General features: G+C 41.3%; 1 protein-coding gene and 1 long non-coding RNA gene across 2 annotated transcripts; both read left to right on the forward strand.

The window, feature by feature from the left end:
- Positions 1-4,786: 4,786 nt before the first annotated feature.
- LOC306932996 (uncharacterized protein) lies at positions 4,787-51,896 on the forward strand (the record flags this gene model as incomplete). Its single annotated transcript, XM_079514966.1, has 5 exons — positions 4,787-4,898; positions 14,293-14,698; positions 17,059-17,796; positions 40,288-40,374; positions 51,805-51,896. The coding sequence occupies exons 2-5, from the start codon at positions 14,353-14,355 to the stop codon at positions 51,894-51,896; spliced, it is 1,263 nt and encodes a 420-aa protein (XP_079371092.1). The 5' UTR covers positions 4,787-4,898; positions 14,293-14,352.
- A 4,829-nt stretch (positions 51,897-56,725) lies between these two features.
- LOC306932335 lies at positions 56,726-58,164 on the forward strand. Its single transcript, XR_013791098.1, has 3 exons — positions 56,726-56,774; positions 57,162-57,241; positions 57,710-58,164. It is a non-coding gene; the product is annotated as an uncharacterized lncRNA (long non-coding RNA).
- Positions 58,165-72,089: the final 13,925 nt, after the last annotated feature.

Here is a 72,089-nt window from a genome sequence, read left to right on the forward strand (position 1 = left end):
AGGGCACTTCAGCGGTGGTAATTTTAACGTGTCGGACCGCTGATTCGCACTGGCGTCCTTCCGGTATCAAGACCGATCCTCAATCCGTTCGGCCACCGCTGCTGTATTTGAACACATATGGACAAACCCACGCCTTGACATGAACACAGTGAATACACACATTTAACGATCGACCAATTTGTAGCTATATGGAATGGAAAAGTAATTAAACCCTTCTTTTTCCTTTTTCTTCTTAAAATTGCTAAATACAATGCACAAGTACTTAGTATTGATTACATTGATTATTTACATTGTAAAACGATTCCATACCAATTATGTACATTGCAAAAAGATACAATACGTTATTTTGCTGTCGATATACTTTTTACCATTTATTTGAATTAAAATTGATATTTCGATACAGCTATATCGTACACGCCTACACTCCACTTTAAACGGTGTGACCAAAGTTTAAATGACTTGGGTCACTTGCTAAGACACCATTGCATAGGATAAAAAAAAGAAGAAAGTTTACACTATAAATTAGCTAACTGGGAGGATCAAAGTAAACAGCTGTATGTTCGTAGGGAGGTCGATAGACAGGGACAATATTATGAATTATTATACTGCTCCTATTTTTCAAAACAAATATGGGTAAATTCTCCTTCTACAGCACAGCCACCCAGGCGTGGAATTCCCTGACCCCTTCCCTAAAAGAAAATCACTTACATCTTTTAAAACAGGCAAAAAAAAAGTCCACCTTTCAGCAGGCCCAATGGAGAGGAAATGATCACTTCTCCTTTAACTAATTTATTGCGGCTAACTGTTCCCAGTGTCACCATACACGTTTACTTTAAAAGACAGAGTTTGCCCGCCCCCCACACACGTTAGTATCATTGGCACAAGCACACACTGTTTACCTTTCGTCAGAAGCTTTTACATGGCGGGAGCGTCACGGTACAAAGGCACAAATTGAATCCGAAATTTGGATGGCAGAAGATCCACCAAGGACAGCTCTCCTGGAGTCCGACTTATGGAGGTTTGAAAATCCTCTTTTCAACTGATTTACACCGTGATTGTATTTTCAATCCCATAGCTGGAACGGTGGGGCGTTGCCATAGGAACCGGACCAATGTTAAACGCAGCGCTGGGACTCAACCATTATATAGACGGAGTATACGTCGGCATAAATATACGGACCTGGGATATGGCGTCCCCTAGCGTCGGTGTACGTATATATACGGACCTGGGATATAGCGTCCCCTAGCGTCGGGGTACGTATATATACGGACCTGGGATATAGCGTCCCCTAGCGCCGGTGTACGTATATATACGGACCTGGGATATAGCGTCCCCTAGCGTCGGGGTACGTATATATACGAACATGGGAAAGAAAGAATTAAACAGGTGATCACCCCCCTCCTAACGTGTTCCCCACTCTGTACTATAGTGTTTTTTTGTACATAATTAGTGATTTCTTTCCTGTAATGATATATTTTGATGTTGTTGTTATTGATGATATTGAATTGTTGTTGAGGGGCGCCAGCTCCCCCTATGGCCAGCTTTGTCTTTGTGTGTACACAAACACGATGATTTGATAGGCTGACCATCATCCCATAGCATTGATTTGATTGGCTTTTGTACATATTGACGATAAAAAGTGATGACGCCAAAAGTAATTGGCCTGAATGACATTTGTGATGATTTGATTGACTGAGCATGGAATGTGATGTATGATGATAAGAGCACCCCTCACTTCACACAAGTGTGATTTTTGTTATTCTTCATGTCATGTCTATGAATTGATTGCATTGGGCCTGAATGGAAACAAGACCATTTTTCTGTGTGCTCCCTTTTGGAATCAGTGTTTGACTGAACTCTGTTGCTGTTATGTCCAATCAATATAACATAGAAATGACTAAATTGTTACTATTTTTTTGTTAAATGTTGTTTTTTTCCCCTCCAATGCATTGGTTGGATTAAAGCTGCTATAAGCAATAATATGTCAAAATTTGAATGACCCTTTTTTTGTATTCAGACAGCCAGCAATGGGTAGAACGCTCCCAAAAAAGATTTAGTCTGTGACACATCTAGGGGCCGCAATCTGCATTCAAAGATTTTTCCTAGTAGAATTTAGAATTTAGATTAGATCTAGATTTAGAATCTAGCTAGTATATGTGACCTATAAGGCAAGATTTTCAAGATAATGTATGGTCACATATAAACCCCTATCAAACTAATTTTCTCAATACCGACAGCCAAGTGGATTCATGAATGCATGTATAGACAATATTCTAGGCAAATAATAATATAAAAAAAATATATATATCAAATGTCCCACTTAACAAAGAAACATTATAATAAGGCTACATCTTATCCACCATCTTTTCAAAAGTGTTGACGAATCGTTTCGTCTCTCCCATCAGCTCCTCGTGCCTTTTCTCCTCCTTCTCTGCCTCCTGGATCAGGACCTCCAGCACAGCATCAACTGACTTTTTTTTCCTTTGCAGGCGGGGGGGGAGAGGTCAACGGAGGATGGTGTTTCAGATGGTACAGGTGTTGCTGGCGGTGTCGTGGGGGTCGCTGGACCAGGGGGAGCTGACTTGGACCAGCATGATGCAATAACGACCAGTGGGGTCACGGATGGTTTTGACCCTATTGCATCATGCATGTCCTCCCAAAATAGCCATGTTGATGGGGTTTGCTCCCCCTGGTCCGTCCCAGAGCCGGTCGGGCGGCCTTCAGGTTCTACAACAAACACTGACATGAGATCTCTGCAACATCTTCTAGGGGCTATATTTATGTTGTGTTATTTGTTAACTCAAGCGTTCAAGTTGAATAAAGGTCAATATAGAAAGTAAATGTTATGTATAAACTTTACCTTGTATTTAGTTTTTAGATTCTCCCATTTTTTCGAAGCCTGTTTGGATGTTGGAAGTGGCATCCCCTCCATTTGTTTAATGATGAAGCTGTTAGGAAATATGCCAGGGGTTAGTTGAAACGTTTTGCACTGGAAATGGAATCCATTAGAATGATATGGAAATGGAACATTAACAGTCTAACGTGAGCTACATAAATCCTTTGTTTCGGCGATAAGTCCATTGAACTCCGTTCTCACTCTCACACAGACACACCCTGAACCACGGTGCGTGCCGCTGCGCTGGCCATTATTAAAGTGGCGTTCTTTTTTTCTTTTTTTAGTCTGGCTTTATTGGGCTTCGGGCCTAACATTATGATCATTTTTAGAGTCGGGCCGAGCTTCAGGCCGACCCAGTTAGGAATGTGGACCAGAACAGTGGACCAGAACAGTGACCCAGTTAGGGCCGGGCCGGGCCTTAACTTTAGGGCCCGTTGAGAACTTTAATACGAGTTCACTTTAAAGCCTCATACATGACTGTATTCATCCCCCTCATTAGGGAAGAAACAATCTCTGTAGGAAGTTTGATCATCCAATTACATCATATTTTATATAGTTCTGTGTTGAACTAGTAGAGTAGAAAAAAGTAGAAATATTAGGTAAACTATTAAAATAGGTAGTATATTCTACTGCCATCACATTTTAACAATTTAGTTCCACACAGAGGAAATTGCATACAAGAACATAAATAGTTCAGGTGCAAAAAATCAACAAAAACAACATGATACAACAAACATGTAATGTCACCCAGCATTCCATATGTACAAGGAGTACTGTAGGCCTAATGCAGATATTTGGTTCAGACTAGTCATTGGTCCAACAAACGACAACCTACCTCAAACCCTAACCGAACCTTAACCGCAAGCACGGGAGCAGCGAATGTCTCCCGCATGTCGGACTAATGCTCCGTCGGAATTACGTGCGGATCCCCACGTAACATCATCATTATACCCGGAAGTTATGCGAGAACGCCTAGGCCTACTGAGTGGCAAAAAACTACATTCTGTCCTTGACAGCTCATACACCCACACAGAAAAGTCATATCTGATAGCATTAAATGACATTAAACAATGTTAAACTCACTTTGCTACTCACTTTGACACTCGATTTGCCACTCGCTTTATGCATGTGCATACCCTCTATACTTTAACTTTTGAGAGCGTAAAATAAAACCAAAATGGACGCGTAATGGTCCATTTTGTTTCATTTTACACTCTCAAGAGTTAAAGATATACAATTGTTATATTCTAATAAGGGTCCATTTGGTTACCAACTCTCCATCATTTATCTGGGGACCACCTGGAACCCCCTCAAGGACCACTGGTTGAGAACCACTGCAGTAGAGCATAAACCGGTAGGCCTATTTGGGAATTAAAGAGCTGGATTAGCTGGAGTAAGAATAAAGGATTATATTGTTAAGGCTATAATGTATTTGCTATGATGCATTAGGAATATTATTTTTCAATTTCCATTTACACGTTTTAAATCAACACATTTGGAACAACAACATATTGTAGGGTTGTGTAGGTGAGATTTAGAAAACCCAGTGGGGTTTATAAGGTTAATCTCACTGCATTTAACTACAAACATACAAATAAATCATACAAATCTAACAAAGTAACAAAGTGGCATCATAAATACAACAATGGATACAGTAGGCCTATATGAAAAAGTAATTGGTAGAAAAAAATAAGTCTAGGCCGATGTGTGTGGGTGGAAGAGTGGAAGACATTTTGAACTGTTAGATTTGATCCATCAAATGGTTACCAGCTATGGTATACTATAGCTGTTCCACTATACCATGGCTCCCCCTAGTGGCCGTCTATGGTACGTGCACCGTGCACGCTTCCAGCAGCAGCAGCGCTAGACTGCGCATGTGCACAACCCCCATGAGCGTTGGTGTGAGTGTTTGTTGACACTTGAATTAATATACAAAGAAAACTAAAAGGTTTCGTTCGAAAACAGCGTCGTCGTTAAGCAGCTCAACCCTGAAACACAGCAGGTAAGATTAACTGATTCACCCAATTGTTTTGACTACGTTACGTTTATAGTTTATATTATTGACTCATTTGTTGTTTTAACATGGAACAATACAATTCACGAGTCGTATTTCTCTCATATCTGCTTGTTTGTAATACACGTAGGCCTAGCCTAAACAAGCAGTAGTTAATACTAGCAGCAGTAATAATATTGTAACTTGTAAGTGTATCCTAAACAAGCAGTAGTTAATACTAGCAGCAGTAATAATATTGTAACTTGTAAGTGTATCCTAAACAAGCAGTAGTTAATACTAGCAGCAGTAATAATATTGTAACTTGTAAGTGTATCCTAAACAAGCAGTAGTTAATACTAGCAGCAGTAATAATATTGTAACTTGTAAGTGTATCCTAAACAAGCAGTAGTTAATACGGTAACAAGACAACTCACCCCTAAAGCCACTTTTGGTGAGTTGTCCAGACAACTCACCCCTAAACGTGAAGACATCTCACCCCTGCTTTTTTAGGGGTGAGATGTCTTCACTTTCCGGGGTGAGATGTCTTCACTTTTGGCCACTTTCGGGGTGAGATGTCTTCACGTTTAGGGGTGAGTTGTCAGGACAACTCACCAAAAGTCTGACTGAATATGTAGCCTTTGAGCTATACTTTACTGAATATTTCACAAGAATATAACACAAGAGTCAAATGTACGGTCAAATGTAATGTAGTTTATTTAAATATAGAAACATTGTAAACAAAGTTCAAACAGCAGTTTGTACAAAAAATATAAAAAAAAGGTAAACATCAAAAGTTTAGAAAAACATCAGTTTGTACAAAAAAATATAGAAAAAAGTTAAGTATAGAAAAAATGTAAACTAAAAAATATAGTAAAAAGTTGCCATAAAAAATAAAAAAAACATCAGTTTGCTACAAAAACACTAAAAAGTTGTCATATCTACAAAAAGAAAGAAAAAAGTTGTGCTGTGTGCAGTGCAGTGTGCTGTCCCATTTTGGTCAAAAGTTGTGCACTAAAAAGTTGTCATATCTACAAAAAGAAAGAAAAAAGTTGTGCTGTGTGCAGTGCAGTGTGCTGTCCCATTTTGGTCAAAAGTTGTGCAGTGCAGTGTGCTCATCTCCACACTGGGGCATTCACTTCAGAAGCGAGAGTTAGCATGTCCATGATGGTCAGATCGTTCCTTTCCAAGTCCTTCCACAACTGGGCCAGATTGCCCTGTGTAGCCTTGGTCTGCTTTCGCTGGTAGCGGCGTAGCTTGTTCTCTGACACCATACGCAGCTGGAAGTCGATCAAGGTAGCTTCCTTGTGCAGCAAATCAATGAGCAAATAAATCGGCAAATGCATAATAAACCTTACAAATACAAACATTATTGTTTGTATGTAGGCTACCCAGTAGCCTACCCATATGATTAGATGAATGTGCAACATTGTTTCCATCTTCCAAGCATATTCCTGCCAAAATGGAGATCTTAAATTGTTGAAAATGTCTTTAAACAAAAGATCACCATGAATTCAAGGCTTGTGTGTGTGTGACTGAATATGTAGCCTTTGAGCTATACTTTACTGAATATTTCACAAGAATATAACACAAGAGTTAAATGTACGGTCAAATGTAATGTAGTTTATTTAAATATAGAAACTACAGGCTACAGATGTAAATATATTTATGACACAGTAAAATGTCGAATTCGCCTTTAAGTATGTCAAGGTCAAATGCATAATAAACCTTACAAATACAAACATTATTGTTTGTATGTAGGCTACCCAGTAGCCTACCCATATGATTAGATGAATGTGCAACATTGTTTCCATCTTCCAAGCATATTCCTGCCAAAATGGAGATCTTAAATTGTTGAAAATGTCTTTAAATGAATTCAAGGCTTGTGTGTGTGTGTGTGTGTGTGTGTGTGTGTGTGTGTGTGTGTGTGTGTGTGTGTGTGTGTGTGCAAACTTCTGAAGAAATGTGAACTGAACCCCTCTCAATTTGGTTACTCCAGATGGCTGTCACTTTTCTCACATGCTAATGTAACTAGCAGTAGCAAGATCATTGTCCGAAAGTTCGCTTCGTTTGGCAGGTGTGAAGGCTCATTCGAATCCTAATGCGCAGCAAAGAACCGCATTCTACTCCTCCCAAAAACGGGGGTTTCACTTCGCTTCCAAGCGCACTTGATTTCGATTTGGTGCAGGTGGGAATGCAATCCGTAGCAAATAAAGGAAATGAAGCAAACTATCATGTGGCGGATAAGGAGCTAAACACAGTTGGAGACGGAGAAGGGATATTCATTTTACGCAGTGCAAAGATGTCCCGTTATCATGTGACGTGGTCAAATAAGGAGACCGAATTAAGCCCTCATCGAAATATGAGGACGAGCACATTCATCTATTGCTTAAGGAAACACATAAAAAACACTGCAGTGTACAGAATATTCTGTCTGTCTGTCGTGCGTGTCTGTCTGTCACTGTGTGGGGATCCGAGTGGAGACTTTCTTCATCTTGTTTAAATATAAATACTTCAAAATTAAAACACATGTTTAGCTCAGCATGATCTATAAACTGTATAGCTAACATGGAATATGCATAATAATTGTGATCGGATCATCAATGGGACTCTGGGAGTAGGCTATCTATACTATTGTAAACTTCGGATCATTTTGTGCTCCCGTCTCCGCTGTGCCTCGTTCATGTGCCCAAAAAAAAGAACAGTGGCGCGCACACACACACACACACACACAGTAAGTCTCCGACGACACACTGCATCCGTTACTCTCACTTTACGTGAAAAGTCTATTTTTTAACATCGGCTTCTGAACACATTGATAAAATTCCCTGCTACGTTTCCTTGCTGCGCCTGACACAGCCAGTGTGAAGGCAAACCGCATCAAATTAAATATGCAAGAATCCAAATTCTCCGCCCATACGCATTTGAGTCTACCGAAGTATTAGGTGAGAATGTGACCTAATTAGCAACTTTGTACAGCCGTCAGACTCTGCCTTTGAAGCGCAAACATTATCCACAAACGACCCCCCCCCCCCTCAATGCTGCATAGAGAGAGAGAGAGAGAGAGAGAGAGACGCTCTACTCCTTACAAGTGTTTCACCGGATTTTACTGTTAAATAAATAAGTAATTAGCCGTGACTGCGCACGTCTGTAGGAACCGATAGTTAGATCCGAAATTGAATTATGCCTACTGTAATGGGTGCCACGGAAAGTACAGACAACTCACCCCGCAATGTCAGAAAGTGAAGACAGCTCACCCCGGAAAGTAAAGACATCTCACCGGGGTGAGATGTCTTCACTTTCCGGGGTGAGCTGTCTTCACTTTCCGGGGTGAGCTGTCCGGGGTGAGCTGTCCGGACAACTCACCCCGACATGTCAAAAAGTGAAGACAACTCACCGGGGTGAGATGTCTCGTATTCGTTAATACTAGCAGCAGTAATAATATTGTAACTTGTATGTGTATCCTAAACAAGCAGTAGTTAATACTAATAAGCAGTACTCTTAGTTAATACTATAGCAGCAGTAATACTATTGTAACTCGCTCCTCCAAAGGGAGCTATAGCTCTTTTGGCTGGGTGGCTTAATGTTGCCTGCCTGCTCTGCTGAGTTGGAGATCAGGGTTCGATTCCAGCTCAGGGTTTGATTGATTGATTGAAATATTTATTAACAGTTTGCAGAATTACAGTACATTTCACTGCACTGCTAAACGTTAGAATATATACATTGATTGGTTGAATCATCACTATTCGAGGTCCATGCGTGCAAGTATAATAGGTACAAGCATTCCTTTGTCCCTCTGTCAATCACACTCCTTAACAGAGTCCTTGCAGAGGGCAGACAGGGTAGGGGTTGAAGGTTTTGAGGTGATGTTCTTCCCCTCTTTTGCACTAGGTATGGTGGTGTGTGGTATTTAAATGTTGTACGGGGAGAGAGAGAGACTGGAGAACAGTCCAAATGCACATTTTTGGCAGCAAAATACGTGTGGAGTTGTCATCAACTGAGGGACAGCCACTAGCCAGTGGACAGAAGAGCCAGGTATATCTGGCTTAACAGGGTAATTAAGTTGCTGTTCTGTTTGTTCATTTATTTTAATTGATACTGATACTGCACTAAGATGATAGAATAAAATCAATCAAAATAGTGGAATCAATGCATTCCACAGGGTTGGGGCAGCAATTCCAGAACAGTGGAAACATGGCAATTAGAAAACATCACTGTTGATTTATCAATACCAACATTTTAGTTATAGGCCATAACCGTTTTGTCTGGTCGAGTGTGGGTTGGACTTGGATGTGGGTTCAACTCATAGCTTGAGTCGCACTAACATTGGCCCCATATGGAACGTCACTCCGCTATAATGTAGCTCTATATCAGAAGGAGAGGTTCCATGTGTGGCTGGACTTGTGTCGACATCCACACTTGCTGCCTCAGTATGTTTTGCATCACGACAGCTTTGTGCTGTCATTAATGTGGTGAAAGCCAAAGCACTGCAGCGCATCGCTCAAGCTTCCAGGTTGTTGAAGCAGCTAGCATGGAAGCTAACGTTAGTGTAGCAGCCATAGAGCTATAAAGGAGGTAGCAGCGCCATATATCGAACCTTCCCCTCCACTATTGCACACAACCGTGCTGTTATCGATAAATCTAAATGTCCCATTTACGGGGCAAAGGCGATAAGCGGCTTCTTCATTCCTTTGAGAATGGTGGTGTGTTGTTGTCTGTCTGACTGACCGCACGCAATGGATTGGAGGCTGTTTGGTGCGCCGTTTATAGCGGTCCGACTGCCTGCCCTGAAACCCGTCCTGTGAGAAACGTTCCGGTGTGAAAACAGGAGTGTGATTAATTGCGTTAATTTTTCTGTAGTTAATTAATCGTAATTAACGCATTAAAGTCTCGGCCCTATTTATAACGTTAACTTACAACCTATAATTAAAGGCATTTGATTACTTTATTTGTTACTAGTCAGGATTCCAGTTGAAAAATAGCAAAAAAATCACACCCGTGTGAAGTGCTCTATCATTATTGTTGGTGACAGGTAGCCTATAGACAGCTCGACGGGTTGCTATGGTTTTAATGATCACCTCATTCACTATTAGGTCACGTGGTGTTGGGGTTCAGGTAGTAAAGTCATCTGTTTACCTGCGGGTTTCATGAATGGAAGGAGAGGGGGTGAACGGGGAGAAGTCCAACTTTGTTGACCGCATCGCTTTATGAACGTAACAACGCTATGCTACCTATAGGTCATTTGCACGTCGCACTATGCACTTTATGCTGATAAATGAATTGTCTTCAAACTTTAATAAATGAACAAAACGCTGAAACACATGGATCTTGGAGAAGTGATTTCATTACAAGCAGCGAGTCTGACAGGTAAACATTTCCCCCGCTTTAGCCTCTCGGCGACTAAATAAGTTTGTCCCGATGGTCGCCATACAATTATACATCATTCATCATACATCATGTCATTAATAACTGAATTGATGTGATTGGTTGGTTACATTTACGTCATATTTGGCAGACATAGAGACACAAGGGGACTACAAATTTCACGCCCCCAAATGAGACAGCGGCCCCACTTCTGGCCCGTTTCAACGGTGTACTGCAGCTGTCAATGCAATCCCTATGAGAGGCATCATAAAATACCCTAATTTCACTGGTCCATTACTGAGGCTGTAGCGATTTTTTTTGTGTTCTAATAAAGTTTCTCATATGTTTGATTTGTCCTTTTCAATGTCACATAGCCTACCTGCCATCTAAATATACAACCCACAATGTACTATAATATACTCCATCAGAGATTCAAAAGTTAAAGGGGTCGCACGGTATATACGTCACGGTCGCATCCCTTGAGGTTTTCAATACCCAGATATATTTGTTGTGTTTCGTTTTATATGCTATGTATTTGTGGAGAATTATCTAAACAGCATCTTGCAAGACTAATTATTAATACTCATCTGGAGAATTCACTAGTAGTTGTAAATGTCAGGATATGCCACTCCTCCATTAGCTGGGTTATTTTCCCATGCAAGTATTCAGCCAAGTTAATTATACAACAAGTTGACAACGGTAAAACACACCGTCGGAGCTCCGCGGTAATAATAATAAACTTTATTTGTATAGCACCTTTCATACATAAATGCAACTCAAAGTGCTTCACAGGGCAGTACATAAAAATAGCAATAAAACACAGGCAAGCAGTTAGACGGATAAAACAATGGTAAAGAGCAAACAACAAAAAAAAGCATAAAAACATAGATGGACGAGAAACAAAGCACACCGCAAAAGGTCAGAATAGAGAACTCAACTAAAACTAAAACTAAAACTCAATTAAAAGCAAGAGTAAAAAGGTGAGTCTTGAGTTGAGCTTTAAAAATGTCTACAGAGGGTGCGTGTCTAAGTTGAAATGGAAGTCGATTCCAGGCTGTAGGCCCATAGAAGCAGAAGGCTGCCTCACCATATTTTTTTGTAGACATTTTGTTAGGCACTTCAAGCAGGCCAGCAGTGGAGGACCTGAGGGGGCGGTTAGGAACGTAACTGGGTAGGCATTCGCGGAGGTATGAGGGTGCAAGACCGTTTAGGGATTTATAAACAAGTAAAAGAATTTTAAAATCAATCCTAAAAACCACCGGGAGCCAATGTAGTGAGTGTAAAACTGGAGTAATATGATCTCTCATCTTAGTTTTGGTTAAAACCCTAGCAGCCGCATTTTGAACAAGTTGGATTCTGTCTGTTGACTTCTTTGGCAGGCCCGAGAGGAGGGAATTACAGTAATCGAGACGCGAAAAAACAAAAGCATGGACCAATGTTTTAGCATCATCTAAAGATAAATATGCTCTTATACGTGCGATGTTTCGAAGATGAAAGAAAGCTGTCTTGGTAGCTTGATTAATGTGCGCATTAAAATTCAGATCTGAATCGATAATAACCCCTAGGTTCTTTACTGTCGACTTACTTCCTACATTTAGGTTACCGAGTTTATTTTTTATCAATTATTTTTGCTCATTAGAGCCAATTATAAGAACTTATCCTAGGTAGAACATATTAAAATGTTAAAAATATAGACATGAATAACAAAGTCAGGCGGGATCGGGATGTATTATTGAGTATTCCACTCTTCAACGTCGGCGCTCGTATCCTCGTAAAGGCAGTGACGTCCCTTAAAAGCGACAGGTTCTCTGTCTGCCGTCTCCCCTCTGCTCCGTTAACATTATGGGTAACTCATTCAAGTGGTAAATTAAATGTGAAATACATCCTCTATTGAGAAAACAACAATATATGTTGACAAAGACACTTCATACATTTGGAAAGATATTTTTATTCAAATCAATATAGTCTTCAGTTTATTTCATATTATTTTAAAAGTAGGCTAACTACAGTTGAATTTCAATGGACTTCTATGGGCTGGCCTGCAGTACACCGTTCTAACGGAAGTGGGGACGCTGTCTCATTTGGGGGCGTGAAATGTGTAGTCCCCGTGTGTCTCTATTTCACCTAATTTCTCCCTTAATTTAAAGTTCTCCGTCCTGGGGACGGATTTCCGTCTTGAGGACTTCATATTGGCCATTTATGAGATCAGTGTGAATCTGCAAAAACATTTAATAAGAGGGGTGGGGGGTGTATGAAGCCATGGCCACGGTGTGAATGACATTAAGTCATCAAAACGCAGCATATACTTGCTACTAGTCAAGAGATCTCTCCAAAGTCCAAACTACCAAGCTTCCATTCGCACTCAAATAATATATCGATCAGCTGCTCAGAATGCACCACGCACTGCTGAATGTAACCCGACACGGTGACACCGAAGTGTTGGCGTGCCGGTGTTGTGACTCGTGCGCACTGCTGCACAGAGAGTAAATAGCAGATCTGCAAGCTTGCAGTGTGTCACGAATGCTACGCGCTGTGAGCTTGTATATCTGCTATGTGCTGCACGCAACACCGTGCGCAATTATAAGTCTGTTGTGCTCGATTCGATGTCCCCCTGTTATTCTGACTTAAAAGTAGCACAGATTTAATTTACCACTGAAGTTGGAAGTTTCTCCATTATGGCAGCGTCCAAAAGAAAATCATTTTCCGTCTTGGGTTTTTTTTCTTGCTGTAACCCCTGCATATTGTGACGTGTGGGGACAAAAGCTGTATATAGCTCAGGATTTCAATTCCAATAATAGCAAAAATAGCTGATCTACAAGCTCAGTTTTGAGCTTGTAGATCGGCTATTTTTGCTACAACAGTAATATGCCATATGTCTGGCCCGCTGGAGTGAATGTGGAAATGTAGTGGCCCTCTGGGGTGAGTGTGGAAATATAGTGGCCCTCTGGGGTGAGTGTGGAAATACAGTGGCCCTCTGGGGTGATTTTAGAAATAATAGTGGCCATCTGGAGTGAGTGTGGAAATATAGTGGCCCTCTGGAGTGAGTGTGGAAATATAGTGGTCCTCTGGGGTGAGTGTGGAAATATAGTGGCCCTCTGGTGTGAGTGTGGAAATATAGTGGCCCTCTGGAGTGAGTGTGGAAATATAGTGGCCCTCTGGAGTGAGTGTGGAAACACAGTGGCCCTCTGGAGTGAGTGTGGAAATATAGTGGCCCTCTGGAGTGAGTGTGGAAACACAGTGGCCCTCTGGAGTGAGTGTGTATTATGTAAACACAGTGGCCCTCTGGAGTGAGCGTGGAAATATAGTAGCCCTCTGGAGTGAGGAGCGTGGAAATATAGTGGCCCTCTGTAGTGAGTGTGGAACTATACTACCTACCTAAGCCAGTCCAGCGGCAGGCTATGAAAATGGGCAGGGGTGAGGTGGGTTCTGGGAGTGAGGCCAAGTAGCCTGACTAGCTTGTTTTGGGAAGCCTGGAGCCTTGTTTTAAGGGTCTTTGAGGTGCAAAAAGGTCACTTGTTGTGGGCCAGAACCAGTTGCGGACCCGCGTTCGCACGCATTCACTCATACAGCATTGTTTTTCAGTCAGTATATATATATATATATAGAGAGAAAAAAAACATTTGAAAGTAGAACAATTCAATTTGAAGGGAGAATAAAACATTTGAAAGTAGAACAATTAAATTTGACGTGAATACATTACCTGTCTAAGCAAACATTTACATCTGCAAATGATCTGCAGTTGTAGTTACTACACAACGTTATGTTTTAAGCAGGCCTACTTTCATACTAGAGTCTAGTATGTGAAGAGTCATTTTGGATTAAAACATAAATAAAAGGTTTTCTCAACCCCCTGAACAGTTAGTCTTGCCACCATGACTGTCTCTGTATCAAAAAGAGTCACAAATAAGTTGCTCAATTCCGACAGCCGGTCAGCAAGTGGATTCATTATATTAATTTAAGTATATAGGCAATATTTTAGGCCAATACAAAAAAACTAAAACTCTCCAGTTATTAAAGTCCTTCCTTATTCACTTGATTTCAGACCGGAGTCCAGACTACAGGTGAAGATGAACTCTCCAGACTCATAAGAACTGCAATAACCATGATGCATCACTCCCAGGTGAAGATGCCCTCTCCTGACTCAACCAAACAGGAAGCTGAAGAAGTTTCTATTAAACAGGAAGCTGAAGATGTTTCTATTAAACAGGAAGCTGAAGATGTTTCTATTAAACAGGAAGCTGAAGATGTTTCTATTAAACAGGAAGCTGAAGATGTTTCTATTAAACAGGAAGCTGAAGACATTTCTATTAAACAGGAAGCTGAAGATGTTTCTATTAAACAGGAAGCTGAAGATGTTTCTATTAAACAGGAAGCTGAAGATGTTTCTATTAAACAGGAAGCTGAAGATGTTTCTATTAAACAGGAAGTTGAAGACCACCCACACCTCAGTAAGTTTCATGCCTTTCTTTAACCCATTAAGATCTGAGACCAGATTCTACAAATGTCTTCTAAATCATCACAGTTTTCTTAATTCTTTCTTTGCCATGTCCGTAAATACTAAACTCCGTCTTTTAAAGTGAACGCGTATGGTGGCACTGGGAACTGGGGTTTATGCTAACAGCTAGCCACAATTATAGAGTTAAAAGAAGAGAAATGTCAAGCAGCTCCAACACTATCAGTTGCAGCCAATTTGATGATTTTATGCTGTGGGTAACTTATTGTGAAGTTGCTATGACAACCTGGGCATAGGTGGGTTCAGCCAATCTTGGTTTATTTTGCAACACCAGTTTATTGTTTAAGTCACAGTTAAGTACCCGGTTTCTGTTATGATATCCTGCAATCAAAATAAAACCCTTCAAATGCACACAACAAGATCTGATTTACTGTCAACACCACCACGCGTTGGAAAGAGCTTCATTCACACCATATCCCTCACTGGCATCTTTTTGTTATTCGGTTGCCTTTACACTATCTGTATTTGGCCGCCGACCACATCTGAAAACATTTTGTTCCAGGGAGCCCCAGAAGCAAAGATTTCAGTTAAAAAAATAACGGTTAAAAGCTAAGGTGACACAGATGTGTTCCTGGTCTTAATGGGTTCATATGTTCTGTTCTGTAGGGCTGCCACAATGTCGCAGACAGATTCACAGACTCACAGACCTATTTCCAGACGTACAGAGCTATGCAGTGGAAATCTTTTACATAGATTGTTAAAGCTACCATCGGTCCACATTTCAAGCTTTCATTGTCAGAAGTGCTTATGTTTCATAACGTCATGCACTGTGACTCATTTGCTTCCAAATTAGAGCTTGGGTGTGAAGTATAATTTAAATAATAAGGACCTATAACATAAAATTCAACTTTTTCAATTCCTTTTGTGTTTTTGGGGCTCCCATATGTGTTTTCTATCCCCACAAATAACCAATTTTGAACAATCAGGCTTTCATATATGGGGGCTTTAATGGAAATTGCTCTCAGGAACAGCTAAACTGATTTGGTCCTCATCGTGATGTCATCAATGTCACCCTACTTTGTATAATTCCACCTCTTCAGTCTTCCGTTCCAAATTTGCATTTCCACTTTGTTTACAATGTCCGCCATTGTTGATTTTCCAAGCTGCCATGGAATCGAAACAAGCCTACTTTTATCTAGCATCAGTATTATAATGACTCAAATATTAAATAATCTGCATATCAGCACCCCCACCACCTCAAGGAAGCTCTGAGAAGGAAGAGAAGTGGTCACGTGACTGGGCTCCGCCAAACTCACACCGGAAGTGCAATGAATACATGGCAGTGAATGGACCTGGCTGGACCAGCTCATAACAAACATTATTTATGAACCATTGAGACCGTTGTCATATAATCGGTTCAGGAATATAAATGAAGACATATCACAGGTTGTTTTCTAATCACTTACTTTTCGATGTGCACAGAGTGCACAGTATATAATTTCATCTGAGGATCTAAACAGCAGCAGGTATCGTTTCTGGCTCCGAAGTATCGCGATATTTGGCTGCCAGACAGGAAGCTGTGGGAAGTCTTGCGATACTTGGTACGTTCAGAAAGGTACTTTGTGCTCTTTAGATACCATACCTCTATAAAAATACACATTGTACACATCGAAAAGCAACACAGCAGACAATAATGTGTTACATGTCTTCTGTTATTTTCCAGAAGTGATTACTTTACAAAAGGTCTGTCATTCATAAATAATGTTTGTTCATGAGCTGGTCACTGAGCATTCTGCAACTTCCGGGTGTAGTTTGGCTCCCATGAAAGTGTCCATGAAAGTGTCATGGTGCAGCACAGTCACGTGACCACTTATCTTCCTTCTCAAAGCTTCCTTGCACCTTCCTTGCACCACCAGCAGCTAAAACTGCTTTCAAAGTCCAGAAAGAAATGACAAGGACTGGTTATATCAGAGTGGTGATTGAGGCTCAAACCATTAGAAATAATTTTGAGGGACATAGACAATATGATATTAAATATTAAAAACAGTTTTAAAATGCACGTTATCTCTGCTTTAAATTGTTTCAGAATTTCATGATTCAAATGAAATATTTGCTGTAACATCATTATTCATTTTGGTGTTAAAGTAACTAAATATATGACTTCAAGTAACTTTTTTAGTATTTTGCTAAAATCTTGCTAAAACTTTCAGAACTGTAGTAACCTGTAGTTAATAACGGTTTAGTCAATCTTATCTTGGTAGGTAATAGCTCATTTTGTACATGGAACATGGAAGAAAAATAGATTTACATTTTAGGAATCCAGTGTTGACCATCATGTTATGTTTCTGCTCCTAGACATCCTGCACATGGCTGTGTGTAAAGAGGAGGTTTCTTCTAAACAGGAGAGGAGCCCCAGTCTGCTCCAGGAGGAACCAGAGCCTCCACACATTAAAGAAGAACAGGAGGAACTTAAAGAGCAACTACTTCAAAGACCAGAGGAACCTGTTGGGTCAACGTTGACATTACTAGCAGTGAAAGGTGACGATGAAAATGATGATGATGAAGAAGAAGACATATCTTCCCACTGCTCTGAAGTTGAAGGTGAACTTGAATCTGACACTGAAGTCACTGAAGACAGTGATGATTGGGAGGAGACAAGTGAAGACGATGATGACGAATGGCGTGACAAGAGTTTCAGTTACTCTGGTTCTCTGAAGACACACCTTCGTGTCCACACTGGAGAAAAACCTTATCAATGTAAATATTGTGACAAGCGTTTCAGTGCGTTGGTTGACCTGAAGACACACCAGCATGTCCACACTGGAGAAAAACCATTCCAATGTAAAGATTGTAACAAGAGTTTCAGTGCGTTGGTTAACCTGAAGACACACCTGCATGTCCACACTGGAGAAAAACCTTTCCAATGTAAACATTGTGACAAGAGTTTCAGTGGGTCAGATTCCCTGAAGACACACCTTCGTGTCCACACTGGAGAAAAACCTTTCCAATGTAAACATTGTAACAAGAGTTTCAGACAGTCATATAACCTGAAGACACACCAGTATATCCACACTGGAGAAAAACCTTATCAATGTAAACATTGTGACAAGAGTTTCAGACAGTCAGGTACACTGAAGTCACACCAGCGTATCCACACAGATGAAAAACCATTCCAATGTAAACTTTGTGATAAGAGTTTTAGTCGGTCAAGTCAACTGAAGACACACCTTCGTGTCCACACAGGAGAAAAAACATTCCAATGTAAACATTGTGACAAGAGCTTTACCTTATCATCTTCTCTGAATACACACCAGCGTATCCACACAGGAGAAAAACCATTCCAATGTAAACATTGTAACAAGAGTTTCAGTCGGTTAGGTAACCTGAAGACACACCTTCGTGTCCACACTGGAGAAAAAACATTCCAATGTAAACATTGTAACAAGAGTTTTGCAGTTTCAGATTCCCTGAAAAAACACCAGCGTGTCCATACAGGAGAAAAACCTTTCCAATGTAGACATTGTGACAAGAGCTTCAGTAAGTCAGATAACCTGAAGAGACACCAGTATATCCACACTGGAGAAAAACCATTCCAATGTAAACATTGTAACAAGAGTTTCATTCGGTTAGGTCACCTGAAAACACACCAGCGTATCCATACTGGAGAAAAACCTTTCCAATGTAAACATTGTAACAAGAGTTTCAGTATGTTAGTTAAACTGAAGACACACATACGTGTCCACAAAGGAGAAAAACCTTACCAATGTAAACATTGTGACAAGAGTTTCAGTCGGTCAGGTCACCTGAAAACACACCAGCGTATCCACACTGGTGAAAAACCTTTCCAATGTAAACATTGTGACAAGAGTTTTACCTCATCATCTGAAAACACACCTTCGTGTCCACACTGGAGAAAAAACATTTAAATGTATATATTGTAACAAGAGTTTCAGTCAGTCAGGTAACCTGAAGACACACCTTCGTGTCCACACAGGAGAAAAACCATTCCAATGTAAACATTGTAACAAGAGTTTCAGACAGTCATATAACCTGAAGGCACACCAGCGTGTCCACACTGGAGAAAAACCTTTCCAATGTAAACATTGTGACAAGAGTTTCAGTAAGTCAGATAACCTGGAGAAACACCAGCGTGTCCACACTGGAGAAAAACCTTTCCAATAGGGGTGTAACGATACATTTGAACAGCGATAAGATACGTATCACAATACATAGTTGACGATATGATATTGGTTCATTATGACGTTCAATTAAATGATTTGAAATCGATACAGTAACTATTTAACAAATATATTAAATATGTGTGAAACGTGTGGACAGTGGAGGTTTTTTAGGGGAAATATTTTTTTTTCTGGATATAAATAAGTCTGGCAAATAGATGGACATTGTATTTGTTGTTTTGTTTTTGTAACAGCTTCCATTCATTGTCTTTAAATATTGTATCTGAAACTGAAGGATGATCAAATAAACTAAACTAAACTAAAAAACTAAACTAAACAACACATATGGGCAAACCCACGCCTTGACATGAACACAGTGAATACACACATTTATCGATCGACCAGTTGTAGCTACTAGCCCTTACCCTCCATATTATTATGGTCAATGCCTGTGTGAAAAGTTGGAGCGATTGGTGCAGGCGATGAGGAGATACGGCGGTGTTTCTGACAGACAGACATTCAGACAAGATATGGAATGGAAAAGTAATTAAACCCTTCTTTTTCTTTTTTCTTCTTAAAATTGCTAAATACAATGCACAAGTATTTAGTATTGATTTCATTGATTATTTACATTATTTACACAACTATTCCATACCAATTATTTCCATTGCAAAAATATACTATACGTTATTTGCTGTTTACATTTCAATATACTTTTTACGATTTATTTGAATTAAAATTGATATTTCTATACAGTTACTATATCATTACACCCCTTTATACACTCCACTTTAAACGGTGTGACCAAAGTCTAAATGACTGGCAGCGGTGGCCGAACGGTTTGCGGAGCGGTCTTGATACCGGAAGGTCGCCAGTTCGAATCCCCGGACCGGCACGTTAAAATTACCACCGCTGAAGTGCCCTTGAGCAAGGCATTGAACCCCAACCATGAAATGTTCTATGAGCAGGGCGTGGCTGTAAACAAGCATCTCGAGCTTAGTCCACTTACCCTGGGTAAACAAAGAACTTTGCTTTGCTTTGCTTTACTCGGGTCACTTGCTAAGACACCATTGCATGGGATAAAAAAAAGAAGAAAGTTTCCACTATAAATGAGCTCACTGGGAGGATCAAAGTAAACAGCTGTATGTTCGTAGGGAGGTCGATAGACAAGGACAATATTATGGATTATCATACTGCTCCTATTTTTCAAAACAAATATGCGTAAATTCTCCTTCTACAGCACAGCCACCCAGGCGTGGAATGCCCTGACCCCTTCCCTAAAAAAAATCACTTACATTTTTTTAAAACAGGCAAACAAAAGTCCACCTTTCAGCAGGCCCAATGGAGAGGAAATGATCACTTCTCCTTTAACTCATTTATTGTGGCTAACTGTTAGCACAACCCCCAGTTCCCAGTGCCACCATACGCGTTCACTTCAACAGAGTTACTGCTTGTGACGTAACGCTCCGCCATAAGGAATCTAACTAGCTTCCGCATCTGGCGTAATGCTCCGTCTTATAAGCTTTATTATTGATATCAAACCGGATCGCTGATTTCTATTTTTTCATTATTATTTTGGCTTGGCCTTTCCTTCTTTAGCTATCCTAGACCGAGTTGCGCAACCGTGCCCCCGGCCGCATCCCATTATACAGGCTGACTAAAAAGCTAAATAACTCGAAATCTACAGAGCTCTCCGTGGTTTGGATAAAACGCGCGATGTTCGGAGGTCTTTGCTGATTATCCGGTGGTCTAGATGGAAACATTGGCACTTTCTAGAGCAAGGATGGCTATAGTTTTTTTGCCATAGGAACCGGACCAATGTTAAACGCAGCGCTGGGACTCAACCATTATATAGGCAGAATATACGTTGGCGTAAATATACGGACCTGGGATATGGCGTCCCCTAGCATCGGTGTACGTATATATATATACGGACCTGGGATATAGCGTCCCCTAGCGTCGGTGTACGTGTATATATACGGACCTGGGATATGGCGTCCCCTAGCGTCGGTGTACGTGTATATATACGGACCTGGGATATAGCGTCCCCTAGCGCCGGTGTACGTATATATACGGACCTGGGATATAGCGTCCCCTAGCGTCGGTGTACGTGTATATATACGGACTTGGGATATAGCGTCCCCTAGCGCCGGTGTACGTATATATACGGACCTGGGATATGGCGTCCCCTAGCGTCGGTGTACGTGTATATATACGGACCTGGGATATAGCGTCCCCTAGCGTCGGTGTACGTATATATACGGACCTGGGATATGGCGTCCCCTAGCGTCGGGGTACATATATATACGGACCTGGGATATAGCGTCCCCTAGCGTCGGGGTACGTATATATACGGACCTGGGATATAGCGTCCCCTAGCGTCGGTGTACGTATATATACGGACCTGGGATATAGCGTCCCCTAGCGTCGGCGTTCGTATATATACGGACCTGGGATATAGCGTCCCCTAGCGTCGGTGTACGTATATATACGGACCTGGGATATGGCGTCCCCTAGCGCCGGTGTACGTATATATACGGACCTGGGATATAGCGTCCCCTAGCGCCGGTGTACGTATATATACGGACCTGGGATATAGCGTCCCCTAGCGTTGGTGTACGTATATATACGGACCTGGGATATGGCGTCCCCTAGCGTCGGTGTACGTGTATATCTACGGACCTGGGATATAGCGTCCCCTAGCGTCTGTGTACGTATATATACGGACCTGGGATATGGCGTCCCCTAGCGTCGGTGTACGTGTATATCTACGGACCTGGGATATAGCGTCCCCTAGCGTCGGTGTACGTGTATATATACGGACCTGGGATATGGCGTCCCCTAGCGTCGGTGTACGTATATATACGGACCTGGGATATAGCGTCCCCTAGCGCCGGTGTACGTATATATACGGACCTGGGATATAGCGTCCCCTAGCGTCGTTGTACGTATATATACGGACCTGGGATATAGCGTCCCCTAGCGTTGGTGTACGTATATATATGGACCTGGGATATAGCGTCCCCTAGCGTCGCGGTACGTATATATACGAACATGGGAAAGAAATAAGGTGATCACCCCCCTCCTAACGTGTTCCCCACTCTGTACATATATTGTTTTTTTGTACATAATTAGTGATTTCTTTCCTGTAATGATATATTTTGTTGTTGTTATTGATGATATTGAATTGTTGTTGAGGGGCACCAGCTGTGTCTGTGTGTACACAAACACGATGATTTGATTGGCTGATCATCATCCTATAGCGATGATTTGATTGGCTGGTTGACATATTGAGGATAAAAAGTGATTGGCTTGAATGACATTTGTGATGATTTGATTGGCTGAGCATGGAATGTGATGTATGATGATAAGAGCACCCCTCACTTCACACAAGTGTGATTTTTGTTATTCTTCATGTCATGTCTATGAATTGATTGCATTGGGCCTGAAAGGAAACAAGACCATAAGGACTTATTTTTTGTGTTCTCCCTTTTGGAATCCGTGTTTGACTGAACTCTGTTGCTGTTATGTCCAATCAATATAACATAGAAATGACTAAATTGTTACTAATATGTTTTAAATGTTTTTTTTTCCTCTCTCCAATGCATTGGTTCGATTAAAGCAGCTATAAGCAATAATGTCAAAATTTGAATGACCTTTTTTTCTTTCCAGACAGCCAGCAATGGGTAGAACACTCCCAAAAAAGATTTATTCTCTGTGACACATCTAGGGGCCGCAATCTGCATTCAGAGATTTTTCCTAGAAGCTTTGTCATTGGTCGATTTGCCTGTCTGCTTCTTGATTGGTTAATCATTTTGACCGTTTTTTTTCTCGACCAATGACAAAGCTTCTAGGAACATCTTTGAATGCAGATTGCGGCCCCTAGATGTGTCACAGAGACTACATTTTGTTTGGGAGCGTTCTACACATTGCTGGCTGTCTGAATTAAAAAAAAAAAAAAGTCATTAAGATTTCGACATATTGCTTATAGCAGCTTTAATACATTTGTATGTGTATTCATTAAGATAAATACTTGTCTGATTGGTTTGACCTGTTAAATGTATTACATCATACTTTACCTGCGGAAATGAATATATCTGAAAATAATATTTGCAGTAGCCAATAAAGTTTTACCCCCACCCTCCCCAATTTAGTCTGCATGCCAATGAAGTCCTCCCCACACACATCTATGTGTAGTCACTGCTGTTGTATCCTACTGAGCGGAGCCCACGCCGCACCTCACCTAAAATGAGCTTTGATTGCCTCTTTCTGTGGAATGTTCATTAGGGAAGTTCGAAACTTTGGCCATTTAAATATAATCGGAAACCACTTGTACTTTTAGTTGTAGTAAGTTTGTTAAGTACTCAACAACTATAGCCCCCCCCCCCCCCCCCCCCCTCTCCCCGCATTAGGGGAGTTAGAAACAGCCTCATACATGACTGTATTTACTCCCCTCATTAGGGGAGAAACAATCTGTAGGAAGATTGATCATCCAATTACATCATATTTTATATAGTTCTGTGTTGAAATAGAGTAGAATTGAAATATTCAGTAAACTATAAAGAAATATTACTCTATTCTACTGTTCAGTATAGCAGGATTCCGATTTGGCACTTTAAAGGACCTCGATTGTACACAAGGTAAACCAGCATATCTGGTCACATCCTTTCACATGGCTCTTAACGTCAATGGCAATTAATATACTTTCCAGATCCTTTATTAAGGACATGTCACACAAGGGTTCCTGCAATCATTTTTGAGTGGTGCAAACCACTCCAACAACCAGCTTTGTCTGTATGTATGTGTGTACCTGTACGTGGGGTCATGAGCACGGTTACTATGGTTAGTGTGTGACGTCACTGACATAGCTGATCGATCAGACTATATAAGACCTTGCACCACTCAGTTCACACAGGTGTGATTTTTTTAATACATGTCTTGGCCCAGATTAGAAAACTGAATAAATTAAATAAACATTACTGGGCATTACTCGGGAGTCAGAAAAGAATTATCTTCGCTACATTTTGTCTATTGTCTACACACACACACACATAAACCCCTATCAAACAACATTTGCTCAATACCGACAGCCGGTCACCAAGTGGATTCATGAATGCATGTATAGACAATATTCTAGGCAAATAATAATAATTAAAAAAAAACTATATCAATATATATTAACCCACTTAACAAAGAAACATTATAATAAGGCTACATCTTATCCACCATCTTTTCAAAAGTGTCGACAAATCGTCTCTCCCATCAGCTCCTCGTGCCTTTTCTCCTCCTTCTCTGCCTCCTGGATCAGGACCTCCAGGACACATTCATACACCGATTGCGGCGGAAGCCATGCAAGGTACCAACCAGCACATTGGGAGCAATTTGTCTTGCCCAAGGACACTTCGACATGTAGACAGGAGGAGCCGGGATTCGAACCGCCGACCCATGGATCATTGGACGACCTGCTCTACCTCCTGAGCCACAGTCATCCACAGGCATCCCCTCCATTTGTTTAATGATGAAGCTGTTAGGAAATATGCCAGGGGTTAGTTGAAACGTTCTGCACTGGAAATGGAATCCATTAGAATGATATGGCAATGGAACATTAACAGTCTAACGTGAGCTACATAAATCCTTTATTTCGGCGATAAGTCCATTGAACTCCGTTCTCACTCTCACACAGACACACACTGAACCACGGTGCGTGCCGCTGCACTGGCCATTAAAGTGGCCTTTTTTTTGTTATTGTGTATTTGCTATGATGCATTAGGAATATTATTTTTCAATTTTCATTTACACGTTTTAAATCAACACATTTGGAACAACATATTGTAGGTTTGTGCAGGTGAGATTTAGAAAACCCAGTGGGGTTTATAAGGTTAATCTCACTGCATTTAACTACAAACATACAAATAAATCATACAAATCTAACAAAGTAACAAAGTGGCATCATAAATAATACAACAATGAATACACAGACAGTAGTAAGTAAGTAAGTAATTGGTAGAAAAAAATAAGTGTAGGCCTATGTGTGATGTGTGTGGGTGTAAGAGTTGAAGACATTTTGAACTGTTATATTTGATCCATCAAATGGTTTCTATATTATAAGTTTATATTTAAAATGATTCAGTGAAGTTAGACTTTGATGAGATCACAGTATAGCTGTTCCACTGTATTACACAGTACCATGGCTCCCCCTAGCGGCCGTCTATGGTATGTGCACCGTGCACGCTTTCAGCAGCAGCAGTGCTAGACTGCGCATGTTCACAACCCTATGAGCGTTGGTGTGAGTGTTTGTTGACACTTTAATTAATATACAAAGAAAACTAAAAGGTTTCGTTCGAAAACAGCGTCGTCGTTAAGCAGCTCAACCCTGAAACACAGCAGGTAAGATTAACTGATTCACCCAATTGTTTTTACTACGTTACGTTTATAGTTTATTATTGACTCCTTTTTTTTTTCCAACATGGAAACAATAAAATTCACGAGTCGTATTTCTCTCATATCTGCTTGTTTGTAATACACGTAGGCCTAGCCTAAACAAGCAGTAGTTAATACTAGCAGCAGTAATAATATTGTAACTTGTAAGTGTATCCTAAACAAGCAGTAGTTAATACTAGCAGCAGTAATACTATTGTAACTTGTAAGTGTATCCTAAACAAGCAGTAGTTAATACTAGCAGCAGTAATAATATTGTAACTTGTAAGTGTATCCTAAACAAGCAGTAGTTAATACTAGCAGCAGTAATAATATTGTAACTTGTAAGTGTATCCTAAACAAGCAGTAGTTAATACTAGCAGCAGTAATAATATTGTAACTTGTAAGTGTATCCTAAACAAGCAGTAGTTAATACTAGCAGCAGTAATAATATTGTAACTTGTAAGTGTATCCTAAACAAGCAGTAGTTAATACTAGCAGCAGTAATGATAATTTAACTCGCTCCTCCAAAGGGAGCTATAGCTCTCTTGGCTACGTGGCCTAATTACCACCGCTGAAATGCCCTTGAACAAGGCATCAACCACTACGATGAAATGTGTTCTATGAGCAGGGCCTGGCTGGAAACAAGTTCTTGAGCTTAGCCCAGATACCCTGGGTAAATATAGATTTCATTTCATTTCATTTAATGTTGCCTGCCTGCTCTGCTGAGTTGGAGATCAGGGTTCGATTCCAGCTCAGGGTGCACTGCTATAGCAGATATAATTAGAATATATACATTAACGTTACATCAGTGTGTTGTACCTTTGTAGTGGATAGTAGTCGACCCTGACCCCTCCCATGTACTATACCCTGATGGCTAATGTCATCAGGTACAGTAAGAGGTACGATCGAGGTCCATGCGTGCAAGTATAATAGGTACAAGCATTCCGTTGTCCCTCTGTCAATCACACTCCTTAACAGAGTCCTTGCAGAGGGCCATGGTGATGTTCTTCCCCTCTTTTGCACTAGGTATGGTGGTGTGTGGTATTTTAATGTTGTACGGGTCACTGTGCCTTTGTTGTCTTGTATTGTGTATTGTATTGTATTGTATTGTATTGTATTGTATCTGTATGCCCTTACGGTCCAAGACAAATGTCTCCCTCGGGAGACAAAATAAAGAAACCTTGACCTTGAGAGAGAGAGAGAGAGAGAGAGACTGGAGAACAGTCCAAATGCACATTTTTGGCAGCAGGTATATCTGGCTGAACAGGGTCTTTAAGTTGCTGTTCTGTTTGTTTATTCGTTTTATTTGATTATTATTTTAATTGTTACTGTATTGCTTGTTGACAAATGTTGACATTTGATTTGTTGTATGTATGCTTTGGCAATGTAGAACATATTTAGAGAGAGAGAGACAGGGGGGGGGGTAGATTGATTGATTGCACATTTTATTTGATTCACAGTATGTAGAATGGGTACATTTCAAACGAATGCACAGGTCAATAATACAAAAACTGCTTATTTGAGGACGAAACCATGAAAAGCACTAAGACTCATTTACATCAGGGTCCTCCATTTTCAATTCATCAGAACATTTAAAGACGTATAGAACAAGGGGGAAAAAAGGAAATCATCATACAGTTAAATATAGTAAAAAAGGGAAAAACATGAATTAAAATAGGGGGGTGACTTTGACTTTGTTATGGAGGCCAGTTTCGAATCGCAACCACCTGTAGGTGCTTTTTGAAGGAGTCTAGGGATTCACATTTCTTAATGGCTGTTGGTAGGGCATTCCACATTTTAATGGCATAGGAGCTAAATTAATTTAATCGCTTGTTTGAGCCGAATCTGGATTGCATGTGGTTTGTTGAACTCCCTCTGGTGTTGAGATTGTGGACTTCATTTACATGTACATTCAAGGAATTATTTAGACAGGTACATGGTAGTGAATCTTGTAGACCAGGATCATTGCAAGATGCTGTACTCTGTCGTCATCCTGAGCCATACGTCGGCGCTCGTAGCCTCGTAAAGGCAGTGACGTCCCTTAAAAGCGAGAGGTTTTAAGGGAGGTTCTCTGTCTGCCGTCTCCCCTCTGCTCTGTTAACATTATGGGTAACTCATTCAAGTGGTAAATTAAATGTGAAATACATCCTCTATTGAGAAAACAACAATATGTTGACAAAGACACTTCATACATTTGGAAACATATTTTATTCAAATCAATATAGTCTTCAGTTAATTTCACATTATTTTAAAAGTAGGCTAACTACAGTTGAATTTCAATGGACTTCTATGGGCTGGCCTGCAGTACACCGTTCTAACGGACCAGAAGTGGGGACGCTGTCTCATTTGGGGGCGTGAAATTTGTAGTCCCCGTGTGTCTCTATTTCACCTAATTTCTCCCTTCATTTAAAGTTCTCCGTCCTGGGGACGGATTTCCGTCTTGAGGACTTCATATTGGCCATTTATGAGATCAGTGTGAATCTGCAAAAACATTTAATAAGAGGGGTGGGGGTGTATGAAGCCATGGCCACGGTGTGAATGACATTAAGAGGGGTGGGGGGTGTATGAAGCCATGGCCACGGTGTGAATGACATTAATAAGAGGGGTGGGGGTGTATGAAGCCATGGCCACGGTGTGAATGACATTAAGTCATCAAAACGCAGCATATACTTGCTACTAGTCAAGAGATCTCTCCAAAGTCCAAACTACCAAGCTTCCATTCACACTCAAATAATATATCCATCAGCTGCTCAGAATGCACCACGCGCTGCTGAATGTAACCCGCCGGTGTTGTGACTTGTGCGCACTGCTGCGCAGACAGTAAATAGCAGATCTGCAAGCTCTCGGTGTGTCACGAATGCTACGCGCTGTGAGCTTGGATATCTGCTATTTGCTGCACGCAACACCGTGCGCAATTATAAGTCTGTTGTGCTCGATTCGATGTCCCCCTGCTATTCTGACTTAACACAAAGCGTGCTAACGACTCCTGCAAACTGATTACCCTGTACACTACGATGATAGCATTGGACGACCAACCTTTTCCTAGACCGACAGTAAATGTTCTCTCATCACACAGCATACCTCAAAAGAAAGCTTAACTTGTCCACTCCAATTTCTTTTTTTTTCACCATCTTCCATTCTGGAGATATGTACCTTTATGTAACACCTGCTTTTGTAGTAACGTACTCTTCTTGAACAGAAAGCCTAATTAGGAGCGGTTTTATGTCAGACGCTGTGTATCGTTCCAACTCGGCTAGCTGAGTTCGCCGAGGGACGGTGGTGTTTTTTCCTCCGAGGTGGAAAGACTGTTGTGACACGGTTAGTGTTGCTGCCTGCCTGCCCACCTCCCGTAACAACAGTGCATTTGCATTGTTCCATCTGACCGGCGTTGATCATCATGATAAAGAAATAACCGCTCACCGAGGGACGATACAATCCGTGATAGTTTTTTTGTTTGAGTATGAAGAAAAAAGGAGACAGAAATCTGACCGACAGTCACACTACACACAAGACCCCTCCCCTCCCTCCGCTGAAACAAATAGGAGGGAGCCCTCTCCTCCCTGAAACAAAGAGAGAGAAATAAGATGAGAGGTGCACCAAGCCGATCGGCTTGTTATGCAGCGATTCTGTTGACCTGAGTTGCATGGGAGTCTCCGAGCCACCATTACGTGACAATACGCCAATGATGATAAGAGCACCCCTCACTTCACACAAGTGTGATTTTTGTTATTCTTCATGTCATGTCTATTAATTGATTGCATTGGGCCTGAAAGGAAACAAGACCATAAGGACTTATTTTTTGTGTTCTCCCTTTTGGAATCCGTGTTTGACTGAACTCTGTTGCTGTTATGTCCAATCAATATAACATAGAAATGACTAAATTGTTACTAATATGTTTTAAATGTTTTTTTTTCCTCTCTCCAATGCATTGGTTCGATTAAAGCAGCTATAAGCAATAATGTCAAAATTTGAATGACCTTTTTTTCTTTCTTTTTTTTTATTCAGACAGCCAGCAATGGGTAGAACACTAGGACACTAGTCTCTGTGACACATCTAGGGGCCGCAATCTGCATTCAGAGATTTTTCCTAGAAGCTTTGTCATTGGTCGATTTGCCTGTCTGCTTCTTGATTGGTTAATCTTTTTGACCGTTTTTTTTCTCGACCAATGACAAAGCTTCTAGGAACATCTTTGAATGCAGATTGCGGCCCCTAGATGTGTCACAGAGACTACATTTTGTTTGGGAGCGTTCTACACATTGCTGGCTGTCTGAATAAAAATAAAAAAAAGTCATTAAGATTTCGACATATTGCTTATAGCAGCTTTAATACATTTGTATGTGTATTCATTAAGATAAATACTTGTCTGATTGGTTTGACCTGTTAAATGTATTACATCATACTTTACCTGCGGAAATGAATATATCTGAAAATAATATTTGCAGTAGCCAATAAAGTTTTACCCCCACCCTCCCCAATTTAGTCTGCATGCCAATGAAGTCCTCCCCACACACATCTATGTGTAGTCACTGCTGTTGTATCCTACTGAGCGGAGCCCACGCCGCACCTCACCTAAAATGAGCTTTGATTGCCTCTTTCTGTGGAATGTTCATTAGGGAAGTTCGAAACTTTGGCCATTTAAATATAATCGGAAACCACTTGTACTTTTAGTTGTAGTAAGTTTGTTAAGTACTCAACAACTATAGCCCCCCCCCCCCTCTCCCCGCATTAGGGGAGTTAGAAACAGCCTCATACATGACTGTATTTACTCCCCTCATTAGGGGAGAAACAATCTGTAGGAAGATTGATCATCCAATTAAATCATATTTTATATAGTTCTGTGTTGAAATAGAGTAGAATTGAAATATTCAGTAAACTATAAAGAAATATTACTCTATTCTACTGTTCAGTATAGCAGGATTCCGATTTGGCACTTTAAAGGACCTCGATTGTACACAAGGTAAACCAGCATATCTGGTCACATCCTTTCACATGGCTCTTAACGTCAATGGCAATTAATATACTTTCCAGATCCTTTATTAAGGACATGTCACACAAGGGTTCCTGCAATAATTTTTGAGTGGTGCAAACCACTCCAACAACCAGCTTTGTCTGTATGTATGTGTGTACCTGTACGTGGGGTCATGAGCACGGTTACTATGGTTAGTGTGTGACGTCACTGACATAGCTGATCGATCAGACTATATAAGACCTTGCACCACTCAGTTCACACGGGTGTGATTTTTTTAATACGTCTACATATTTAATATGTCTTGGCCCAGATTAGAAAACTGAATAAATTAAATAAACATTACTGGGCATTACTCGGGAGTCAGAAAATAATTATCTTCGCTACATTTTGTCTATTGTCTACACACACACACACATAAACCCCTATCAAACAACATTTGCTCAATACCGACAGCCGGTCACCAAGTGGATTCATGAATGCATGTATAGACAATATTCTAGGCAAATAATAATAATTAAAAAAAAACTATATCAATATATATTAACCCACTTAACAAAGAAACATTATAATAAGGCTACATCTTATCCACCATCTTTTCAAAAGTGTCGACAAATCGTCTCTCCCATCAGCTCCTCGTGCCTTTTCTCCTCCTTCTCTGCCTCCTGGATCAGGACCTCCAGGACACATTCATACACCGATTGCGGCGGAAGCCATGCAAGGTACCAACCAGCACATTGGGAGCAATTTGGGGTTCAGTGTCTTGCCCAAGGACACTTCGACATGTAGACAGGAGGAGCCGGGATTCGAACCGCCGACCCATGGATCATTGGACGACCTGCTCTACCTCCTGAGCCACAGTCATCCACAGGCATCCCCTCCATTTGTTTAATGATGAAGCTGTTAGGAAATATGCCAGGGGTTAGTTGAAACGTTCTGCACTGGAAATGGAATCCATTAGAATGATATGGCAATGGAACATTAACAGTCTAACGTGAGCTACATAAATCCTTTATTTCGGCGATAAGTCCATTGAACTCCGTTCTCACTCTCACACAGACACACACTGAACCACGGTGCGTGCCGCTGCACTGGCCATTAAAGTGGCCTTTTTTTTGTTATTGTGTATTTGCTATGATGCATTAGGAATATTATTTTTCAATTTTCATTTACACGTTTTAAATCAACACATTTGGAACAACATATTGTAGGTTTGTGCAGGTGAGATTTAGAAAACCCTTTGGGGTTTATAAGGTTAATCTCACTGCATTTAACTACAAACATACAAATAAATCATACAAATCTAACAAAGTAACAAAGTGGCATCATAAATAATACAACAATGAATACACAGACAGTAGTAAGTAAGTAAGTAAGTAAGTAATTGGTAGAAAAAAATAAGTGTAGGCCTATGTGTGATGTGTGTGGGTGTAAGAGTTGAAGACATTTTGAACTGTTATATTTGATCCATCAAATGGTTTCTATATTATAAGTTTATATTTAAAATGATTCAGTGTTAGACTTTGATGAGATCACAGTATAGCTGTTCCACTGTATTACACTGTACCATGGTTCCCCCTAGCGGCCGTCTATGGTATGTGCACCGTGCACGCTTTCAGCAGCAGCAGTGCTAGACTGCGCATGTGCACAACCCTATGAGCGTTGGTGTGAGTGTTTGTTGACACTTTAATTAATATACAAAGAAAACTAAAAGGTTTCGTTCGAAAACAGCGTCGTCGTTAAGCAGCTCAACCCTGAAACACAGCAGGTAAGATTAACTGATTCACCCAATTGTTTTTACTACGTTACGTTTATAGTTTATTATTGACTCCTTTTTTTTTCCAACATGGAAACAATAAAATTCACGAGTCGTATTTCTCTCATATCTGCTTGTTTGTAATACACGTAGGCCTATCCTAAACAAGCAGTAGTTAATACTAGCAGCAGTAATAATATTGTAACTTGTAAGTGTATCCTAAACAAGCAGTAGTTAATACTAGCAGCAGTAATAATATTGTAACTTGTAAGTGTATCCTAAACAAGCAGTAGTTAATACTAGCAGCAGTAATGATAATTTAAGTCGCTCCTCCAAAGGGATTGATTGATTGATTGATTGAAAATTGTATTAACAGTTTGCAGAATTACAGTACATTTCAAGCACAAACTCAATAGAAAGGCTGTTAACTGTGAGTGGACGACCCAATTAATAAGCATTACACTTGTTTACAACAGGGTCCACCATGTTCAATTCATCAAAACATTTAGAGACGTACAAATAGACACTTCTATATAGACAAAGAACAGTACAGGAATTCATCATAATGGAGGTAAAAAGGGAAAAGAAACATATACAGTGAGGGGAAAAAAAGGGGGGGCGGTGGGGGGGGATTCAGATTTTACGGGGGCCAGTTTCGAATTGCAGCCATCCGTAGGTGCCCTTTGAGAGCGGTTTTTAAGGAGTCAAGGGATTCGCATGTCTTAATGACTGTTGGTAGGGCGTTCCACATTTTGGTGGCATAGGAGCGAAAATAATTTAGTCCCTTGTTTGTGCCGAATCTGGGTTGAACATTATTCGTTGCACTCCCTCTGGTGTTGTGGGTGTGGACTTCGTTAACATTAAGGAAGTATCTACACAGGTACATGGGTATCTTGGTGGAGTATCGAATCTTGTGGACCAGACCCATTGCAAGATGCTGTACTCTGTCGCCGACCCTAAGCCATGCCAGTCTGTCAAAGTGGGCAGGGGTGAGGTGGGTTCGGGGGGTGAGGCCAAGTAGGAGCCTGACCAGTTTGTTTTGGGAGGTCTGGAGCCTAGTTTTAAGGGCCTTTGAGCTATAGCTCTCTTGGCTACGTGGCCTAATGTTGCCTGCCTGCTCTGCTGAGTTGGAGATCAGGGTTCGATTCCAGCTCAGGGTGCACTGCTATAGCAGATATAATTAGAATATATACATTAACGTTACATCAGTGTGTTGTACTTTTGTAGTGGATAGTAGACCCTGACCCCTCCCATGTACTATACCCTGATGGCTAATGTCATCAGGTACAGTAAGAGGTACGATCGAGGTCCATGCGTGCAAGTATAATAGGTACAAGCATTCCGTTGTGCCTCTGTCAATCACACTCCTTAACAGAGTCCTTGCAGAGGGCGATGGTGATGTTCTTCCCCTCTTTTGCACTAGGTATGGTGGTGTGTGGTATTTTAATGTTGTACGGGTCACTGTGCCTTTGTTGTCTTGTATTGTGTATTGTATTGTATTGTATTGTATTGTATCTGTATGCTGAAGGGCGGGCCCTTGCGGTCCAAGACAAATTTCTCCCCCTGGAGACAAAATAAATAAACCTTGACCTTGAGAGAGAGAGAGAGAGAGAGAGAGAGAGACTGAGACTGGAGAACAGTCCAAATGCACATTTTTGGCAGCAGGTATATCTGGCTGAACAGGGTCTTTAAGTTGCTGTTCTGTTGGTTCATTTATTTTAATTGTTACTGTATTGCTTGTTGTTCATTATTGTTGGGATGTTTGTTGTTGTCTCTGTGTGCACAAACATTTGTTTTGTTGTATGTATGCTTTGGCAATGTAGAACATATTTAGAGAGCGAGAGAGGGGGGGGGGTAGATTGATTGATTGATTGATTGAACATTTTATTTTATTCACAGTATGTAGAATGGGTACATTTCAAACGAATGCACAGGTCAATAATACAAAAACTGCTTATTTGAGGACGAAACCATGAAAAGCACTTAGACTCATTTACATCAGGGTCCTCCATTTTCAATTCATCAGAACATTTAAAGACGTATAGAAGGGGGAAAAAAGGAAATCATCATACAGTTAAATATAGTAAAAAAAGGGAAAAACATGAATTAAAATAGGGGGGTGACTTTGACTTTGTTATGGAGGCCAGTTTCGAATCGCAACCACCTGTAGGTGCTTTTTGAAGTAGTCTAGGGATTCACATTTCTTAATGGCTGTTGGTAGGGCATTCCACATTTTAATGGCATAGGAGCTAAATTAATTTAATCGCTTGTTTGAGCCGAATCTGGATTGCTTGTGGTTTGTTGAACTCCCTCTGGTGTTGAGATTGTGGACTTCATTTACATGTACATTAAAGGAATTATTTAGACAGGTACATGGTAGTGAATCTTGTAGACCAGGATCATTGCAAGATGCTGTACTCGTCATCCTGAGCCATACATGGGTAACTGGCGGCCCAGGGGCCACCACCTTCACTTCATGTGGCCCTCGGGTTAATGTCAGAATACTGATATTATTGATTTTCACACCGCTTTAATTACTATTATGTCCAATGTATTTGTATTTAGTTTATAACGTTAACATACAACCTATAATTAAAGGCATTTGATTACTTTATTTGTTACTATTCAGGATTCCAGTTGAAAAATAGCAAAAAAAATAGTGTGAAGTGTTCGTATCATTATACATCATACATCATGTCATTAACAACTGAATTGATGTGATTGGTTGGTTACATTTACGTCATATTTGGCAGACATAGAGACACACGGGGACTACAAATTTCACGCCCCCAAATGAGACGGCGGCCCCATTTCTGGTCCGTTTCAATGGTGTACTGCAGCTGTCAATGTAATCCCTATGAGAGGCATCATAAAATACCCTAATCTCACTGGTCCATTACTGAGGCTGTAGCGATTTCTTTTGTGTTCTAATAAAGTTTCCCATATGTTTGATTTGTCCTTTTCAATGTCACATTATAGCCTACCTGCCATCTGAATGTACAACCCACAATGTACTATAATATACTCCCATCAGAGATTCAAAAGTGCTAGCATTGTAAATCTCAAGTTAAAGGGGTCGCACGGTATATACGTCACGGTCGCATCCCTTGATGTTTTCAATACCCAGATATATTTGTTGTGTTTAGTTTTATATGCTATGTATTCGTGGAAATTTATCTAAACAGCATCTTGCAAGACTAATTATTAATACTCATCTGGAGAATTCACTATAGGTAGTTGAAAATGTCAGGATATGCCACTCCATTTAGCTGGGTTATTTTCCCATGCAAGTATTCAGCCAAGTTAATTATACAACAAGTTGACAACAGTAAAACACACCGTCGGAGCTCCACGGTAGGTAGAACATATTCAAATGTTAAAAATATAGACATGAATAACAAAGTCAGTCGGGATCGGGATGTATTATTGAGTATTCCACTCTTCAACGTCGGCGCTCGTAGCCTCGTAAAGGCAGTGACTTCTATGGACTGGCCTGCAGTACACCGTTCTAACGGACCAGAAGTGGGGACGCTGTCTCATTTGGGGGAGTGAAATTTGTAGTCCCCGTGTGTCTCTATTTCACCTAATTTCTCCCTTCATTTAAAGTTCTCCGTCCTGGGGACGGATTTCCGTCTTGAGGACTTCATATTGGCCATTTATGAGATCAGTGTGAATCTGCAAAAACATTTAATAAGAGGGGTGGGGGGTGTATGAAGCCATGGCCACGGTGTGAATGACATTAAGTCATCAAAACATTTAATAAGAGGGGTGGGGGGTGTATGAAGCCATGGCCACGGTGTGAATGACATTAAGTCATCAAAACATTTAATAAGAGGGGTGGGGGTGTATGAAGCCATGGCCACGGGGAGGCATACTATGGTCCGACGGAGCATTGGTTCGATATGCGTCCGCACCTCGGACTAGCGCCTGCTCCCGTGCTTGCGGTTATGGTTAGGTTAGGGGTTAGGGGTATCGGATCAATGAATCGTCGGACCAAACACATGTACCCTGGCCACGGTGTGAATGACATTAAGTCATCAAAACGCAGCATACAGTATACTTGCTACTAGTCAAGAGATCTCTCCAAAGTCCAAACTACCAAGCTTCCATTCACACTCAAATAATATATCCATCAGCTGCTCAGAATGCACCACGCGCTGCTGAATGTAACCCGCCGGTGTTGTGACTTGTGCGCACTGCTGCGCAGACAGTAAATGGCAGATCTGCAAGCTCTCGGTGTGTCACGAATGCTACGCGCTGTGAGCTTGGATATCTGCTATTTGCTGCACGCAACACCGTGCGCAATTTTAAGTCTGTTGTGCTCGATTCGATGTCCCCCTGCTATTCTGACTTAAAAGTAGCACAGATTTAATTTACCACTGAAGTTGGAAGTTTCTCCATCATGGCAGCGTCCAAAAGATGAAATTACAGGAATAATGAAAGTCACTGGAGTTCTAAATTGAAAGTTGATTACACCATGCAACAGGTAGGAATAGCCTTAGGATGGAATGGAATTATTTTATTGACAGGGAATTGACAATAAAAGTGCTTACGTTCGGTTCTCTTGCATTAAATTAGACAGCGCTGCGGAACACTTGCTAAGTTGCTATTGTCAATTAGAGATTTGAGAGGATTTATTTGTCTCTCACAATTAAAGTTACCCAAGCAGGCGTGCCAATGCAAACACTTGACTTCGGGGCGGTGTTTCTCTATTATCTCATCTTTTCTTGACTGTGCTGTCAAAGGCATGCAGTCGTGTCCGACCCTCCTTTAAGTTTCACGCCCAACGAACGCCTCCATATGATTATCGCTCGATTGGACCGGCTGCTAGCCTGCTACTCTGCTACTGCAAAGTGCAATCATAAGGTGGTTAGAACTTAAGGGTTACATTATTTGACCAATACCACTTCCAAAACATTGCGCGCTACGTGCGCCACAATATGGAAAAACATGCCGCCGTATTAATTCGGGAAGGGGGGGTGGGTGTGTGTCTGAAAATCGTTTTCCGTCTTGGGTTTGCAAAATGTCAAAAATGACACTCAATGCTTCACATACTAGAGTCTAGTATGTGAAGAGTCATTTTGGATTAAAACATAAATAAAAGGTTTTCTCAACCCCTGAACAGTTAGTCTTGCCACCATGACTGTCTATTTATCAAAAAGAGTCACAAATAAGTTGCTCAATTCCGACAGCCGGTCAGCAAGTGGATTCATTATATTAATTTAAGTATATAGGCAATACAAAAAAAACAATATATAACAAATATCCCACTCCACATCCCCGGCTGCCGGACTATAGGTCTCCAGTTAAAGTCCTTCCTTATTCACTTGATTTCAGACCGGAGTCCAGACTACAGGTGAAGATGAACTCTCCAGACTCATAAGAACTGCAATACCCATGATGCATCACTCCCAGGTGAAGATGACCTCTCCTGACTCAACCAGGGACGTTTCTATTAAACAGGAAGCTGAAGACGTTTCTATTAAACAGGAAGCTGAAGACGTTTCTATTAAACAGGAAGCTGAAGATGTTTCTATTAAACAGGAAGCTGAAGACGTTTCTATTAAACAGGAAGCTGAAGATGTTTCTATTAAACAGGAAGCTGAAGATGTTTCTATTAAACAGGAAGCTGAAGATGTTTCTATTAAACAGGAATATGAAGATGTTTCTATTAAACAGGAAGCTGAAGATGTTTCTATTAAACAGGAAGCTGAAGATGTTTCTATTAAACAGGAAGCTGAAGACCACCCACACCTCAGTAAGTTTCATGCCTTTCTTTAACCCATTAAGACCTGAGACCAGATTCTACAAAATGTCTTCTAAACCATCACAGTTTTCTTAATTATTTCTTTCCCATGTCCGTATATATAAGGACCCCGCCATTAGGTGGCGTCATATCCCAGATCCGTGTATATATACATACCCCAACATATACTCCGTCTATATAATGGTTGAGGCCTATGAAAGCTTTTAACATTGGTCCGGTTCCTATGGCAACGCTCCACCGTTCCAACTATGGGAATGAAAAACTAATCACAGTGCAAAGCAGTTGAAAGGAGTATGTCCATAAGTCAGACTCCAGGATCGCTGTCCTTGTATTGGTGGATCTTCTGCCATCCACATTTCGTATTTAATTTGTGCCTTTGTACCGTGACGGCGAGGGCTACCACAATGTCTTATTTTCACTGGACAATAACAATGGCAAACTAGAAAATATTGTTCCTGAAGAAACAATGTGGGCTCGCTGCAAGCCAAAACATAGTAGTATGAATAGTACAAATTCAGTTTGACTTGGTATCTCTGTCTGTGTGTTGTGTGGTTGAGTATTTAAGTACAGAGTAGTATAGAGTGTTTAAGTACAGAGGATTAGTTCACTAAGTATAGAGTGTTTAAGTGGTTAGCACCTTTCAAACAAGTATTTGCAAACTTAGCGTCTGCACTTTCTTAGGGGCAGTTCACAAAGACACAGCTGTCTCCTCTGTGTCTCCTGTGTCTTCTGTGTGTTGCAAGCTTGCAATTCATTTTAAATGGGAGTCACATGGTTTGACGAGACAGCCTTGTTGCATGAGGGGGAAGAGGGAAGAAGACAGCCATGCAACAAGGTTGTCTCGTCAAACCATGTGACTCCCATTGAAAATTAATTGCGAGCTTGCGACACACAGAAGACTGAGGAGACAGCTGTGTCTTAGGTGTGAACGGCCCCTTACTCTTTACAAAACTGAGTAAGTCAGTGTGGAAAAATACTTGCTTGGCCGACTGGCAGCGTGAACAAGACATTTGGCGCTGATCGCTCCAGTAGTTTGTGAGATTTGATCACCACAGTAGTTTGTGAGATTTGATCAGTAGTTTGTGAGATTTGGTCACTACAGTAGTTTGTGAGATTTGGTCACTACAGAGGCAGACTCAGAGACACCTTTACAGATGCACAGACACACAGGCAGACAGATTCACAGACTCAGAGACGAAATGTTTTTATCGTCATGGGCCCCGCCCGGCCGCCCGTTTAGGTTCTAAACACTTATTTGTAACACTTTTTAAACGTGTCATAGTGTTTAGATTATAAACAGAAGAGCATGTTTAAATACCATGATTGCAGGCTAGTCCTGTCCGCCTCGGCAGGTTCTGTAGAACTGTCGCTGGGACGTCGAAAGGTTTCAACGGCAGGCTGGCATCGCTGTTGCCAGCCAGGGTGTTCTTGCTGGTGGTGGTTTCATATTGTGAACAAGTAGCCTAAGCAGAGTACAGTACTGTATGCATGCATATTGCATACCCATACCTGGCAGGTGAAAACAAGCACCCAGATTAGCATTTCAATGCCTGATCTGCATGTGTACAAGGGACAGGCAATGCGGTCCACCACCCCCCACCCCGGACAGTGAGGAAAAAAGAGGTGTTAAGGTGCCAGACTTGGATGGTGGCGCGATTACATACAAAGTCAATGCAAGACGAGAATTGCGCGAACGGGCGCGGTGCGACCTTGTGCGGTACAAACGGGACGAACCAAGGAGAATATATCGGGTCCAATTCCTCATGGGGGCCGAGATCCCTGGTCCAATTCCTCATGGGGGCCCTGCCCCCCCGGCCCCCACAGACTCTACGTCACTGCACAGACTCATTTACAGATGCACAGACACACAGATTCAAAGACTCACAGACACCTTTACAGATGCACAGATACACAGGCAATCAGATTCACAGACCCAGATGCACAGACACACAGGCAGACATTCACAGACTCACAGACACAGGAAGACAGATTCACAGACTCACAGACCCATTTCCAGACGTACAGAGCTATGCAGTGGAAATCTTTTACATAGATTGTTAAGCTACCATCGGTCCACATTTCAAGCTTTCATTGTCAGAAGTGCTTATGCTTCATAACGTCATGCACTGAGTGGGATGACTAATTTGCTTCCAAATTAGAGCTTGGGTGTGAAGTATATATCTTTTTTAATTGTTTCAGAATTTCATGATTCAAATGAAATGTTTGCTGTAACATCATTATTCATTTTGGTGTTAAAGTAACTAAATATATGACTTCACGTAACTTTGTTTTAGTATTTTGCTAAAATCTTGCTAAAACTTTCATAACTGTAGTAACCTGTAGTTAATAACGGTTTAGTCAATCTTATCTTGGTAGTTAATAGCTCATTTTGTACATGGGACATGGAAGAAAAATGGATTTACATTTTAGGAATCCAGTGTTGACCATCATGTTATGTTTCTGCTCCTAGACATCCTGCACATGGTTGTGTGTAAAGGGGAGGTTTCTTCTAAACAGGAGCGGAGCCCCAGTCTGCTCCAGGAGGAACCAGAGCCTCCACACATTAACGAGGAACAGGAGGAACGTAAAGAGGAACAGGAGGAACTACTTCAAAGACCAGAGGAACCTGTCGGGTCAACGTTGACATTACTAGCAGTGAAAGGTGACGATGAAAATGATGAAGAGGAAGAAGACATATCTTCCCACTGCTCTGAAGTTGAAGTTGAACTTGAATCTGACACTGAAGTCACTGAAGACAGTGATGATTGGGAGGCGACAAGTGAAGACGAATGGCGTGACAAGAGTTTCAGTTACTCGGGTTCCCTGAAGAAGCACCAGCGTGTCCACACTGGAGAAAAACCTTTCCAATGTAAACATTGTGACAGGAGTTGTACCTCATCATCTTCTCTGAAAACACACCTTCGTGTCCACACTGGAGAAAAAACATTTAAATGTATATATTGTAACAAGAGTTTCAGCCAGGCAGGTAACCTGAACACACACCTTCGTGTCCACACTGGAGAAAAACCATTTCAATGTAAACATTGTGACAAGAGTTTCAGTAACTTTAGTAACTTTAAGATACACCTCCATATCCACACTGGAGAAAAACCGTACCAATGTAAACATTGTGACAAGAGTTTCAATCAGTCATCTTCTCTGAAAACACACCAGCATATCCACACAGGAGAAAAACTATTCCTATGTAAACATTGTAACAAGAGTTTCAGTCGGTTAGGTCAACTGAAGACACACCTTCGTGTCCACACAGGAGAAAAAACATTCCAATGTAAACATTGTGACAAGAGTTTCAGTCGGTTAAGTAACCTGAAGAGACACCTTCGTGTCCACACTGGAGAAAAACATTTCCAATGTAAACATTGTGACAAGAGTTTCAGTCGGTTAGGTAACCTGAAGACACACCAGTGTATCCAAACTGGAGAAAAACCATATCAATGTAAACATTGTGACAAGAGTTTCAGACAGTCAGATAACCTGAAGAAACACCAGCGTATCCACACTGGAGAAAAACCTTATCAATGTAAACATTGTGACAAGAGTTTCAGTCAGTCAAATACCCTGAAGACACACCAGCGTATCCACACTGGAGAAAAACCTTATCAATGTAAACATTGTGACAAGAGTTTCAGTCAGTCAGATACCCTGAAGACACACCAGTGTATCCACACTGGAGAAAAACCTTATCAATGTAAACATTGTAACAAGAGTTTCAGGCAGTCAGCTACCCTGAAGACACACCTTCGTGTCCACACTGGAGAAAAACCTTATCAATGTAAACATTGTGACAAGAGTTTCAGACAGTTAGGTCACCTGAAGACACACCAGTGTATCCAAACTGGAGAAAAACCATATCAATGTAAACATTGTGACAAGAGTTTCAGACTGTCAGATAACCTGAAGAAACACCAGCGTATCCACACTGGAGAAAAACCTTATCAATGTAAACATTGTGACAAGAGTTTCAGTCAGTCAAATACCCTGAAGACACACCAGTGTATCCACACTGGAGAAAAACCTTATCAATGTAAACATTGTAACAAGAGTTTCAGGCAGTCAGCTACCCTGAAGACACACCTTCGTGTCCACACTGGAGAAAAACCTTTCCAATAGGGGTGTAACGATACATTTGAACAGCGATAAGATACGTATCACAATACATAGTTGACGATATGATATTGGTTCATTATGACGTTCAATTCAATGATTTGAAATCGATACAGTAACTATTTAACAAATATATTAAATATGTGTGAAACGTGTGGATAGTGGAGGTTTTTTAAGGGAAATAGTTTTTTCTGGATATAAATAAGTAACCACAGTGATTCTCTGGCAAATAGATGGACATTGTATTTGAACACATATGGACAAACCCACGCCTTGACATGATCACAGTGAATACACACATATATTGATCGACCAATTGTATTGTATATGGAATGGAAAAGTAATTAAACCCATCTTTTTTATTTTTTATTCTTAAAATTGCTAAATACAATGCACAAGTACTTAGTATTGATTACATTGATTATTTACATTATTTACACAACGATTCCAGCGGTGGCTCAGGGGTAGAGTGGCTGGATGGTAACCGCAAGGTTGCCAGTTCGAACCCGGGCTCCCCAGTTGAAGTGTCCTTGAGCAAGACACTGAACCCCTAATTGCTCCTGATGTGCTGGTTGGTGCCTTGCATGGTTTCTGCCGCCATCGGTGTGTGAATGTGTGTGTGTATGGGTGAATGTAATGCACAATCTCTGTAAAGCGCCTTGGATAAAGACGCTATATAAAAGCACCATTTACCATTTATACCAATTATTTCCATTGCAAAAAGATACGATACGTTATTTGCTGTTTACATTTCAATATACTTTTTACGATTTATTTTAATTAAAATTGATATTTCTACATAGTTACTATATCGTTACACCCCTACACTCGTGACCAAAGTTTAAATGACTCGGGTCACTTGCTAAAACACCATTGAATATGGCGTAAGACACCATTGCATGGGATAAAAAAAAGAAGAAAGTTTCCACTATAAATGAGCTCACTGGGAGGATCAAAGTAAACAGCTGTATGTTCGTAGGGAGGTCGATAGACCAGGACAATATTATGGATTATTATACTGCTCCTATTTTTCAAAACAAATATGGGTAAATTCTCCTTCTACAGCACAGCCACCCTTGCGTGGAATGCTCTGACCCCTTCCCTAAAAAAATCACTTACATCTTTCAAAACAGGCAAACAAAAGTCCACCTTTCAGCAGGCCCAATGGAGAGGAAATGATCACTTCTCCTTTAACTCATTTATTGCGGCTAACTGTTAGCACAACCCCCAGTTCCCAGTGCCACCATACTGCTTTACACCGTGATTATATTTTCAATCCCATAGCTGGAATGGTGGGGCGTTACCATAGGAACCGGACCAATGTTAAACGCAGCGCTGGGACTCAACCATTATATAGATGGAGTATACGTTGGGGTACGTATATATACGAACATTGGAAAGAAATAATTAAACAGGTGATCATCCCCCTCTTAACGTGTTCCCCAGTCTGTACATAGTTTTTTTTTGTACATAATTAGTGATTTCTTTCCTATAATGATATATTTGGATGTTGTTGTTATTGATTATATTGAATTGTTTTTGAGGGGCGCCAGCCCCCCCTATGGCCAGCTTTGTCTGTGTGTACACAAACACGATGATTTGATTGGCTGTTCATCATCCCATAGCGATGATTTGATTGGCTGATGTACATATTGAGGATAAAAAGTGATGACGCCAAAAATGATTGGCCTAATGATATTTGTGATGATTTGATTGACTGAGCATGGAATGTGATGTATGATGATAAGAGCACCCCTCACTTCATACAAGCGTGATTTTTGTTATTCTTCATGTCATGTCTATGAATTGATTGCATTGGGCCTGAATGGAAACAAGACCATAAGGACTTATTTTTTGTGTTCTCCCTTTTGGAATCAGTGTTTGACTGAACTCTGTTGCTGTTATGTCCAATCAATATAACCTAGAAATGACTAAATTGTTACTAATTTGTTTTAAATGTTTTTTTTTCTCTCTCCAATGCATTGGTTGGATTAAAGCAGCTATAAGCAATAATGTCAAAATTTGAATTACCTTTTTTTCTTTCTTTTTTTTATTCAGACAGCCAGCAATGGGTAGAACACTAGGACACTAGTCTCTGTGACACATCTAGGGGCCGCAATCTGCATTCAGAGATTTTTCCTAGAAGCTTTGTCATTGGTCGATTTGCCTGTCTGCTTCCTGATTGGTTAGTCATTGCGACCGTTTTTTTTTCTCGACCAATGACAAAGCTTCTAGGAACATCTTTGAATGCAGATTGCGGCCCCTAGATGTGTCACAGAGACTACATTTTGTTTGGGAGCGTTCTACACATTGCTGGCTGTTTAAAAAATAAATAAAAAATCATTAAGATTTCGACATATTGCTTATAGCAGCTTTAATACATTTGTATGTGTACTCATTAAGATAAATACTTGTCCGATTGGTTTGACCTGTTAAATGTATTACATCATACTTTACCTGCGGAAATGAAATGCACAGCATTGTTGAAATTAAACATTGTAATTGTACCTATGGAAATATATCTGAAAATAATATTTGCAGTAGCCAATAGATTTTTACCCCCACCCTCCCCAATTTAGTCTGCATGCCAATGAAGTCCTCCCCACACACATCTATGTGTAGTCACTGCTGTTGTATCCTACTGAGCGGACCCCACGCCGCACCTCACCTAAAATGAGCTGTGATTGCCTCTTTCTGTGGAATGTTCATTAGGGAAGTTTGAAACTTTGGCCATTTAAATATAATCGGTAACCACTTGAGTAGAAGTACTCAAGTTTGTTAAGTACTCAACAACTATAGCCCCCCCCCCCCCTTCTCCCCGCATTAGGGGAGTTAGAAGCAGCCTCATTCATGACTGTATTAACTCCCCTCATTAGGGGAGGCTGTGTGCACCCATTCGACCGTTATCTCTTCATTGAATCTGCTAAATCATCCGTTATCAGCACCTTAGAATGAGGCCAGTATGGCCATACTGGCATACTCACTGTTTCATTGATTGATTGATTGAAAAATGTATTAACAGTTTGCAGAATTACAGTACATTTCAAGCACAAACTCAATACAAAGGCTGTTAACTGTGAGTGGACGACCCAATTAAGCATTACACTTGTTTCCAATAGGGTCCACAATGTTCAATTCATCAAAAACATTTAGAGACGTACAAGTAGACACTTCTATATAGACAAAGGGGTGGGCGGTGGGGGGGATTCACGTTCAGCTCCGTTCATTTGTTTGTTTTCTTTGGAGGAGCTGCGTTGGGTCCCCAAGTCGGCTCCGTGGCCGTACCTTGAGTTGGCTGTGTGGCCGTGACCATCTCTTGTGTTGTCCTTGCGTTGGGTCCCCAAGTCGGCTCAGTGGCCATACCTTGTGTTGGCTGTGTGGCCGCGACCGTCTCTTGTGTTGTCCTTGCGTCCGTGTTTGAGGGATTCCGCTTTTACAGGGGCCAGTTTCGAATTGCAGCCGTCCGTAGGTGCCCTTTGAGAGCGGTTTTGAAGGAGTCAAGGGATTCGCATGTCTTAATGACTGTTGGTAGGGCGTTCCACATTTTGGTGGCATAGGAGCGAAAATAATTTAGTCCCTTGTTTGTGCCGAATCTGGGTTGTACATGGTTCGTTGCACTCCCTCTGGTGTTGTGGGTGTGGACTTCGTTAACATTAAGGAAGTATCTAGACAGGTACATGGGTATCTTGGTGGTGTATCGAATCTTGTGGACCAGACCCATTGCAAGATGCTGTACTCTGTCGTCGACCCTAAGCCATTCCAGCCTGTCGAAGTGGGCAGGGGTGAGGTGGGTTTGGGGGGCAAGGTCAAGTAGGAGCCTGACCAGTTTGTTTTGGGAAGTCTGGAGCCTGGTTTTAAGGGCCTTTGAGGTGCTGTGGTACCAGGAGGTGCATGCATAGTCAAAGAAACCCTGTACAAGGGCTCCTGTTAAGGTCTTCAAGGTGTTTTTGTCGACCAGTGAGGAGATCCTGTAAAGGAATCTTGTTCTATGGTTGACCTTTTTGATTACGTTGGTGGCCATTTTATCACCGGAAAGATTAGCCTCCAGGATGGAACCTAGGTAGGTAATTTCATCTTTACGTGTGATAACATTGTCACCCACTCTAAACAAGAAGCCATTTGCCTTGCTGAGATTACTATTAGAGCCAAAGAGAATGGATTCAGTTTTCCCCAGGTGTAAAGATAGTTTGTTATCAGCGAGCCAGGTGCAGATTCTACCGTGTTCCGAGCTGAGGGCCTTTTCAACCTGCAGTTTGTTCCTGTCCGAGACTAGCAGTGCCGAGTCATCTGCGAACAGGAACAAGTTGCAGTCACAAGCTGAAGTCATGTCGTTAACATATATTAGGAACAGTAAAATGCTCCCTTGTGGAACGCCACAGCTCACTGGGAGGGGGGGGGACAGTGTTCCATTCACCACCTTCAGTATATCATTATCACCTATTGTTGACGGGTGATAATGTCACTGATGTCCTGACGGAGGCGCGCCGTGTCTGGTGGCCTTGAGCCACGTGAGGCACTGCCGAGCGAGGCGCTAGCCGAGCGAGTCGCCGTGCCGAACGTTGCGACGGCCACCAGACCCGACTCAGCGCCGTCCGAGTTACGTCCCCATTGGCAGAGAATAGTATATATTAGTAGCCCCTAGTTTCCAGACCGACAATAGTTGGAAATGACACGTCCACCAGGGGGAAACCTTGACCAGGCTATGTTCAGCCAAGGGTGAGTATGCCAGTATGGCCATACTGGCCTCATTCTAAGGTGCAGATTCAATGAAGAGATAACGTTCGAATCCGCTGGGAGAAACAATCTCTGTAGGAAGTTTGATCATCCAATTACATCATATTTTATATAGTTCTGTGTTGAACTAGTAGAGTAGAAAAAAGTAGAAATATTCAGTAAACTATAAAGAAATACTACTCTATTCTACTGTTCAGTCTACACTGACACCAAGCTAGACAGGAACGCCCAAAAACGTCACATCCGGTTTTAGCCTGGGGTAAGAATTTTCTATGGCTGCCAATGCAACTTGGTCCAATCCTTAATCACATACGGACAAACATCTATGCCGATGCTATCTAACTTGCGGAGGTAGCGTGCCTTGTCCACGGGCAACAGATCTTTCAACGTATGGCATTGCAAATACGTTTGATAATCGCTACTCTGCTCAATATTGTTTTGAAAATGCCGCAAATCACAACTTCCCCAGGGGGTGGGCGGAGTCACAGTTTGAGGCGCTGATTACGCGCCGTGGTGTCAGTGTATAGCAGGATTCCGATTTGGCACTTTAAAGGACCTCGATTGTACACAAGGTAAACCAGCATATCTGGTCCTTTCACATGGCTCTTAACGTCAATGGCAATTAATATACTTTCACACAAGGGTTCCTGCAATCATTTTTTAATACATGTCTTGACCCAGATTAGAAAACTGAATAAATTAAATAAACATTACTGTGGGCATTACTCAGGAGTCAGAAAAAATTATCTTCGCTACATTTTGTCTATTGTCTATACACACACACACACACACTACATTCATGAATCCACTTGCTGACCGGCTGTCGGTATTGAGCAAATTTGTTTGATAGGGTGTTGAACAAAGCTAGCGTATAGCGTCAGATCAACAACAACGACAAGCTAGCCGGAAGCATGACGGAGGGGTAATAAAGAGACTCAGAGAGCAGATGTGGGTTTGCTTCCTAGACCATGGCTGAGAGCGAGTGTGTTTATTTCACGTCATTATATACACGTCAACACAATTGACACATCCGGCATCCGGTTTCAGTATAAAAGTATACATACAATGACAATGATATATTTATATACACAGGCAATTAATGATCATTTTTAATACATCTCAACACCCCCACTTGATCGTGAATTGGTAAACATACAACAACAACAAAATAACCAAACAAAAAAAAACAAAGAACCCTTGAAGGAGAAAAAAAAAAGAATTTGGACTGTATGTTATTCTCCAAACATGAAACCCTCAAAATTCCTCAATTGACACAGCCTGGCTGGTTTTGTCATAACATCGGCAACCATTTGTTCAGTTGGACAATACTCGAGAATCACTTTACCATCATTGACAGTTGATCTTACAAAGTGGTATCTTATGTCAATATGTTTTGACCTCTGTCTCTGTACAGGATTTTTAGCTAACGCTATTGTACCTTGATTGTCCTCGTAAATCCTTGGCTGCATGTAATGAAATTCATCAATACATTGTAACAATTGAATCAAATACAAACACTCTTGTAGAGTTGCCGCTAAAGCCATGTACTCAGCTTCACAAGTTGAAAGTGCTACGGTGTATTGCTTTTTAGATCTCCATGAAATCAAAGGGCCCTCTGGGTTTAGGCTGACACAATAACCACTAGTGCTACGTCTGTCACTTGCATCCTCTGCCCAGTTTGCATCACTATATGCTATCAAGCCTAGTTCCTCACATTTCCTATAGCATAAGGATTTTTCCCTGGTTCCCTTCAGATATTTCAGCACATGTTTCACTGTGATCCACTGCTCTTCTGTTGGTTTAGAAAAATATTGTGAAAGTTTTCCCACTACAAAACTCAGATCTGGCCTGGTACAAGTAGTCAAGTATATTAGACTACCCACAACTTCCCTGTATTTTCTCACATCCCCCAATGACTCACTGCTGTCAGTGTAGTTCAATTTTGCCTCACAGGGTGTTGTTCTTGGCTTGCAGTCCTGCATGTCAAATCTAGTCAATATTTTGTCAACATATTTCCTTTGTGACATAGTCACATAATGTTCACCTTGTTCAAAATCAATACCAATGAAATGTTTCAACTTGCCTAAGTCTTTCATTCTGAATTTTGCTGTAAGCATTTCTTTGACATCAATCATCACATTGTCATCACTTGCTGCAATTATTATATCATCAACCCAAAATAAAATGAATACCTTTTGATCCTTCATTTCCCTTGTGTAAACACAATAATCAACTGGGTTCTGAATAAATTGATTTTTAGTTAAAAAATCATGCAACATCTTGTTCCAATTTCTCCCTGATTGTTTTAAACCATACAAAGATTTATTTAGTTTACACACCAGCATGTCCCCATTCTCAGATGTAACTTCATATCCCTCTGGTTGTCTCATGTAAATCTCAAAATCTATTGGTGCATGCAAATAGGCCGTTTTGACGTCCATTTGGTGTAAGGTCATATTCTCTTGTGCTGCCTTTTGCATCAATACCCTCACACTAGTCTGGTTTGCCGTTGGTGAAAAAGTCTCTTCATAATCCACACCTGGTTTTTGATTGAAACCTTTGGCTACATAACGTGCCTTGAATTGTTTAGATTCATCTGCATTTGTTTTTAAAGCATACACCCATCTACCCCCCACTATTTCTTTGCCTTCTGTCAGTTTAGTCAGGGTAAACGTGTCATTTTCCTTTAGTGATTCAATTTCCTCATCCATAGCTCATGCCCATAACTTAGAGTCAGGTGATGCCATTGCCTGCTTTACTGTGTGTGGCACATCACAAATGACTCTATAACAATAATCAAAGGTTATGTCATCTAGGTCATCAGATTTTACTTGACACTCATAATCCTTTAAATACTGAGGTGGTTTCACTTTTCTTCTGGGATATGTTGCACTCTGGCCACTGTCACCTGCCTGAGCACTGACCAAATCATCCATCTCCCCTGCTTCTTGTTCCTGTATCTCACTGGTTTGGCCATCTTCACCTGCCTGAACATTTGCCAAATCACTCATTTCAACCACAACCTCTTGTTCTTGTGTCTCGTTAGTTTCCCTATCTTCAGGGAGGTGGTTTACAGTCCTTCCCCCACTGCAATCATCATCCCAATCTGTTTGGGTCTGAATCTCAATGACATTCCTTTGAATGAACTTTACCAATCTGTGCTTAGTTACCTTCCCAGTGTCGGGATAAAACACTAAATAGGCTGGGCTATTTTTATCATATCCTACAAATATCCCTTTTTCACATCGTGAATCCAACTTTTTCTTATTTTGTTTATATGCATAGCATGGGGACCCAAAAGTTCTCATTCTTGAAAGGTTTGGCCTCTTTCCTGTCAGCATGTAATATGGGGTCTGTCCTACACGCTTATTGAAACATCTATTTCGAATAACAGCAGCCGTCATTACCGCATATGTCCACAATTCCCTTGGTAATTTGCACTCAATCAGCATACATCTGGCCATCTAAAACAGCGTTCGCCAATTTCTTTCAGCTGTCCCATTCTGATGGGGTGAGTATGGAGCTGAGGTCTCATGTCTAATGGACTTTCCGCTTAACAATGCCTGAAAGTGACCAGAAGTATACTCAGTACCATTATCCGAACGAATACACTTAATTTCCCCATAAGGTGAAACATCGGCAATGTACTTCTCTGTAGCTTGGACTGTGTCACTCTTAGATTTCAAGAAATAAACAAAAGTAGCTCCTGAATAGTCGTCAGTAAATGCTAAAGCATATTTGAATCCGTCTTTAGCCATTGGATCAATTGGTCCAGATAAATCAGTGTGTACAAGTTCTAGTGCTGCTTTAGCTCTTTGGTCTGGTTCTCTATTTCGGCTCTGAGCAAATTTACCTTCTATACACACATCGCATGACAACTTGGAAATATCAACCTTGCCTTTAATTTCCATACCATCAGTTACATTCTGCAGTTTTAACACATCTTCGTAGTTGCAATGTCCCAGAATCTCATGCCACGTCTTGATGTCATAGCACCCAAGACATTCATCAACATCAATACTCTCATCAACGGTGTTTACATAAAACAACCTGTCATGTACCTTAATGTCGAATGTCGTAACGTCTCTCTGGATGAACTTGTTCTGTCCCTCTTTGAAGATGAATGTGGCTCCATTTGATGTTGCTGCGTTGACTGAGAAAATGTCTTGGGGAAAGGATGGAACATACAGCGCCCCCTTCAGCATCGTTTCCACCTCTCGACCCTTGGTATCTCTCAGGTAAAACACTGCAGTACCTCTCTTCAGCGCTAAGCCAGAGGCCCTCACTCCATCAGCCATCTCCAGAACATTCCTCCGTGGCTCGAAATTCTCATCGAAGTTTCGGAACTTCTTCACGTCGGTCACAATATGTGACGTAGCCCCGGTGTCGACCATCAGCCCTCTGCTCAGAGTATTACTCCGACAAAGTCTCTGCTTCGGTCTCCCGGTGCCGTCCGAGTCGCGGTTCACCTGGCCCACCTTGAAGGCGACCGTGTGCTCCTCTTCATCCTGCGTCACATTGACGTTGTCTTTCCGTCTTCTTCGTCTGCAGTTGGTGTCGTTATGTGTTGGACTTCTGCAAAGACTGCACCACTGTCTCTGTTCTTTCTGACCAGCAGCATCTCCGCACTCAAACGATTTGTGCCCTCTCTGGCCGCAGTTATAACATGACAGTCTCACGTCGTTGTCCTTGCTTCTTAGTCTCATCACGCTGTCATCCCCGGAACTGCTACTGAACCTTTCAGTGATCTCGTAACTCCTCAGTTTGGACTTAAAGTCGGCAAAGGTGATCCTGTCATCACTTTGTGCGATGTGGATGGAAAATGGCTTATAAGATTCTGGCAGCCCCTTCAGAACCATAGCTGTTAGCAAGCCATCACTCAAAGTCTCTTCCGCATTCCTCAGTGCCGTGATAGCTATTTCTGCTCGTATAATATATTCTGTCATTGTTTCATCTGCAGTTTTCCGGAGCGACGTCAGCTCTGTGTACAAACTGATCACCCTCGGTTTCCCCTTGCCCGCATAGTGATCTTTCAGAATCTGTAACGCCTTTCTTCCGTCATCCGCTGCCTCACGCATAACCAACGACAAACTTGTATCATCGAGCACTTGAACCAGTTCAGCGTAAGCATTTTCATTTTTCTCGGCGTCCTCAGCGTCTCTTGCTGCGGCCTCCTCCGCACCGAGTATCTCCTCGTCGTCGTACTCGTATAGTATGGTGTTTTTCAGCCCTTTCAGCCGGAGGTAACCGAGAAATTTTACCAACCATAATTCAAAGTTCCTTTCATCTCCGTCAAAGCGAATACGGCTCCATCCGTTGTTGTTGCCTCTACCACTGGGCTCCATGACCTGTTGAACAAAGCTAGCGTATAGCGTCAGATCAACAACAACGACAAGCTAGCCGGAAGCATGACGGAGGGGTAATAAAGAGAGCAGATGTGGGTTTGCTTCCTAGACCATGGCTGAGAGCGAGTGTGTTTATTTCACGTCATTATATACACGTCAACACAATTGACACATCCGGCATCCGGTTTCAGTATAAAAGTATACATACAATGACAATGATATATTTATATACACAGGCAATTAATGATCATTTTTAATACATCTCAACATAGGGGTTTATATGTGACCATACATTAACATCCTATAAGGCAAGATTTTCAAGATAATGTACGGTCACATATAACCCCTATCAAACACATTTGCTCAATACCGACAGCCGGTCACCAAGTGGATTCATGAATGCATGTATAGACAATATTCTAGGCTAATAATAAAAAAAAACTATATCAAATTTCCCACTTAACAAAGAAACATTATAATAAGGCTACATCTTATCCACCATCTTTTCAAAAGTGTTGACGAATCGTTTCGTCTCTCCCATCAGCTCCTCGTGCGTTTTCTCCTCCTTCTCTGCCTCCTGGATCAGGACCTCCAGGACAGCATCAACTGACTTTTTTTTCTTTGCAGGCGGGGGGAAGAGGTCAACGCTTAGAGTATATATTAATAGAGACGTCACCGGATTTCTCCTCCCATCCACTTGCATTAAGTTGCTCAAAAGCGCATGAGGCGATTTTACTCCTCCTTCCGGGTAGGAATAGAGTGCATTCTGGGATTGATTGGGCCAAACTCATGAACGCGCTGCCATTGCACTGAAACAGCGTTCACGTGTCATCATGAACGTGCGCAATGATAGTCAACGGACCAGCGCGTTCATGAGTTTGGCCCAACGCTGCAATACCAAATTCGGCCACTATGTCCATTTCGCCTCAGGGTTTCCTCCGGGTGCCGTCTCTATGCATATATAAAGGGTCAACGGAGGATGGTGTTTCAGATGGTACAGGTGTTGCTGGCGGTGTCGTGGGGGTCGCTGGACCAGGCGGAGCTGACTTGGACCAGCATGATGCAATAACGACCGGTGGGCTCACGGATGGTTTTGACCCTATTTTGTTCCCTACCTATGTTGAATACACTTATTGTAAGTCGCTTTGGATAAAAGCGTCTGCTAAATGACTGTAATGTAATGTAATGTAATATTGCATCATGCATGTCCTCCCAAAATAGCCATGTTGATGCGGTTTGCTCCCCCTGGTCCGTCCCAGAGCCGGTCGGGGGGCCTTCAGGTTCTACAACAAACACTGACATGAGATCTCTGCAACATCTTCTAGGGGCTATATTTATGTTGTGTTATTTGTTAACTCAAGCGTTCAAGTTGAATAAAGGTCAATATAGAAAGTAAATGTTATGTATTTAGTTTTTAGATTCTCCCATTTTTTCGAAGCCTGTTTGGATGTTGGAAGTGGCATCCCCTCCATTTGTTTAATGATGAAGCTGTTAGGAAATATGCCAGGGGTTAGTTGAAACGTTTTGCACTGGAAATGGAATCCATTAGAATGATATGGAAATGGAACATTAACAGTCTAACGTGAGCTACATAAATCCTTTGTTTCGGCGATAAGTCCATTGAACTCCGTTCTCACTCTCACACAGACACACCCTGAACCACGGTGCGTGCCGCTGCGCTGGCCATTATTAAAGTGGCGTTCTTTTTTTATTTTTTTAGTCTGGCTTTATTGGGCTTCGGGCCTAACATTATGATCATTTTTAGAGTCGGGCCGAGCTTCAGGCCGACCCAGTTAGGAATGTGGACCAGAACAGTGGACCAGAACAGTGACCCAGTTAGGGCCGGGCCGGGCCTTAACTTTAGGGCCCGTTGAGAACTTTAATACGAGTTCACTTTAAAGCCTCATACATGACTGTATTCATCCCCCTCATTAGGGGAGAAACAATCTCTGTAGGAAGTTTGATCATCCAATTACATCATATTTTATATAGTTCTGTGTTGAACTAGTAGAGTAGAAAAAAGTAGAAATATTAGGTAAACTATTAAAATAGGTAGTATATTCTACTGCCATCACATTTTAACAATTTAGTTCCACACAGAGGAAATTGCATACAAGAACATAAATAGTTCAGGTGCAAAAAATCAACAAAAACAACATGATACAACAAACATGTAATGTCACCCAGCATTCCATATGTACAAGGAGTACTGTAGGCCTAATGCAGATATTTGGTTCAGACTAGTCATTGGTCCAACAAACGACAACCTACCTCAAACCCTAACCGAACCTTAACCGCAAGCACGGGAGCAGCGAATGTCTCCCGCATGTCGGACTAATGCTCCGTCGGAATTACGTGCGGATCCCCACGTAACATCATCATTATACCCGGAAGTTATGCGAGAACGCCTAGGCCTACTGAGTGGCAAAAAACTACATTCTGTCCTTGACAGCTCATACACCCACACAGAAAAGTCATATCTGATAGCATTAAATGACATTAAACAATGTTAAACTCACTTTGCTACTCACTTTGACACTCGATTTGCCACTCGCTTTATGCATGTGCATACCCTCTATACTTTAACTTTTGAGAGCGTAAAATAAAACCAAAATGGACGCGTAATGGTCCATTTTGTTTCATTTTACACTCTCAAGAGTTAAAGATATACAATTGTTATATTCTAATAAGGGTCCATTTGGTTACCAACTCTCCATCATTTATCTGGGGACCACCTGGAACCCCCTCAAGGACCACTGGTTGAGAACCACTGCAGTAGAGCATAAACCGGTAGGCCTATTTGGGAATTAAAGAGCTGGATTAGCTGGAGTAAGAATAAAGGATTATATTGTTAAGGCTATAATGTTTTGCTATGATGCATTAGGAATATTATTTTTCAATTTCCATTTACACGTTTTAAATCAACACATTTGGAACATATTGTAGGGTTGTGTAGGTGAGATTTAGAAAACCCAGTGGGGTTTATAAGGTTAATCTCACTGCATTTAACTACAAACATACAAATAAATCATACAAATCTAACAAAGTAACAAAGTGGCATCATAAATACAACAATGGATACAGTAGGCCTATATGAAAAAGTAATTGGTAGAAAAAAATAAGTCTAGGCCGATGTGTGTGGGTGTAAGAGTGGAAGACATTTTGAACTGTTAGATTTGATCCATCAAATGGTTACCAGCTATGGTATACTATAGCTGTTCCACTATACCATGGCTCCCCCTAGTGGCCGTCTATGGTACGTGCACCGTGCACGCTTCCAGCAGCAGCAGCGCTAGACTGCGCATGTGCACAACCCCCATGAGCGTTGGTGTGAGTGTTTGTTGACACTTGAATTAATATACAAAGAAAACTAAAAGGTTTCGTTCGAAAACAGCGTCGTCGTTAAGCAGCTCAACCCTGAAACACAGCAGGTAAGATTAACTGATTCACCCAATTGTTTTGACTACGTTACGTTTATAGTTTATATTATTGACTCATTTGTTGTTTTAACATGGAACAATACAATTCACGAGTCGTATTTCTCTCATATCTGCTTGTTTGTAATACACGTAGGCCTAGCCTAAACAAGCAGTAGTTAATACTAGCAGCAGTAATAATATTGTAACTTGTAAGTGTATCCTAAACAAGCAGTAGTTAATACTAGCAGCAGTAATAATATTGTAACTTGTAAGTGTATCCTAAACAAGCAGTAGTTAATACTAGCAGCAGTAATAATATTGTAACTTGTAAGTGTATCCTAAACAAGCAGTAGTTAATACTAGCAGCAGTAATAATATTGTAACTTGTAAGTGTATCCTAAACAAGCAGTGGTTAATACGGTAACAAGACAACTCACCCCTAAAGCCACTTTTGGTGAGTTGTCCAGACAACTCACCCCTAAACGTGAAGACATCTCACCCCTGCTTTTTTAGGGGTGAGATGTCTTCACTTTCCGGGGTGAGATGTCTTCACTTTTGGCCACTTTCGGGGTGAGATGTCTTCACGTTTAGGGGTGAGTTGTCAGGACAGTTGTCAGGTGAGTTGTCAGGACAACTCACCAAAAGTCTGACTGAATATGTAGCCTTTGAGCTATACTGAATATTTCACAAGAATATAACACAAGAGTCAAATGTACGGTCAAATGTAATGTAGTTTATTTAAATATAGAAACATTGTAAACAAAGTTCAAACAGCAGTTTGTACAAAAAATATAAAAAAAAGGTAAACATCAAAAGTTTAGAAAAACATCAGTTTGTACAAAAAAATATAGAAAAAAGTTAAGTATAGAAAAAATGTAAACTAAAAAATATAGTAAAAAGTTGTCATATCTACAAAAAGAAAGAAAAAAGTTGTGCTGTGTGCAGTGCAGTGTGCTGTCCCATTTTGGTCAAAAGTTGTGCACTAAAAAGTTGTCATATCTACAAAAAGAAAGAAAAAAGTTGTGCTGTGTGCAGTGCAGTGTGCAGTGTGCTGTCCCATTTTGGTCAAAAGTTGTGCAGTGCAGTGTGCTCATCTCCACACTGGGGCATTCACTTCAGAAGCGAGAGTTAGCATGTCCATGATGGTCAGATCGTTCCTTTCCAAGTCCTTCCACAACTGGGCCAGATTGCCCTGTGTAGCCTTGGTCTGCTTTCGCTGGTAGCGGCGTAGCTTGTTCTCTGACACCATACGCAGCTGGAAGTCGATCAAGGTAGCTTCCTTGTGCAGCAAATCAATGAGCAAATAAATCGGCAAATGCATAATAAACCTTACAAATACAAACATTATTGTTTGTATGTAGGCTACCCAGTAGCCTACCCATATGATTAGATGAATGTGCAACATTGTTTCCATCTTCCAAGCATATTCCTGCCAAAATGAAGATCTTAAATTGTTGAAAATGTCTTTAAACAAAAGATCACCATGAATTCAAGGCTTGTGTGTGTGTGACTGAATATGTAGCCTTTGAGCTATACTTTACTGAATATTTCACAAGAATATAACACAAGAGTTAAATGTACGGTCAAATGTAATGTAGTTTATTTAAATATAGAAACTACAGGCTACAGATGTAAATATATTTATGACACAGTAAAATGTCGAATTCGCCTTTAAGTATGTCAAGGTCAAATGCATAATAAACCTTACAAATACAAACATTATTGTTTGTATGTAGGCTACCCAGTAGCCTACCCATATGATTAGATGAATGTGCAACATTGTTTCCATCTTCCAAGCATATTCCTGCCAAAATGGAGATCTTAAATTGTTGAAAATGTCTTTAAACAAAAGATCACCATGAATTCAAGGCTTGTGTGTGTGTGTGTGTGTGTGTGTGTGTGTGTGTGTGTGTGTGTGTGTGTGTGTGTGTGTGTGTGTGTGTGTGTGTGTGTGTGTGTGTGTGTGTGTGTGTGTGTGTGTGTGTGTGTGTGTGTGTGTGTGTGCAAACTTACTCCAGATGGCTGTCACTTTTCTCACATGCTAATGTAACTAGCAGTAGCAAGATCATTGTCCGAAAGTTCGCTTTCGTTTGGCAGGTGTGAAGGCTCATTCGAATCCTAATGCGCAGCAAAGAACCGCATTCTACTCCTCCCAAAAACGGGGGTTTCACTTCGCTTCCAAGCGCACTTGATTTCGATTTGGTGCAGGTGGGAATGCAATCCGTAGCAAATAAAGGAAATGAAGCAAACTATCATGTGGCGGATAAGGAGCTAAACACAGTTGGAGACGGAGAAGGGATATTCATTTTACGCAGTGCAAAGATGTCCCGTTATCATGTGACGTGGTCAAATAAGGAGACCGAATTAAGCCCTCATCGAAATATGAGGACGAGCACATTAATCTATTGCTTAAGGAAACACATAAAAAACACTGCAGTGTACAGAATATTCTGTCTGTCTGTCGTGCGTGTCTGTCTGTCACTGTGTGGGGATCCGAGTGGAGACTTTCTTCATCTTGTTTAAATATAAATACTTCAAAATTAAAACACATGTTTAGCTCAGCATGATCTATAAACTGTATAGCTAACATGGAATATGCATAATAATTGTGATCGGATCATCAATGGGACTCTGGGAGTAGGCTATCTATACTATTGTAAACTTCGGATCATTTTGCGCTCCCGTCTCCGCTGTGCCTCGTTCATGTGCCCAAAAAAAAGAACAGTGGCGCGCACACACACACACACACACAGTAAGTCTCCGACGACACACTGCATCCGTTACTCTCACTTTACGTGAAAAGTCTATTTTTTAACATCGGCTTCTGAACACATTGATAAAATTCCCTGCTACGTTTCCTTGCTGCGCCTGACACAGCCAGTGTGAAGGCAAACCGCATCAAATTAAATATGCAAGAATCCAAATTCTCCGCCCATACGCATTTGAGTCTACCGAAGTATTAGGTGAGAATGTGACCTAATTAGCAACTTTGTACAGCCGTCAGACTCTGCCTTTGAAGCGCAAACATTATCCACAAACGACCCCCCCCCCCTCAATGCTGCATAGAGAGAGAGAGAGAGAGAGACGCTCTACTCCTTACAAGTGTTTCACCGGATTTTACTGTTAAATAAATAAATAATTAGCCGTGACTGCGCACGTCTGTAGGAACCGATAGTTAGATCCGAAATTGAATTATGCCTACTGTAATGGGTGCCACGGAAAGTACAGACAACTCACCCCGCAATGTCAGAAAGTGAAGACAGCTCACCCCGGAAAGTAAAGACATCTCACCGGGGTGAGATGTCTTCACTTTCCGGGGTGAGCTGTCTTCACTTTCCGGGGTGAGCTGTCCAGGGTGAGCTGTCCGGACAACTCACCCCGACATGTCAAAAAGTGAAGACAACTCACCGGGGTGAGATGTCTCGTATTCGTTAATACTAGCAGCAGTAATAATATTGTAACTTGTATGTGTATCCTAAACAAGCAGTAGTTAATACTAATAAGCAGTACTCTTAGTTAATACTATAGCAGCAGTAATACTATTGTAACTCGCTCCTCCAAAGGGAGCTATAGCTCTTTTGGCTGGGTGGATTAATGTTGCCTGCCTGCTCTGCTGAGTTGGAGATCAGGGTTCGATTCCAGCTCAGGGTTTGATTGATTGATTGAAATATTTATTAACAGTTTGCAGAATTACAGTACATTTCACTGCACTGCTAAACGTTAGAATATATACATTGATTGGTTGAATCATCACTATTCGAGGTCCATGCGTGCAAGTATAATAGGTACAAGCATTCCTTTGTCCCTCTGTCAATCACACTCCTTAACAGAGTCCTTGCAGAGGGCAGACAGGGTAGGGGTTGAAGGTTTTGAGGTGATGTTCTTCCCCTCTTTTGCACTAGGTATGGTGGTGTGTGGTATTTAAATGTTGTACGGGGAGAGAGAGAGACTGGAGAACAGTCCAAATGCACATTTTTGGCAGCAAAATACGTGTGGAGTTGTCATCAACTGAGGGACAGCCACTAGCCAGTGGACAGAAGAGCCAGGTATATCTGGCTTAACAGGGTAATTAAGTTGCTGTTCTGTTTGTTCATTTATTTTAATTGATACTGATACTGCACTAAGATGATAGAATAAAATCAATCAAAATAGTGGAATCAATGCATTCCACAGGGTTGGGGCAGCAATTCCGTAACAGTGGAAACATGGCAATTAGAAAACATCACTGTTGATTTATCAATACCAACATTTTAGTTATAGGCCATAACCGTTTTGTCTGGTCGAGTGTGGGTTGGACTTGGACGTGGGTTCAACTCATAGCTTGAGTCGCACTAACATTGGCCCCATATGGAACGTCACTCCGCTATAATGTAGCTCTATATCAGAAGGAGAGGTTCCATGTGTGGCTGGACTTGTGTCGACATCCACACTTGCTGCCTCAGTATGTTTTGCATCACGACAGCTTCGTGCTGTCATTAATGTGGTGAAAGCCAAAGCACTGCAGCGCATCGCTCAAGCTTCCAGGTTGTTGAAGCAGCTAGCATGGAAGCTAACGTTAGTGTAGCAGCCATAGAGCTATAAAAGAGGTAGCAGCCCCATATATCGAACCTTCCCCTCCACTATTGCACACAACCGTGCTGTTATCGATAAATCTAAATGTCCCATTTACGGGGCAAAGGCGATAAGCGGCTTCTTCATTCCTTTGAGAATGGTGGTGTGTTGTTGTCTGTCTGACTGACCGCACGCAATGGATTGGAGGCTGTTTGGTGCGCCGTTTATATCGGTCCGACTGCCTGCCCTGAAACCCGTCCTGTGAGAAACGTTCCGGTGTGAAAACAGGAGTGTGATTAATTGCGTTAATTTTTCTGTAGTTAATTAATCGTAATTAACGCATTAAAGTCTCGGCCCTATTTATAACGTTAACTTACAACCTATAATTAAAGGCATTTGATTACTTTATTTGTTACTAGTCAGGATTCCAGTTGAAAAATAGCAAAAAAATCACACCCGTGTGAAGTGCTCTTATCATTATTGTTGGTGACAGGTAGCCTATAGACAGCTCGACGGGTTGCTATGGTTTTAATGATCACGTCATTCACTATTAGGTCACGTGGTGTTGGGGTTCAGGTAGTAAAGTCATCTGTTTACCGGCGGGTTTCATGAATGGAAGGAGAGGGGGTGAACGGGGAGAAGTCCAACTTTGTTGACCGCATCGCTTTATGAACGTAACAACGCTATGCTACCTATAGGTCATTTGCACGTCGCACTATGCACTTTATGCTGATAAATGAATTGTCTTCAAACTTTAATAAATGAACAAAACGCTGAAACACATGGATCTTGGAGAAGTGATTTCATTACAAGCAGCGAGTCTGACAGGTAAACATTTCCCCCGCTTTAGCCTCTCGGCGACTAAATAAGTTTGTCCCGATGGTCGCCATACAATTATACATCATTCATCATACATCATGTCATTAATAACTGAATTGATGTGATTGGTTGGTTACATTTACGTCATATTTGGCAGACATAGAGACACAAGGGGACTACAAATTTCACGCCCCCAAATGAGACAGCGGCCCCACTTCTGGCCCGTTTCAACGGTGTACTGCAGCTGTCAATGCAATCCCTATGAGAGGCATCATAAAATACCCTAATTTCACTGGTCCATTACTGAGGCTGTAGCGATTTTTTTTGTGTTCTAATAAAGTTTCTCATATGTTTGATTTGTCCTTTTCAATGTCACATAGCCTACCTGCCATCTAAATATACAACCCACAATGTACTATAATATACTCCATCAGAGATTCAAAAGTTAAAGGGGTCGCACGGTATATACGTCACGGTCGCATCCCTTGAGGTTTTCAATACCCAGATATATTTGTTGTGTTTCGTTTTATATGCTATGTATTTGTGGAGAATTATCTAAACAGCATCTTGCAAGACTAATTATTAATACTCATCTGGAGAATTCACTAGTAGTTGTAAATGTCAGGATATGCCACTCCTCCATTAGCTGGGTTATTTTCCCATGCAAGTATTCAGCCAAGTTAATTATACAACAAGTTAAACGGTAAAACACACCGTCGGAGCTCCGCGGTAATAATAATAAACTTTATTTGTATAGCACCTTTCATACATAAATGCAACTCAAAGTGCTTCACAGGGCAGTACATAAAAATAGCAATAAAACACAGGCAAGCAGTTAGACGGATAAAACAATGGTAAAGAGCAAACAACAAATAAAAGCATAAAAACATAGATGGACGAGAAACAAAGCACACCGCAAAAGGTCAGAATAGAGAACTCAACTAAAACTAAAACTAAAACTCAATTAAAAGCAAGAGTAAAAAGGTGAGTCTTGAGTTGAGCTTTAAAAATGTCTACAGAGGGTGCGTGTCTAAGTTGAAATGGAAGTCGATTCCAGGCTGTAGGCCCATAGAAGCAGAAGGCTGCCTCACCATATTTTTTTGTAGACATTTTGTTAGGCACTTCAAGCAGGCCAGCAGTGGAGGACCTGAGGGGGCGGTTAGGAACGTAACTGGGTAGGCATTCGCGGAGGTATGAGGGTGCAAGACCGTTTAGGGATTTATAAACAAGTAAAAGAATTTTAAAATCAATCCTAAAAACCACCGGGAGCCAATGTAGTGAGTGTAAAACTGGAGTAATATGATCTCTCATCTTAGTTTTGGTTAAAACCCTAGCAGCCGCATTTTGAACAAGTTGGATTCTGTCTGTTGACTTCTTTGGCAGGCCCGAGAGGAGGGAATTACAGTAATCGAGACGCGAAAAAACAAAAGCATGGACCAATGTTTTAGCATCATCTAAAGATAAATATGCTCTTATACGTGCGATGTTTCGAAGATGAAAGAAAGCTGTCTTGGTAGCTTGATTAATGTGCGCATTAAAATTCAGATCTGAATCGATAATAACCCCTAGGTTCTTTACTGTCGACTTACTTCCTACATTTAGGTTACCGAGTTTATTTTTTATCAATTATTTTTGCTCATTAGAGCCAATTATAAGAACTTATCCTAGGTAGAACATATTAAAATGTTAAAAATATAGACATGAATAACAAAGTCAGGCGGGATCGGGATGTATTATTGAGTATTCCACTCTTCAACGTCGGCGCTCGTATCCTCGTAAAGGCAGTGACGTCCCTTAAAAGCGACAGGTTCTCTGTCTGCCGTCTCCCCTCTGCTCCGTTAACATTATGGGTAACTCATTCAAGTGGTAAATTAAATGTGAAATACATCCTCTATTGAGAAAACAACAATATATGTTGACAAAGACACTTCATACATTTGGAAAGATATTTTTATTCAAATCAATATAGTCTTCAGTTTATTTCATATTATTTTAAAAGTAGGCTAACTACAGTTGAATTTCAATGGACTTCTATGGGCTGGCCTGCAGTACACCGTTCTAACGGAAGTGGGGACGCTGTCTCATTTGGGGGCGTGAAATGTGTAGTCCCCGTGTGTCTCTATTTCACCTAATTTCTCCCTTAATTTAAAGTTCTCCGTCCTGGGGACGGATTTCCGTCTTGAGGACTTCATATTGGCCATTTATGAGATCAGTGTGAATCTGCAAAAACATTTAATAAGAGGGGTGGGGGGTGTATGAAGCCATGGCCACGGTGTGAATGACATTAAGTCATCAAAACGCAGCATATACTTGCTACTAGTCAAGAGATCTCTCCAAAGTCCAAACTACCAAGCTTCCATTCGCACTCAAATAATATATCGATCAGCTGCTCAGAATGCACCACGCGCTGCTGAATGTAACCCGACACGGTGACACCGAAGTGTTGGCGTGCCGGTGTTGTGACTCATGCGCACTGCTGCACAGACAGTAAATAGCAGATCTGCAAGCTCGCAGTGTGTCACGAATGCTACGCGCTGTGAGCTTGTATATCTGCTATGTGCTGCACGCAACACCGTGCGCAATTATAAGTCTGTTGTGCTCGATTCGATGTCCCCCTGTTATTCTGACTTAAAAGTAGCACAGATTTAATTTACCACTGAAGTTGGAAGTTTCTCCATTATGGCAGCGTCCAAAAGAAAATCATTTTCCGTCTTGGGTTTTTTTTCTTGCTGTAACCCCTGCATATTGTGACGTGTGGGGACAAAAGCTGTATATAGCTCAGGATTTCAATTCCAATAATAGCAAAAATAGCTGATCTACAAGCTCAGTTTTGAGCTTGTAGATCGGCTATTTTTGCTACAACAGTAATATGCCATATGTCTGGCCCGCTGGAGTGAATGTGGAAATGTAGTGGCCCTCTGGGGTGAGTGTGGAAATATAGTGGCCCTCTGGGGTGAGTGTGGAAATACAGTGGCCCTCTGGGGTGATTTTAGAAATAATAGTGGCCATCTGGAGTGAGTGTGGAAATATAGTGGCCCTCTGGAGTGAGTGTGGAAATATAGTGGTCCTCTGGGGTGAGTGTGGAAATATAGTGGCCCTCTGGAGTGAGTGTGGAAATATAGTGGCCCTCTGGAGTGAGTGTGGAAATATAGTGGCCCTCTGGGGTGAGTGTGGAAATATAGTGGCCCTCTGGAGTGAGTGTGGAAATATAGTGGCCCTCTGGAGTGAGTGTGGAAATATAGTGGTCCTCTGGGGTGAGTATGGAAATATAGTGGCCCTCTGGGGTGAGTGTGGAAATATAGTGGCCCTCTGGGGTGAGTGTGGAAACACAGTGGCCCTCTGGAGTGAGTGTGGAAACACAGTGGCCCTCTGGAGTGAGTGTGTATTATGTAAACACAGTGGCCCTCTGGAGTGAGCGTGGAAATATAGTAGCCCTCTGGAGTGAGGAGCGTGGAAATATAGTGGCCCTCTGTAGTGAGTGTGGAACTATACTACCTACCTAAGCCAGTCCAGCGGCAGGCTATGAAAATGGGCAGGGGTGAGGTGGGTTCTGGGAGTGAGGCCAAGTAGCCTGACTAGCTTGTTTTGGGAAGCCTGGAGCCTTGTTTTAAGGGTCTTTGAGGTGCAAAAAGGTCACTTGATGTGGGCCAGAACCAGTTGCGGACCCGCGTTCGCACGCATTCACTCATACAGCATTGTTTTTCAGTCAGTATATATATATATAGAGAGAGAAAAAAAACATTTGAAAGTAGAACAATTCAATTTGAAGGGAGAATAAAACATTTGAAAGTAGAACAATTAAATTTGAAGTGAATACATTACCTGTCTAAGCAAACATTTACATCTGCAAATGATCTGCAGTTGTAGTTACTACACAACGTTATGTTTTAAGCAGGCCTACTTTCATACTAGAGTCTAGTATGTGAAGAGTCATTTTGGATTAAAACATAAATAAAAGGTTTTCTCAACCCCCTGAACAGTTAGTCTTGCCACCATGACTGTCTCTGTATCAAAAAGAGTCACAAATAAGTTGCTCAATTCCGACAGCCGGTCAGCAAGTGGATTAATTATATTAATTGAAAGGTATATTCAGTGATTTTACTTAATTCAAATATCACTTATTTTTTCTTTTTTTCTGGATAATCCTCCCTACTATAGAGTGTGCTGACCATATAAGGAGTTCCTCCCTGTCCCCAGTGAGTCCCTGGGGTCAAAAAACCCTAGTTTCAGTTTTGGTGGCGGGTGGCAAAGCCTTCATCCAATCAGGATGAGAGGGGCCTTCCTCCAATCATGATCGACTGGGGGCGGGCCTTGGTGCACATGCTGTTGGCCTGTTGCACTTCCCCCCACTGTAGAGCGTGCATGTGCACATTTTGTTACCGGGGCGGACTGGGTGGTTTTCAAAATCACCCAAATCACTGAATGCTCCTTTAAGTATATAGGCAATATTTTAGGCCAATACAAAAAAACTATAGGTCTCCAGTTATTAAAGTCCTTCCTTATTCACTTGATTTCAGACCGGAGTCCAGACTACAGGTGAAGATGAACTCTCCAGACTCATAGGAACTGCAATAACCATGATGCATCACTCCCAGGTGAAGATGACCTCTCCTGACTCAACCAAACAGGAAGCTGAAGAAGTTTCTATTAAACAGGAAGCTGAAGACGTTTCTATTAAACAGGAAGCTGAAGATGTTTCTATTAAACAGGAAGCTGAAGATGTTTCTATTAAACAGGAAGCTGAAGATGTTTCTATTAAACAGGAAGCTGAAGATGTTTCTATTAAACAGGAAGCTGAAGATGTTTCTATTAAACAGGAAGCTGAAGACGTTTCTATTAAACAGGAAGCTGAAGATGTTTCTATTATCCAGGAAGCTGAAGATGTTTCTACTAAACAGGAAGATGAAGATGTTTCTATTAAACAGGAAGCTGAAGATGTTTCTATTAAACAGGAAGCTGAAGACGTTTCTATTAAACAGGAAGCTGAAGATGTTTCTATAAAACAGGAAGCTGAAGATGTTTCTATAAAACAGGAAGCTGAAGATGTTTCTATTAAACAGGAAACTGAAGATGTTTCTATTAAACAGGAAGCTGAAGATGTTTCTATTAAACAGGAAGCTGAAGACCACCCACACCTCAGTAAGTTTCATGCGTTTCTCTAACCCATTAAGACCTGAGACCAGATTCTACAAAATGTCTTCTAAACCATCACAGTTTTCTTAATTCTTTCTTTCCCGTGTCCGTATATATACATACCCCGACGCTATAGGTGGCGTCATATCCCATATCCCAGATCCATATATATACGTACCCCGACGCTATAGGTGGCGTCATATCCCAGATCCGTATATATACGTACCCCAACATATACTCTGTCTATATAATGGTTGAGGCCTAAGAAAGCTTTTAACATTGGTCCGGTTCCTATGGCAATGCTCCACCGTTCCAACTATGGGATTGAAAAACTAATCACAATGTGGACTCGCTGCAAGCCAAAACAGAGTACAGAGTAGTATAGAGTGTTTAAGTACAGAGGATTAGTTCACTAAGTATAGAGTGTTTAAGTGGTTAGCACCTTCAGTATTTGCAAACTTAGCGACTGCACTTTCTTAGGGGCAGTTCACACCTAAGACACAGCTGTCTCCTCTGTGTCTTCTGTGTGTTGCAAGCTTGCAATTAATTTTCAATGGGAGTCACATGGTTTGACGAGACAGCCTTGTTGCATGAGGGGGAAGAGGGAAGAAGACAGCCATGCAACAAGGTTGTCTCGTCAAACCATGTGACTCCCATTGAAAATGAATTGCGAGCTTGCGACACACAGAAGACACAGGAGACACTGAGGAGACAGCTGTGTCTTAGGTGTGAACGGCCCCTTACTCTTTACAAAACTGAGTAAGTCAGTGTGGAAAAATACTTGCTTGGCCGACTGGCAGCGTGAACAAGACATTTGGTGCTGATCGCTCCAGTAGTTTGTGAGATTTGATCACTACAGTAGTTTGTGAGATTTGGTCACTACAGTAGTTTGTGAGATTTGGTCACTACAGAGGCAGACTCAGAGACACCTTTACAGATGCACAGACACACAGGCAGACAGATTCACAGACCCAGAGACGAAATGTTTTTATAATCGTCATGGGGGCCCGCCCGGCCGCCCGTTTAGGTTTTAAACACTTATTTGTAACACTTTTTAAACGTGTCACAGTGTTTAGATTATAAACAGAAGAGCATGTTTAAATGCCATGATTGCAGGCTAGTCCTGTCCGCCTCGGCAGGTTCTGTAGAACTGTCGCTGGGACGGCGGAAGGTTTCAACGGCAGGCTGGCATCGCTGTTGCCAGCCAGGGTGTTATTGCTGGTGGTGGTTTCATATTGTGAACAAGTAGCCTAAGCAGAGTACAGTACTGTATGCATGCATATTGCATACCCATACCTGGCAGGTGAAAACAAGCACCCAGATTAGCATTTCAATGCCTGATCTGCATGTGTACAAGGGACAGGCAATGCGGTCCACCCCCCACCACCCCGGACAGTGAGGAAAAAAGGTGTTAAGGTGCCACACTTGGATGGTGGCGCGATTACATACAAAGTCAATGCACGAGAATTGCGCGAACGGGCGCGGCGCGACCTGGTGCGGTACAAACGGGACGAACCGAGGAGAATATATCAGGTCCAATTCCTCATGGGAGCCGAGATCCCTGGTCCAATTCCTCATGGGGGACCTGCCCCCCCGGCCCCCACAGACTCTACGTCACTGCACAGACCCATTTACAGATGCACAGACACACAGATTCACAGACTCGCAGACACCTTTACAGATGCACAGGCAATCAGATTCACAGACCCAGATGCACAGACACACAGGCAGACATTCACAGACTCACAGACCCATTTACAGACACATAGGCAGACAGACTCACAGACCCATTTCCAGACGTACAGAGCTATGCAGTGGAAATCTTTTACATAGATTGTTAAGCTACCATCGTCAGATGACAGCTTTCATTGTCAGAAGTGCTTATGCTTCATAACGTCATGCCATGCATTTGCTTCCAAATTAGAGCTTGGGTGTGAAGTATATATATTTTTTAATTGTTTCAGAATTTCATGATTCAAATGAAATGTTTGCTGTAACATCATTATTCATTTTGGTGTTAAACTAACTAAATATATGACTTCACGTAACTTATAGTAACTAGTATTTTGCTAAAGTCTTGCTAAAACTTTCAGAACTGTAGTAACCTGTAGTTAATAACGGTTTAGTCAATCTTATCTTGGTAGGTAATAGCTCATTTTGTACATGGGACATGGAAGAAAAATGGATTTACATTTTAGGAATCCAGTGTTGACCATCATGTTATGTTTCTGCTCCTAGACATCCTGCACATGGTTGTGTGTAAAGAGGAGCTTTCTTCTAAACAGGAGCGGAGCCCCAGTCTGCTCCAGGAAGAACCAGAGCCTCCACACATTAAAGAAGAACAGGAGGAACGTAAAGAGGAACAGGAGGAACTACTTCAAAGACCAGAGGAACCTGTTGGGTCAACGTTGACATTACTAGCAGTGAAAGGTGACGATGAAAATGATGAAGAGGAAGAAGAAATATCTTCCCACTGCTCTGAAGTTGGACTTGAACTTGAATCTGACACTGAAGTCACTGAAGACAGTGATGATTGGGAGGAGACAAGTAAAGACGATGATGACGAATGGCATGACAAGAGTTTCAGTTACTCGGGTTCCCTGAAGAAGCACCAGCGTGTCCACACGGGAGAAAAACCTTTCCAATGTAAACATTGTGACAGGAGTTGTACCTCATCATCTTCTCTGAAAACACACCTTTGTGTCCACACTGGAGAAAAACCTTTCCAATGTAAACATTGTGACAAGAGCTTTACCAGATCATCCTCTCTGAAAACACACCTTCGTGTCCACACTGGAGAAAAACCATTTCAATGTAAACATTGTGACAAGAGTTTCAGCGACTCGGGTAACTTTAAGACACACCTCCGTATCCACACTGGAGAAAAACCGTACCAATGTAAACATTGTGACAGGAGTTGTACCTCATCATCTTCTCTGAAAACACACCTTCTCGTCCACACTGGAGAAAAACCTTTCCAATGTAAACATTGTGACAAGAGTTTTACCAGATCATCCTCTCTGAAAACACACCTTCGTGTCCACACTGGAGAAAAACCATTTCAATGTAAACATTGTAACAAGAGTTTTGCAGTATCAGATTCCCTGAAAACACACCTTCGTGTCCACACTGGAGAAAAAACATTTAAATGTATATATTGTAACAAGAGTTTCAGTCATTCAGCTACCCTGAAGACACACCTACGTATCCACACTGGAGAAAAACCTTTCCAATGTAAACATTGTGACAAGAGTTTTGCAGTATCAGATTCCCTGAAAACACACCTTCGTGTCCACACGGGAGAAAAACCTTTCCAATGTAAACATTGTGACAGGAGTTGTACCTCATCATCTTCTCTGAAAACACACCTTCGTGTCCACACTGGAGAAAAACCTTTCCAATGTAAACATTGTGACAAGAGTTTCAGTTTGTCAGGTAGCCTGAAGACACACCTTCGTGTCCACACTGGCGAAAAACCATTCCAATGTAAACATTGTAACAAGAGTTTTGCAGTATCAGATTCCCTGAAAACACACCTTCGTGTCCACACTGGAGAAAAAACATTTAAATGTATATATTGTAACAAGAGTTTCAGTCATTCAGCTACCCTGAAGACACACCTACGTATCCACACTGGAGAAAAACCTTTCCAATGTAAACATTGTGACAAGAGTTTCAGTGACTCGGGTAACTTTAAGAAACACCTCCGTATCCACCATGGCCCGTAGCACTTGCCCTAGCCTATCCCCTTAGATAGCACATTATGTAGACTTAGATAGTATTTTAAACAGACCTATAGCTTGTTACGTAGACAGCTCTAGAATTGCACTTTATGTAGTCATAGCACTTTATAGTACACATGTATAATATATTATATAGTATAGTATGTATAGTTAACATAGATACTCCACTGTTACTGTCACTGTAAAACTACTTTTTATATATGTGATGTATGCCATGCTTTTGTTATTGCTTAATGTAAATCGCTCTGGATTAAGAGCGTCTGCTAAATGCCTAAATTGTAAATTTTGATATTGTAAATTGAGTTTCAGAGAGTCAGGTTCCTTGAAGACACACCTTCGTGTCCACACTGGAGAAAAACCTTACCAATGTAAACATTGTAACAAGAGTTTCAGATCGTTAGCTTACCTGAAGACACACCTACATGTCCACACTGGAGAAAAACCTTACCAATGTAAACATTGTGACAAGAGTTTCAGACAGTCAGGTACACTGATGTCACACCAGCATGTCCACACTGGAGAAAAACCATTCCAATGTAAACATTGTGACAAGAGTTTCAGTATGTTAGTTAACCTGAATAAACACCTTGACACCCTGACATGAGCTCACTGGGAGGACCAAAGTAAGCAGCTGTATGTTCGTAGGGAGGTTGATAGACAAGGACAATATTATGGATTATTATACTGCTCCTATTTTTCAAAACAAATATGGGTAAATTCTCCTTCTACAGCACAGCCACCCTTGCGTGGAATGCTCTGACCCCTTCCCTAAAAAAATCACTTACATCTTTCAAAACAGGCAAACAAAAGTCCACCTTTCAGCAGGCCCAATGGAGAGGAAATGATCACTTCTCCTTTAACTCATTTATTGCGGCTAACTGTTAGCACAACCCCCAGTTCCCAGTGCCACCATACACGTTCACTTTAAAAGACGGAGTTTGCCCGTCCCCCACACACACGTTAGTATCATTGGCACAAGCACACACTGTTTACCTTAGCTTTTACATGGCGGGAGTGTCGGTTACAAAGGCACAAATTTAATCCGAAATTTGGATGGCAGAAGATTCACCAAAGACAGCTCTCCTGGAGTCCGACTTATGGAGGTTTGAAAATCCTCTTTTCAACTGATTTACACCGTGATTATATTTTCAATCCCATAGCTGGAACGGTGGGGCGTTGCCATACGAACCGGACCAATGTTAAACGCAGCGCTGGGACTCAACCATTATATAGACGGAGTATACGTTGGCGTACGTATATATATACAGATCTGGGATATAGCGTCCCCTAGCGTCGGGGTACGTATATATACGGACATGGGAAAGAAAGAATTAAACATTAAACATTTTTGTACATAATTAGTGATTTCTTTCCTTTAATGATATATTTTGATGTTGTTGTTATTGATGATATTGAATTGTTGTTGAGGGGCGCCAGCCCCCCCTATGGCCAGCTTTGTCTTTGTGTGTACACAAACACGATGATTTGATTGGCTGATCATCATCCCATAGCATTGATTTGATTGGCTGATGTACATATTGAGGATAAAAAGTGATGACACCAAAAGTGATTGGCCTGAATGACATTTGTGATGATTTGATTGACTGAGCATGGAATGTGATGTATGGTGATAAGAGCACCCCTCACTTCACACAAGTGTGATTTTTGTTATTCTTCATGTCATGTCTATGAATTGATTGCATTGGGCCTGAATGGAAACAAGACCATAAGGACTTCTTTTCTGTGTTCTCCCTTTTGGAATCAGTGTTTGACTGAACTCTGTTGCTGTTGATGTCCAATCAATATAACATAGAAATTACTAAATTGTTACTAATTGTTTTTTAAATGTTTTTTTCCCCTCCAATGCATTGGTTGGATTAAAGCTGCTATAAGCAATAATATGTCAACATTTGAATGACCCTTTTTTTTATATTCAGACAGCCAGCAATGGGTAGAACGCTCCCAAAAAAGATTTAGTCTGTGACACATCTGCATTCAAAGATTTTTCCTAGTAGAATTTAGAATTTAGATTAGATTTAGCTAGATTCTAGATTTAGAATCTAGCTAGTATATGTGACCATACATTAACATCCTATATGGCAAGAATTTCAAGATAATGTATGGTCACATATAAACCCCTATCAAACAAATTTGCTCAATACCGACAGCCAAGTGGATTCATGAATGCATGTATAGACAATATTCTAGGCAAATAATAATGTAAAAAAAACTATATATCAAATGTCCCACTTAACAAAGAAACATTATAATAAGGCTACATCTTATCCACCATCTTTTCAAAAGTGTTGACGAATCGTTTCGTCTCTCCCATCAGCTCCTCGTGCCTTTTCTCCTCCTTCTCTGCCTCCTGGATCAGGACCTCCAGGACAGCATCAACTGACTTTTTTTTCCTTTGCAGGCGGGGGGAGA

The sequence above is a fragment of the Electrona antarctica genome, assembly GCF_951216825.1.
Source record: "Electrona antarctica genome assembly, chromosome: 11".
In the NCBI taxonomy this organism is placed as follows: Eukaryota; Metazoa; Chordata; class Actinopteri; order Myctophiformes; family Myctophidae; genus Electrona; species Electrona antarctica.